General features: G+C 50.2%; 2 protein-coding genes across 2 annotated transcripts; one reads left to right on the forward strand and one right to left on the reverse strand.

The window, feature by feature from the left end:
* The first annotated feature begins 6,558 nt into the window (after nt 1-6,558).
* On the forward strand, nt 6,559-8,586 carry CCRL2 (C-C motif chemokine receptor like 2). The gene is made up of 2 exons (XM_075548971.1): nt 6,559-6,683; nt 7,263-8,586. The coding sequence occupies exon 2, from the start codon at nt 7,275-7,277 to the stop codon at nt 8,304-8,306; it is 1,032 nt and encodes a 343-aa protein (XP_075405086.1). The 5' UTR covers nt 6,559-6,683; nt 7,263-7,274; the 3' UTR covers nt 8,307-8,586.
* A 13,668-nt stretch (nt 8,587-22,254) lies between these two features.
* Nucleotides 22,255-52,466, reverse strand: LTF (lactotransferrin). Its single transcript, XM_075547901.1, has 17 exons — nt 52,424-52,466; nt 49,568-49,731; nt 46,933-47,041; nt 46,560-46,742; nt 46,088-46,235; nt 45,101-45,156; nt 43,219-43,397; nt 42,030-42,204; nt 41,009-41,154; nt 40,038-40,128; nt 36,939-36,986; nt 35,897-36,052; nt 34,478-34,619; nt 30,580-30,647; nt 27,191-27,375; nt 25,627-25,816; nt 22,255-22,289 (listed from the first exon to the last, which is right to left on the reverse strand). The coding sequence occupies exons 1-17, from the start codon at nt 52,464-52,466 to the stop codon at nt 22,255-22,257; spliced, it is 2,118 nt and encodes a 705-aa protein (XP_075404016.1).
* Nucleotides 52,467-70,820: the final 18,354 nt, after the last annotated feature.

The raw sequence follows: 70,820 nt of genomic DNA on the forward strand, positions 1-70,820 counted from the left end.
ACCTTCAAGGACAACCGATCAATACAACTATTATTCAAATGTATGCACCAATCACAAAAGCAAGTGTTGAAGACATTAAAAAAATTTTACCAATAACTTCCGTATGAAATTCATCAAACATGCAATAAAAACGTATTGTTAGTTATTGGCAATGGGAACGCAAGAGCTGGAAGCACAGGAAGGAACAAGGGTTGGGAAATATGGACTTGGTGACAGAAATGGAGATCACAGAATAGAGTTTTGCAAACACAACAATTTGTTCATAGCAAAGACCTTTCTTCTTTTCTTTTTTTTTATACATGCCGTCCACTGCCTCTCCTCAAAACGCAATCTCACAGCCATTGAGTCTGGCTCAGAGCGACCCCAGAGGGCAGCATAGAGCTGCCCTGTGGGTTCTGAGACTTTTTTAAAAAAATCATTTTATTGGGGGCTCATATAACTCTTATCACAATCCATACGTACATCAACTGTATAAAGCACATCTGTACATTTATTGCCCTCATCATTCTCAAAACATTTCCTCTCCACGAAAGCCCCTGGCCTCAGCTCCTCATTTCCCCCCTCCCTACCCGTTCCCCTCACTCTCATGAACCCTGATAATTTATAAATTATTATTTTGTCATATCTTACACTGTCCGGCGTCTCCCTTCACCCACATTTTTGTTGTCCATCCCCCAGGGAGGAGGTTATATGTACATCCTTGTAATCAGTTCCCCCTCTCAACCCCCCTCTCCCTCCCCTCTCCCAGCATCGCCACTGGTCCTGAAGGGATCATCCATCCTGGATTCCCTGTGTTTCCCGTTCCTATCTGTACCAGTGTACATCCTCTGGTCTAGCCAGATTTGTAAGGTAGAATTGGGATCATGATAGTGGGTGGGAAGGAGGCATTTAGGAAATAGAGGAAAGTTGTATGTTTCATCATTGCTACACTGTACCCTGACTGGCTCGTCTCCTCCCAGCATCCCCTCTGTAAGGGGATGTCCGCTTGCCTATAGTTGGGCTTTGGGTCCCCACTCCGCACTTGCCCTCATTCACAATGATAAGTTTTGTTCTTTGATGCCTGATCCCTGATCCCTTTGACACCTCATGATCACACAGGCTTGTATGCTTCTTCCATGTGAGCTTTGTTGCTTCTCAGCTAGATGGCCGCTTGTTTACCTTCAAGTCTTTAAGACCCCAGATGCTATATCTTTTGAAAGCCAGGCACCATCAGCTTTCTCCACCACATTTGCTTATGCACCCGGCAGACCTTTTATCAACAACACAAATGGTGACTATACACGTGGACTTCCCCAGATGGAAGACACAGAAATCCAGTTGGCAACATATGTAGGAAGACACAATGGAGAAGCTCAATATTATAAGCTAAACCCAACCAGGAGCCTACTGTCATCTCATATGTAAGTTCAGGTTACAGCTGAAGAAAATTAAAAGAGCCCACAAGAGCCAAAATACAAACCTGAGTCTACCTCGCCTGAATTTCGAGAACATCTCAAGTGCAGATGTGATGACTTGAACACTAACGACAGAGCTGCTGATGAGTTGTGTGAGGACATTCACAAAGAAAGCAAACAGTGATTCAGAAGACAGGAAAGAAAGAAAAGATCAAAGTGGATGTCAGAAGAGACTGGAACTTGCTCTTCATCACAGAGTGGCTAAAGTGAATGGGAGGAAGGAGAACGTCAGGAGCTGAATAGACATTTCAAAGGGCAGCTTGGGAAGACAAAGTCAACGCTAGAACGAAATGGGCAAGGGCCTAGAGTCGGGAAGCAGGAAGGGAAGGATGCACTCAGCATATTTGAAACTGAACTAAAAAAAAAGATTCAAGCTTCAGGTTGCTTTCTTAAAATATTCTATGGGCCAAAATTTGAATGATACAGGAAGCATCCAGAGAAGATGGAAAGAATACAGAGTCACTGAACCAAAAAGAACTAGTTGACATCCCGCCATTTCAGGAGGTCGCAGATGGGCAAGAACAAACGGTGCTGAAGGAAGAGGTTCAAACTTCACTGAAGGCATGAGCCCAAAACGGGCTGATGGAAAACCCATTGAAATGTTTCAGCAAGCTGATGAAGCACTGGAAGCACTCACTCATCTATGCTGGGAAATTTGGAGGACAGCTACTTGGCCAGCTAACTGGGAGAGATCCATATTGGTGCCCATTGCAAAGAAAGGTGACCCAGCAGAATGCCCAAATTACAGAGCAAGATCATTGATATCACACACAAGTAAAATTTTGCTTAAGGTGATCCAGCATCGGTCACAGCTGTGGAGCAAGGACTGTCATCGCTGATGTCTGATGGATTCTGGCTGAAAGCAGAGACTATGAGAAGGATGCTTACTTTGCCCTTTGAGCAGTCCACGGCGCTGTCGGCAGTCTTCTGTCATTGCTTCATTGACTGTGAAAGAGCACTTGACTGTGTGGACCATAATAACCTGTGGATAACCTTGAGAAGAATGGGAATTCCAGAACATTTCGTGAGAAACTTGTACATGGAACAAGAGTTGTGAGAACAGAACAAGGGACTACTGCATGGTTTAAAATCAGGAAAGGTGTGTGTCCAGGTTGTATCTTCTCACCATACTTGTTCAATCTGCAGACTGAGCAAACCATCAGAGAAGCTGGATTATATGAAGAAGAATGTGGCATGAGGATTGGAGGAAGGCTTATTAACAACCTGCCGTATGCAGATGGCACAATACTGCTTGCTGAAAGTGAGGAGGAATTGAAGCACCTGCTGACGAAGATCAGGGATTGTACCTTTCAGTATGGGTTAAAATGCAATGCAAAGAAGACCAAAATCCTCACAAATGGACCAGTTGGTAGCATCATGATAAATGGAGAAAAAGGTTGAAGCCGTCAAACATTTTGTCTTATTTGGATCCGTAATCAATGCTCATGGAAGCAGCAATCAAGAGCTCAAAAGACGTATTATATTAGGACGATCTGCTGCACAAGGCCTCTCCTGAGTATTGGAGAGCAAGGACATTACTTTGAGGACTGAGGTGCACCTGATCCAAGCCATGGAATTCTCCACGGCTCGCTATGCATGTGAAAGCTGGACATTGAATAAGGACGACCATAAAGAAGAATCGGTGCATTTGAATTGTGCTGGAGAAGACTATGGAAAGTCCCAGGGACTTCTAGAAGGACAGATCCATGTGTTGGAAGAAGGCCAGAGTGCTCCTGAGCGGCAAGGATGGCAAGACTCTGTCTTCCATACTGTGGACGTGTGGTCAGGAGAGACCACTCCCTGGAGAAGGACATTATGCTTGGCATAGTGGAGGGGAGCCCTTCGAGGAGATGGATCGACACGGTGGCTTTATCCATGGGTTCAGGCATGGGAACAATCGGGAGGACGGCACAGGGCCCATGTGCTGCTCTGTTCTGTTGTTCACAGGGTCGCTATGGGTCGGGCCAACTCGATGGCACCTAACAATCACAACATCAATGCTCTTAGAAGAAACCAGGTGAGGTGGTCCCCTAAGGGTGGTGGGGTCTGAAGAGACTGGAAGGGGTTTTAAAATAATGAGTAGAAACCAGGAGGAAGTGGCCCTTTTGAGACATCTCAGAGGAGCTACGCGGGAAACTAGAACAAGAAGCGAGTTAAGGTTGGTGGCCATGCGTGAATGAAGAATCATGTCTTCATGGCTCAGTAGTTTTTAACCAGCTCTGCTCAGAAACACCCATCGGAGAAAGAAAAGAGAGAGGTGAATTCAACTCATAGATTGGTCCAAAGCTGGGGCTTGCGGGTTAAGAGAGGTGTGGGTATTAACCAAGAACTAAGCGAGGGACAGACAAACGGATCTCAGCCCAGTGAAAGGGCTGCTAGGCAGATGCTGGAGGGCTTAATGAAGGAGAACGGCATACAGGGATAAGGGGTATGAAAGGAGTAGAGGTTATAATCAGGGAAATGATCAGGAAATCAGGGTCACGGTGAACTCACAAGACGGCTCTCCCTCCATTGAACCATAAAAGGTGCAATGAAAGATCCACGTTTGAACGTTAACTCACTCTCGCGTCTGGGACTGAGCCAGGAATCTCAGCATCGCTCGCCCCCATTGAGTCACCAGACTCCAAATAGCCCAGCTGTGGGAGGCGGAAAAGCGCCAGGAGGAGGAAGCGCTGCCGGTCCCAGAGCTGGCCCTGCCACCAAGGGGCAGTTTCTCAGGGCACTGCGACCCTCCTTCACTGACACGGTGGGGGTGGAGAGGGCCCGCTGGGGAACACACAGCCCCTGTTCCCACCCTTGCCGTCCACCCTGCAGCACCCTGGGGTCTCCCTTTCTGCTTGGTGGCCAGTTTGGAGTTAAATTTAACATGGAGCCGCATTCCTCTGGGCTCTTGTGGGTGCCGAGTTTTTCCCTCCCTCTTCATCGTTTTCTCCGTTTGCGGTTCGATCAGCAGGCATGCTTCCTTGGATGCCCCGCAAACCTATCTGGGGCATTAAAACGTCATCCTACCGGGCGGGCGACACACTTAGCTGGGAGGCCAGGCAAAGTCAGCCAGCCCCGGGCAGCCGGGACGATGGAAGAGAAGTTCAGACACAGACTTCAGTGTTTCCCAAGTTCCTTTTCTCAGTTCACCTTTCTTTCAAAACCCCCTCCTGACCCCCCTCCCACGGCCCACGGCCATTGCCCATTGACGTTACTCTCTCCATTTCCTTTCTCTCGGGCCCCTTGCGTTCACAGAGGCCCTCCAGCCTGCTTGGGGGTAAGCTTGTCCTCACATCTGTCCTCTCGAGGCCAGACTGGGTGGCGTCAGTGTGTACTCACTACTGGGGTGGCCTGCTCTGGGCTGTCCCATCTCAGCACAGAGTCAGCTTCCTCTGGGGGCCCCGGCAATGAGAGAAGGCGTTGCCTGAAAATCTTCCCACTTCCTTCAAGGCCAGTGCCCACGGGGACCCCGTGCTCCTGGCACCAGGGTCCCACCAAGACCCACACCACCCACAAGCGGCATCACTCCCTCCGTGGGTCCCTTTTCCCAAACTGGATCTTCACGGGACCCCACCCCTCCTCCAGAGCACACACCCAAACCGGAGCTCACTGGCATCAACAGCAGGGTGGGACTGGCCCTGAGGGGTCCTGAGAACAAGCTACTCTTTACGGGAGTAGAAAGCTCTGCCTCTCTCCCGGGGAGCCGCTGATGGCTTTGAACGGCTGACCTTGGGGGTTCCAGCCCCGACACATACCCACTGTGCCACCAGGGCTCCGCAAAGCACACCCAGGTCTCTGCGAGGCGTCAGTTCAAACCCAAACCCCCACCCTTCGTGGTGGTTCTCATGACAGCTTCTGGTCCCCTGGGTTTCTTGGGGGGCGTGGGTCACTACCGACACTCCGTTCACGCTTCCTGCTGAGCGTTGGGGGGCAGGGTTTGCCCTGTCTGTTCCGTCATCCTTTTATCCCGCAGGTCTACACACCAGCACGTGCGCCCTCTGAGCCAGATTAAGCAACTCAGCCGCATTGTTCTGCAGCCGGCAACCACAATATCTATTTCCAAAAGGTTTCCGTCACCCCGAAATCGAGGGTCCCTTCAGCCCTGACTCCCTTCTCCCCTCTGTCCCCTGCCCCCGAGGACCGGGTTTTCGGTGCCTAGCTATCCTGCAGCGTGTCAGCAAACAGAGGGCTCACGGCTTGCCATAGCACCTTCATATCACGCCTCTCCTGTCTCTAGGGACGTCCGCAGGGCAGCGGTTCTCAGCCTGTGGGCCGCGACCCCTTTGGGGTCAAACAACCCTTTCACACGGGTCGCCAGATTCATCACAGTAGCAAAATGTCAGTGATGAAGAAGCAACGAAAATAATGATATGGTTTGGGGGGGGGGGGTCACCGCCACGTGAGGAACTGGTGAAAGGGTGGCCGCATGAAGAAGGTTGAGAACCACTGCCCTAGGTGATACAATGGTCGGACCCCTTGGCACCTCTAACCAAAAGTTTGGCGGTTAGACTTCACCCATCGGTGCCTCCGAAGTAAGGTATGGTGATCTACTTCTGAAAGGTTCACCACAGAAGACCCCGCAGAGAGGCCCAGTTCCGCCCTAGCACACATGAGGTAGCCACGGGTCAGAGCAGATTCTGCGGAAACGTTTTGTTTGTGTGTGTGTGTGTGTGTGTGTGTGTGTGTGTGTGTGTGTGTGTGTACACGTTTCTGGGCACAGGCGTCCCTCTGCTCCCTTATCTGGGGTAGCCAGGAGGGCAGCTGTGTGAAGTCCTTGGGGGAAATCATCAGTGGGGCGCAGTGGGTGGAGGGAGGAGAAACAACTTCCGGTTTTCTTTCAGTGTCTTCAGAAATACTTGCTGGCTCTCTGGTGAAAGCTCTGGAGGCTCTAAGGGGCTCTCAGGGGTGCTGGCTGCTGGGCCAGGGCTCCCGGACAATGGACTGAGCACACGGCGCTCTTTCCCCTGAGGGTCAGGCCCGAGCCAGGCAGTGCAGAAGAAAGCCAGGTTTGGGTTATTTGTTCCTACCCTGAGCTGTCCAGGACTAGTCCCCCCATTCTGTGGATGGTCGGTCTGGAGGCCGGGCCCTCCCCCCGCCCAGGAACTCAGTGAAGTGGTATGCCATCTGAGTCTAGCCCGCTGGTGAAATCCAGGCAGACACCCAGTCTGGTTTCACTTTTGCGAACAGTTGTCCCCGTCCTTCGAGACCAGGCCATCTCTGGCTGTCGTGGGAAAGCTGCTTCTGTGGGTGAGTGGACGGTGTGGACGTCTATCGATGACCAACCTTGCCGAGTTTCTTTCTTTTTTTTTTTTTTGCTTTTGAAAATCAGACCAGGTTGTTTGGTTCGCTTTCGTTCTGTGTTTTCTTACAGGTTGTCTGCAAGCGGGCAAAACCTGCTTCTGCCCTGCCCGGAGGCAACTTGAGATACTGGGAGGTGTGGTGTTTACTTTTATGGGCCCCCGCGGGACCTGGCGTATGACTGAGCACGAGGGGGCTCGGGCTGTTCCAGGAGCTGCTCTTGGGGGCAGGAAATGTTTATTTTTAAGCTCCTGGGTTGTAAACCAACCCTGATGGACATGAAAGGTCAGGAAAGGGGACAGATGGCCACCGGAGCACTGGCCGCTGGGTGGCTCACCAAAGACTAACAGCCGCCGGCTCCCGCAAAGTTGACAGCTGAGGAAATGCTCTGGGGAAATGAGGCTCTTGTGTCACAAGTCAGGTTTCCCCGCTCCCGTGGCACCTGACAACATAGCCGCAGGGGGGGCGTCCTGTTCTTTTTGTTTCCTGTAGGAAGTGGGGGAGGAATGACTTCTCCTTTATCCACAGGGGAGTCCGACGATGGATAATTACACGGCGGCGCCCGAGGAGGACTATGACGTCCTCATCGAGGGCGATCTGAATCACAGCACCATACAACAGTGTGATTCCTACCAGCCCAAGCTGCTCTCGGCCCAGCTGCTCCCGAAGCTGTACCCCATTGTGTTTGTGGTCTGTGCACTGCTCAATCTCCTGGTGCTGCACATCCTGCTCAGACACAAAGGCCTGAGACGCATGGAGAATGTCTATTTCCTGAACCTGGCCATTTCCAACATGCTCTTCTCACTGACCCTGCCCTTCTGGGCTCACTCGGCCTCACGTGGCTGGGCGCTGGGGGGCCGCAGGTGTCAGATCTTGGTGGGCATCTACACCGCAGGTTTGTACAGCGAGGCCTGTTTGAACATGCTCCTGACACTGCACTGGTACCTGGTGTTTCTTCAAGTGCAATGCATGACCAGGTCCTCCAGGAAAGTGCCCTGGGGCTTCTTCACCAGTGCCCTGGTGTGGACGGTGGCTGTTCTGGCCACTCTGCCCGAGCACATGGTAGACAGGCCTCAGGTGGAAGGATGGGAAGACAAGTGTTTGTACAGCAAGCCACCTTTTCTGCCAGCCGACAGGATCTGGCAGCGGTCTCTGACCTTAGAGATGAACATCTTGGGACTTCTGCTGCCGCTGTTGGTGTTTATGTGCTGCCACGTGCTGATGAGCCGAACACGGCGCTTCAGGGAGAAGAGGGATGATCTTTACAAGTTGACCTTGGCCATCACGGCCGTCTTCCTTCTGATGTGGGCGCCCTATAACATTGCCCTTCTCCTGTCTACTTTCAAAGAACACTTCTCCCTGCAGGACTGCAAGAGCACCTACGGCCTGGACAGGGCAGTGCACGTTACGGAAATCATTGCCGCCCTCCACTGTGGCGTCAATCCTCTCCTCCACGTGGTTTTTGACAAGGCCTTCAGGAGACACCTGTGCCACCTGCTCCACCTGCAGCCCAGGGCGCAAGCGAGACAAGCTTCTTCACAGGACCAGCAGGAACCTTCCACTCAGGTATGACCTGCAGCCGGCGACCAGACGCACCGTCCCGGAGTCAATCCCGCGATGCACAGCCGCCTGAGGGACAGAGGAGAACTATGCCGTAGGATTTTTGAGACGGTGACTATAGCAGCAGACAGCCTCGTCGATCTCTTGAAGAGCAGCCGGTAGGTTTGAACTTGCTGGTTCAGCAGACCAACGCTTCACCAAAGGATAAATAAACATCGGCCTTCGTTCTGTTGCATTTATTTCACGGCATCTGTTGACATGTCCTATCTAAAATGAGATACAAGGGAGAAAGGGGCGGGGGGAGCAAACATTTCCCAAGCACTGCACGTATCTCGGGCACTCCTGGCAGGCTCTTTGTCAAGTGAACTCTGGCCTGCCTCACGGCTTGTCCGTGGCATGGGTGGACTTGTTCTTGTTTCTCTGAGTTGGAAATCGAGGCTTTAACTTCATAAACATTTCTCACTCTCTGTTGTGAATCAGGCGGAGGCCTAACCAAAGAGATCTGATTCCCACTCAGCAACTCACACACGTTTGGTTTCCTCTCCTGCACGGCGATTCCCTGCATAGGAGTCGTGTACCCCACTTCCTCTGTGTTTCCTGCCCTGCTCTTCATTCTGTCCTTAGCCCTCGTGACCTCGTTCTCCAGGAACTGCTGCCTTTTGACCTCACATGGTCGATTAAGGTCTTCATACCGCCCATCCATTGTTGTGGCTAAAAGCGGAGCCATGGGGGGGGGGAATTTATTTCCAGACCTGGAGGTGAGTCATAGTTTGGGGGGCTCCATCGGTCTCTATCTCACCAGTAAGCCTGGTCTGTTTTATGGCTTTGAGTTTTGTTCCCTGTGTTTCTCCCACTCTCTCCAGGACCTTCAAACGTGCTTCCTTTCAGAACAGTTGGTAGAAGTAGCCAGGTGTGGTCTGGTTCCTCTGGTCCCATGGTTGTGGAAACTGATGTTTGCGAGATCCATTCACCAACTGGTCTAATGGTTTACATTCACCTTTGATTTCCTCCTCCTCCTCCTCCTGCTCCTGCTCCTGCTCCTCCTCCTCCTTGCCTCTGCACAAGGAAAGGCCATTAGTTCCATCTGAGATGGAGCCTCACACCTTTTGTCACAGACCACACAGGTGACAGCCATGAAACGCGAAGCCAGCTCTTGGCTCCAGGGCCTGTGGGTTACATTCAGTACTACCGATTGCCTAAAAGCAGGCACCAAAACACGTTGCAATGAGTCGATCATTGTAAACCAGTTTTCCCAGATTCCAAATGAGAAGCAGCCCATTCATATAGGAATAACTTTCTCCTGTGAAAATATGAATCAGCTAGGGTGGTATTTTATTTCTGTGGGATTTTACAATCATGTTATGCCTTTGCTACTCTGCACTCGTGGTTCTCATCCAAAGGAGAGGGCAGGGGTGTTGTTGTTGTTTGAAATTGTGGTGTGGGTGAACTGTTAGCAAATTAGTTTTCCATTCAACAAGTCAGACCCATTGTGCATTGTGACATAATTTCCAATTCCCTCTAGGGAACAGCCCTCTCCCCACTTCCTCCCTGGGCTCCCAAGTGTCCATCCAGCCCTCTCTCCTGCTCCTCCCAGTCGGCTGAGCTTTGTCTGGGGGCAAATGCCGCCCGTGCAGCTTCATGTGGTTGGTGATGCTGAGGCGTTACCTGGTGTGCTGCTGCTCACCTTACCCACTCATCTGTTGTCTGGCTGCAGGGTCACCCCTGCGGGTGGGTCTAGTCCCAGGTTTGAAGGGTATCAATGAAGTCCCCATCTTAGGGGTTCCACGAATCTCTATCAGACCAGCATGGCTTTTTGTTTTGCTCTGTTTATGAGTTTGAACATTATTCTACATTTTCTTTCATTCAGCCCGAGACCTCCTGTGACCCCAGTCAGAGTGGTGAGTGGTGGTAGCCAGGTCCGCCTAGCTCTGGTCTTGGGGTGGTGAAGTGTGTGGTCCAGAGGGCCCCTTACTGGTTTGCGCTCATTATTTCCTTGATTTCTTCCCTCTTCTTTCCTCCACACAGAGAGAGGCCAGTGGTTGCCTGTTCAACAGCCTCTAGCTCGCTTTTAAGACTTGGCTTGCCACTCACCACAGCAGGATATAGCAGATTGTCTTGACGCCTATTAATTTAGCCATCCCCCGAGACTACAGTCCGAAACCCTCCAGCCCAGTGACTCATTCCCACAATGTGTTTTCTGATGGCCAAGAAGTCTTCCTATCTTTGTCCACTGTTTGCTCTATCTATGATTCCCAGCACACAAATGCGCACACAGAAATAGCCCCTGCCAAGCCTAGGTGTCGCCGTGGGGCCGTGCCGTTCGCCTACCGGTGCAGCTTGCACGGCTGCCTGGGAATCCACTCCCAGACGACCATTTATTACTGGCCGGGTTCTGTTTGTGCTTACTCTCGGTGTCTGTCACTCTCGTGGGTCTCTCGGTACCTTCCTTTGTCTGCGTGATATGTGCTGATCATCCCCTTACTGTACTTTGCCTTCCCGTTCACCCAATTAACACATGCTGATGGCCCAGTTGGTAATGTTCCTTCTTTGCCTTTCCTAGCCCTGGTACTCCCCAGATTGCCGCGTGTCGACTTCTCAGTGTCTTTTTATGACTGTGGTCCTCACACAGTTTTGTGGATAGCACGCTATCCTCCAGGCGCACCCGCATGGTCAGGTGCTTCATGCTTTCTTTGTTAGTTTTTCATGTTGCGTAGCCGTCTGTCACACGTGTGCACCGTGGCTTGTCCGTGCATCGGTTGCTGGGCACTTAGGTCGTTTCTGTGTCTTCGCCAGTGTGGACAATACTGGGGTGAGCATGCCTGTGCATCGGCGTTCCAACTGTGACTTCTCTAACTGACATACCCATTGGGATAAAGGATCGCTCTCTTTCTAGCTTTTACGGAACTGCCATGCCATTTGCCATCGTGGTAGACCACGTGACGATCCACGAGCCGTCTAGGAGAGTTCGAATCGCTCCCAGCCCACTCCAGCATCGTGTGTTTTCTGTCTTGCTAAGCTTTGCTGAGGTGAGATGATAGCGAATAACTAACAATCATGAGGATTTTGACCGGGGACTGTTGGTCACGTGAAAGTCTCCCTTAATGAAGTGTTGGTTCGTGTCCTGTGCTCATTTTTAAATTAAATTGAAGTGTTGGAGTTTTCTATGAAATTTAGACATTCGTCTCTTGTCAGATATGTTGTCTCAAAGCTGTTGTTTTGTTTTGCTTTCCAATGTATACATGCTCTTTTTATTCTTTTGGAGAAAACCGTGGTGCACCTAAGTGTTTACTTTTTAGGATAGCCCAATCTCTTAATTTACGTCTACATTCGTGAGGGATATTGATCAACAGTTCAAACCCTCTGCCGCTCAGAAACCCACAGGGCAGGTCTGCTCTGTTCTGTGTGTTCCTCTGGAGTCGGGATCAACTCCAGGGCGATAAGTGGGGTTGTTTTGCCTGGCTGTGGGATCGGGTTACTCTCGATTTGCAAAATGAATTAGGGAGTAGTCTTTCCTTTCCTATATTCTGGAATAGTTTGAGAAGACTTGATGTCGGCTCTTCTCTGTGTGTTTGATAAACTTTTTTTTTTACACATTCCAATAAATTTATTCTGTAAAAACAATACTTTTTTAGCTTTGGTTTTTTTTTTTAACAGTAAACTTTCAACTACAAACCTCGAATATGTGAAAGATGTCCAAAGAACAAGCATAATAGGATTGATTAAACCCAAACTGACTGACTGTGTTCTCACAATGTAAGCTGGTATGAAAGGAAATAAAATTCTCTATTCTCACAGTAGCAACAATAATGTACACATCATGATGGCTTGTAGAATGAATAGTAACTATTCTGACTCTAGTTCCAAAAGAAAACAACAGTTTTTTAAAGCCCATACTAAAAAGTCAATGCTCTGGTTTCCCATAGGGCTGCTGCTGATTCCAGATTTATTAAAATGTACAGGACCTACCTTGAGTGATTAGCTCAAATTGTATTGGCATTGTGGGGGGGGTGGAATAAATCATTGCCTTTATTTGGAGAAACACTAAAAGACTCACCGACTGCACATAGAGAAACCGAGTCTGTGTACACAACAACATGAGCTTTGAGAAGTATCAACTCTCAACTAGCTATCTCTAATACAGAATAGCTATTTTACAATATGGTTAAACTTTACACACACATGGCCTCAAAACTGAAGGATCATTTAAAATTGATTGTCAATATACCAACATTGTGCATCTAGGAATTACATCCTGGGTTGGTTCTGCCAGAGAGGAAATCCCATCCTAATACATTGAGTGACGATTTCAATGCTCAGACATTGAACTGTTCGGCGATGGTGGGGTAAAGGCGTGAGCAAGATGAGCATACTGCCTTACAAGGATCCTAGACACGGGTCAGCCTGTGTAAGTCTACATCCTCCTCAGTGGTAAAGGGCAACTCCACGCAACTGAATAACATGAAATCAATAACCTTAAAAAGGGCTAAAATGTCTTTTTAGCCCCCTGACGCGCAACAGAGAGGAATGTGCATAATGGACATACACGCTGGGGTCTGTCGTTGACAACAAAGTTCTTGGTCAACTTTCTAGTGAAGCTGGTTTGGTTTGGGTGTTTTTAAATAACCTGCTCTAAGTTATTTTGTTGTTGTTTTGGGGAGGTTTTTGGCTTTTTAAATAAGCTGTTCCATTTCTTCGTTTGTTATAGGTATGTTGCGGGTTTTCAAACGTGGTAGGGTACAGTTCCTCGTAGTATTATGCTAGTATCCCTTTTGTTTTCCATGGTTCTGCGTTTTCATTAGATCTGTGGTTCGGGTGGTGCCACGTCACCAATTTCATTTCTTAGTCAAGTTATTTGCATCTCCTTATTTTCCTTTGCTAGATTTGCCACTGCTTTGTCAAGTTTGTTCACCTTTCCAGAGAATCAACTTGTGTGTCAGTCTGGGTGGACTAGTGAAACAAACTCATAGACACTCAGGTGTGTACGAAAGAGTCCTTGTATATTAAGAAAACATCCCAACCCAGTCCAGATCAAGTCTGTAAGTTCGATATTCGCCCATATGTCCAATACCAGTCTGTAAATTCCTCTTCGGACTCACGCACTGCATGCAATGACCCACAATGCAGGAAGATCACAGGCCACTAGGTGGAAAGTCTTGTGGATCCAGTGGTGGTGGAAGCCTGTCAGTGCTGGCGTGGGTCTCCATGTGGCTCCTCCAGTCCCAGGGCTCTTGCTCCATCAGTGTGTCTCCATGTGGCTTGTCACCAGGAATGTCTCGCAGGGAGAGAGTGTATCTGGCCTCCAGTGAGCTGTTTATCTCCTTCATGCCTCCAAATGAGGTCATCAAGCTGCAACCTGATCGACAGGCTAAACTCCACCCCTTCACTCTTAATAGTCTGAAGTTGACACCAGAGTATGTAACTACCACAACTTGTATTCTTGGAAATTCTTTCTACTCTCTTTTTATTTCCTGTCTCATTTATTTCTGTTCTGATCTTTACTATTTTCTTTCTTCTGGTTACTATAGGCTCCCTCAGCCCCCTCTTTTTCTAATTGGTGAGACTGTTGGCTTAAGGTGCGGATTTTGGTCTTTCTTCCCTTTTGGCATGTGTCTATTGCTATAAATTGACCTCTGTGCACTGCTTCTGCTGTGTCCCCCAAATTTGGGTCTGTTGTGCTTTCATCCTAGGAATGAAATTTATTCTAGGAATTTTGTGGCTCCATTGTTTATTTCTTCAGGTACCCGGCAGTTTTTAAATAAGATGTTACTCAGTTTCTTTGTATTTGCTTTGGTTTTCCCCCTTGATCTTCATATAATTGATTCCTGGTTTTATAGCATTGTAATTCAAGATACTTTATATTATTTCAGTATTTTAATATTTGTTGAAGCATGCTTTGTGGCCTAACACATAGTCTGGTCTGGAGAATGATCCAGGTGGACTGGATAAGACGGTGTACTGCATTTTTGTTGGGTGGAGTGTTCTGCACGATGACACTTTGAAAAGTTTGTGGAAGCATTCTGTTATATTTTAATTCCATTTGTCCACAAAATATTTGAAGGTCCCTCTCTTGAGGGCAAGTTGGTTGATAGGTTGGTTTAGATTTATTTGGGGGGGGGTATCTTTTGTTAAATTTCTTTCTTGTTGCCCTGTTCTTCTCTAAGTGTTGTATTCAAGGTGTTGCGGGCAATGTAGGGATGGAGGAGGGGTGATAGGGAGGGAAAGGGGGCATGTAGGAGTCAGTCATGAAAGCGGGGGGTGGGGGAACACTGGAGCTGATCATGAGTGCACAGCTCATTTTGGGGGCCATCAACCATGGGGGGAAGGGATGCTGTAGGGTGGATGTGGTGATGATTGTACAATTCCCCCTTGGTGTTTTTGAATGGTTGAACCGTTCAATTCTATGATAAGTGGATTGTGTGCCAATAGATGTGTTGGGGGGGGAATTAAATGAAAGAACAAACAAGGGGGGGTGTCTCTGACTCGTAGTGTGGTGCTGTCACTCTCTCCTTTCAGTTCCATGTCATTCCCATATCACGCGGTTCGATAGTTCAATCGCATGGAGAAGAGTATGACCATCTTCCTCTTGTTTAGTTGCCTTTTGCTTGGTATTTGTTTTTTCCATCCTCTGATTTTTTCGTTTATTTTTATCTCTGTGTCTAAGGGGAGCTTATTTTTATCTTTGTGTCTTTTAGGCAGCCTATTGATGAATCATGCTTTATTGTCCATTCTGTCTGTCTCTCTAACTTTTTATGGTGAATTCCGTGAGGCCTTGTAGAGCCATTTGTCTTCCATTGCCAAATGCATTCGTCTTCCCTCGGTTCCTTGAGTGCCGCATCTAATCCGCTTTCGTGCAGTGTAAGTACGTGAATTTGCTGCTGTCGTTCTATTGGGGTTCATTGCAGTATTGATTTCTGTGCTGAGTTCATTTGGTTATGAACTTTTCGTTTCGTTTTCTTCGTTGCCATTTATTTTGTTAATTTACTGAGTCCTTATGATTTACTTCTTTCTTCTTCTGTTTAGATTAATTTTTTGTGGTTACCCTGTAATTTATTTTTATCTTCCTAACTAACACAGTCTATTCTGTCTTGATCTCATCTTGACTTCCTCTCTATTTAAAAGAAAACACCGTTTACCCACTTTCTTGCTTTGTAGCGGTCAATGTTTATATATTGATTTTTCTGGTTTCCTGTGTTTGGTCTTATCAGTTTATTTTAGTTTTGAAATTTCTTTATCTGAGGTTGGTTTCCTGATAACGTTGTCACATGTGTTCACCTCTGGTTTATTGTCTGATGTTGTCAATTCTCTGTCTGCAATGCTCCCTTAGCATTCCCTACACGGCTAGTCTGGTTTTAACAAATGCCTTTAATTTCTGTTTACCTGAGAAGGTCCTAATTTCATTATCATATTGAGGCACAGTTTGGCCGGATACATGATTCAGGGCTGGAATTTTTATTTTTTCCTTTCAGGGTTTTATATGTGCCATCCAATTACCTTTTTACCTGCAGGTTTCTACCAAACAATCAGAACTCAGTCTAAATTGCAAAGTTTGATTGAGCTATGTCGTGGTAACTTTCTTTGGGGATCTGTCATTGAATTTTTTGGATGGGTTATTTTTTCATCTTTGAGGTATCAGAGAAACTTTCTGGCAGAAACTTGAACAATTCTTTCTGTGGGTTTTGTTTTATTTTGCTTTTGCCTCCTCCCGTTCTGTTTTTCTGATCACATGTGCATTTTTCCTCTTGATAGCATCCCACATGTTTCTGTGTTCCTTCATGTGTCTTTCCACTTTTTTTCTGATTTTTTTTTTCTTCCTACAAACTGGTGCCAAGAGATGTCCTGTGACCCGCTGTGCTGGCTCTTCCAGTGATTCACTTTTACTTCCTTGTCCTTTCAACGTATTATCTGTCTTCAAAATATCCGTGTGAATCACCTGGATTTCTAACCACTCTTTTTCTGGGGTCTTTATTTGTCTATTTTCTCTGTTGTTTTGCACTCGGATGTCTTCCTGAAAGCTTCTACAATGTTGCCTGGATTTTGTCGGTGGTTTTCTTGATATCTTGAAGGGCCCTAAATAAATCATTTCAATTCCTTATCAGGTAGCCCCATGACCATATCTTCCTCAGAGGGGTTTGCGATTCTTGATTTTGGTCATTTGCTTACACCCTCTTGTCCTGTGTCTTTTGCTGACTGGAAGCTGTGTGTTGTCTCTGAGACATATTGGGGGCATTGTAGTTCTTTGTTGAGTCCATGCTGGTTTATTACACGCTGAACTATGTTTTGATATGTCTGGTGAAGGGGGTGGACATGCTAGTTTCACAGAACTGCGCACCCCCTACTTGGCTCCCAGTGGGTGGAGTAATGAATGGGTGGCAGTGGAGAAGAGGATCTCTGTTTGATGGTCATGTAGAGCAGTTGCTAATGGGGTGGGCAGGTGGTGTCCATCGTTTGTCATTGATCCAGTGGTACAGGACAAGTGGTAGCTCTCACCTTCTGGGTGGAGCAATAGGTGACAGGTGTGGCAGGTGTCGCTGACCTGCTTCACCTTAGATTTGTGCAGTGTGTTTGTCTTAGGAGACACTGTATGTGCTGGGCTGCCACCCGCCAGGTCTGCTGATCAAAACCACCAGCCACTCCTTGGGAGAAAGACGAGGCTCTCTACACCCATAAACAGTAAGAGTCTCAGAAACTCACAGGGGCAATGCTACCCTGACCTGTAGGGTCGATATGAGTCAGCACTGACTCAATGGCAGTGAGTTTGGTTTGGGTTTGGTGTCTTCTTGGGAACTTGGCTCGTCCTCATCTATGTATGTTGGCTTCTGTCTCCCAAAAGATCATGCCGTGACAAGGCTTCACAAAAAGGCAGTTTTTGTCCTGTCTTTTTCTAACTGCAGTTTAGTCAGGTTCCTCATCCTTTCCTTTGATGCTCAGTGTTATTATCTGCATCTGTTTCACTTGGTTTCTTGAGTCTCTGTTGTGGAGGGCAGAGTGTGTCACCACGATGGCATCTGGTCTCCTCCACACTGAGGGCTCGGTTTTGCTATTGTTTCTATTGTGTACTATGTCTCCAGAAAGAACCGGCACAATCTATTTACCTGATTTGCTTCACCTCTTCTCCGCTCTGTATTCTTGCTTAATGGGTAATCCAGTACTACCAACAACGATCCCCCCGCCCCCGCATCTATGACATGCAAGACATGATGCTTGATACATGATGCTTGATGAGGTGCTGTCCACAAAGACAAGCATCACTTCAACTCACAGCAACTGAGGACCACGGTGCTACCCAGGGGGATTTGCTGGTCCAAACAGGCTCCTTGAAGTAATTTTATTTTTAAGTGTGGCAAATATATATCCAACAAATCCGTTTTCATGTCATCATTCTTCACAGACACAATCACATCTCTCGTGATTGCCGTGTGCTAATCAGAAATGGCTTGCTGGCGCTCTCTACATTAGCTTGATTGTCGGCCACACGCAACAAACCCCTGCATTCCCTCAGTCAGTGAGCAGACCAAGGTTTCTGGTGCTCCTTGAAGTATTGCCTCCTGTTTACATAAATGCCATGGAATTTGAGGAAACTCAGCAATATTCCAAGAATTCAGCCACTGGTTCTAACTCACAGGAACCAAGTATGAGACAGAGGAGAGTTGGTCCCTTGGATTCCCGAGCTTGTGGATCTTTATGGGATCAGGCAGTCTTGCCTTTCTCCTTTTGAGAATCTGGGGGGTCCAATCGCTGAGCTTATGGTTAATGGCCCAATAAGTAACCCACTGTGCTGGCAGGGGTCCAATTCAGCAATCATAAATGTGAAATTGTGTTTAAAACCCTACGCCAAGTTAATTCCAACTCACGCAGACACTATAGGACAGAGTAGAGCAGCCTGGCAGGGATTCTGACAGGGTGCTGATGGTTACAAAAGCTGTCGTGGGTGGAATTGTCTCCACCCCTACCACACACACTAAAAAAACGTGTCGTGAATTCTAACCTCTTTGCCTGTCCTTGTGATCTCCTGTGGAATGAGTTTTGTGATGGTAGTGAGACAGGGCTAATGTGGGATGTTATCTGGAGCTGATCTCTTTGGAGATACCAAAAGAGATTTTAAGAGTTAGCAGAACGGAGAGAAAGCGTAAGACAGGGGCCACAATGCACAGAGCTCTCCAAGAAAGCGGGAAGCAGAAGCTGAAGAGACAGGGACCTTCCTCGAGAGCTGACAGCAAGACAGACTCACTCTCTAGCCAGTGCTCTCCATCTGGGCGACTCGTAGCTTCCTACACGGTCAGAAATCAACGTGCACTTGTGAAAGTCACCCCTGTGTGATATTTCTGTTACTGTGCATTGGGTGACTAAGAATGGGGGACCAAAAGTGTGCTCCTGGGACAGGCAGCTAACATGTGAATGCAGTTTGGGAACTGGGTAATGGGTAAAGACCTTAACATTTCTAAAGCAAAGCCGAGCTTGCCTGCACGAGACTGTCGGTGGGATGATGCACACCCAGGGCAGTCCTGTGCATCTTCAGAAAGAAGCCAGCCAAGCTGCAGAAGGCTCTTTTGTCTTAGTGGACGCCATCACAGCATCAGCTGTCTTAGTGGACACACCCATGACATCAGCTGTCTTAGTGGACGCGACCACAGCATCAGCTGTCTTAGTGGACACACCCATGACATCAGCTGTCTTAGTGGACGTGAACAGTGTCAGCAACAGAACGTCGCCAGAAATAAGAGCACTCCATGGGTTTATGGTGAGATTTTAAAAGAAAATTATGCACATGTGATCGAACGATGGAGGAAAGGTAATGATTTTTTATGCAGCGGCAAAGAAATTGTCTGAAATGACATTCCAAGGTTTGGTGGATGCCAGAACTTCTCCGTGTTGAACTTGGATACCTGATGAGATTTCCAAGCAAGATCTCCAAGGGGCTGCATGATGTCTCTTTGCTGCTTATAGTAAAATGTGAGAGGAAGAGATAAGCTTTAAAAATGAAATGTGGGAAACGGAAACACTTAAAAGATTTGGGGTGTTCTTATGCCTTCATGGTCTGGGTCATTCACCAAGGACCTAACTCCACCATCTTTTGTTAAACAGATTGAACCTGTGGCTAATGGATTTCACTAACTGCCACAGCAGAAAGCATGTGCGGTTAGCGTGAAGGGGAGATGGGGAAAGAACAGAACACTGTCGGCCTCTGGAACGTCTCCCCGGGTCCAGGAAGTTCTCAGCACAGCGACCTCAGGGAAGTTCCTCAGATCTTCTGTCTTCCTGGAAGTAGGTCCCTCCTCTCTGCTCGCTTTTCTCTCCTTTTGTCTCTCACTTAAAGTGGCGCACACGCACACACACACACACACCCCACACCCCCGAAGGGGATGGATAACAGAAACGTGGGTGAAGGGAGACAATGGGCAGTGTAAGATAAGAAATAATAACAGCAATTTTTAATGGATCCAGGATGCACGAGGGAGGGAGGGGAGAAAAAGAGGAGCTGAAACCAAGGGGTCCCGCAGAAAGAAAATGATTTGGAAAGGATGATGGCAACCTACGCACAAATCAGCCCGATCCAATTGTAATGGAATGTCATAAGAACTGTAAGAAGCCCCAATAAAATGGATTTTTTAAAAATACAGTAAAAATAAGATAAAATAGCAAAACAACAACACTAATAATAAATGCAGGTCACACCACAGATGCAATGGTTAGATTTAAGTCAACGACGTACCTGTGTGAAGGTCGGGGTGGAGACCAGTCTGTCCATCCGTTCACAGTCTAACGACACTTCCTTGGTGGTGGGGCCTTTTCAGTGAGAGACACTGCAGAGAATGGAGGCTTCTCTGGCCCCTGCACCTTCTGTCTCGACTGCGACCCGTGTCCCAGAGCTGAGCTGGCACCCCACGTGCTCACCAGTCTTGGGAACCTGCCATGCCCCTGTTGACCTACGAGCCACACCGACTCTGCACCCACCAGCTTGTGATCTCCCGGGTTCCTGCTTCATCGGCCGGCAGCTGTATGTGAGTCTGCGTGTCTCCACGGAGCATCTGACCCACGGAGCTGAGGTGGACCAGGCTGGGTCGCTTTCTTGTGGCAGCGCAGAAGTAAACCCTGGCAGTGTGCGTCTGTAACGATCACAGCCAGGAATGTGATTGCTAGGGCCCGACAGCACAGGGGGGAGGGATTGACTTGACCCAAAGGGCTAGCAGCTGTGCTGCAGCCATTTGCCCTTGGCCGCGACACCTGGGTGTGGGTGATCTTGACGTTTAATTTGGGTTAGGAAAAGAGAATGTCCTTGGCGGGCTTTTCATATCACTTTAGAATCTCCCTTATGCAAGAATCTTTCTACTCTTCAAATATTCGCTATGTCCTGGAGTGCTGGCGTTCGAATTAGCATAGCTACGCCAGCAATTGTGGCTTATCAGAAACCCTTATCACAGCGGTTCTCAACCTGTGGGTCCTGACCCCTTTGGGGGTCAGATGGCCCTTTCACAGGGTTTCCCGATTCATCACAATAGCAAAACGACAGTGATGAAGTAGCAATGAAAATAATATTATGGTTGGGGGGGTGGAGATCGGCACAACATGAGGAACTGTATGAAAGGGTAGAGGCATTAGGAAGGTTAAGAACCACTGCCTTATCCACTGAGGGTCATCATGCAAAGTATTTAAGAGAAAACAAGAGTTTTTATCCCGGGACTCTGTGAACTCAATTAGCGTCCTCTCCTGGTGGAGTTCAAGACAACTGCCTGTCTCAGTGATGGTGGTGAACACGGTCAGGTAGTCATTTCCATCAAAGGGCAGTACTTCAAGGGCCCTCGTAGGAAAACGCACATGAGAGCGTGGAGGGCCCGAGTGTCCTTGTCTAGAACAGATGGGGTCCCGTCTCAGGGCCGGGTGACGAGGAGAATGTGAAAAGGAAGGAGGAGAAGATGGCAAACATGGAAGATGCTTTGAGGAACCTGATTCAGCAAAGTGCGTAAAGCACCAGGGACCAGATGCTACCTGGAGGCTGAGGGTCCATAAGGACAAGGGATAGCGTATTTCGCGCTCTACCTGGTATTTGTCTCGAGTACCAAATACTCACAGATCGTCCTGATACCGACTTTCTTCCTTCCACCCCTTAGCTGTCATTCTCTACTCGCTGCCCCTTGCCTGGAAACACACGCATGCACATGTGGCCAGGCAACTATGTGAACGACCTGGTAAGGTGGCTCTGTCCGCTCATCCTGGGATGGGCCATTGCGTGTCAGCTGGGCTACACGCTAGACTAGTTACGATCCCAGATCTTGCTGTGCTCCGCAGGTTTTCTGTTGCCTGAGTTACACATCTTGGGACACAAGGCTGCAGAAATCTCCGGCTTGTCACGTGTGGATTTTGGACTCGCCATCCCCAACAACTGTGTGAGCCAGTTCCTTGAAGTTAGTCTTTCTCTCATTACGCATACACACACACACACACACACACACACGTCTTCCTACCTATGTGCACACGAAAGGGCTTCAAAAAGTTGGTGGGGAAATGCCATTCTGTTTTAATTCCATTCTACCCCAACTCTTGGAAGCTTCCCCACCCCCACGCCCAGCCCAATATAGCTTTGTGTTTCCCGGAAGAACCTGGCCCGGCCCGAAGCAGCTCCCAGGGGGAAACAGTTGCTGGGCCAGTGCTGAGATTCCAGACGACAGAGATCACCCTCAGAACTGCAGGAGAGGGAGATTCCATGGGAACACTCGGCCCAGCGGTGCCCGTATTTTGGCCAGACACGGGGTTTTAGAATTCCAGAGACGATGAACAACGCTTTATAAGGAGAGAAAATCAACAGCATTTCTTATTTTATTTCTCACTGCAATGACAGCCGGACATGGAGGAAGACAGCTGAGACTGGAAAACCCATCCTCAGGAAGGGAGGAGGTGTCGCCGGGCAGGCACTGAGCACAGTGAGGGATGGGGCGCCCTCTGGGACGCTGGTCGCAGGCTGGCTCTAGCCCCTGAGGAAGGCGCAGGCTTCCAGGAGTGCTGTGAGACACACAGAGCAGACAGACAGTGAGAAACTGCTCACGCCTTCTTGGCCTCTTTTGGGTTTCCTTCTTCAGTAAAATCCACGAACAGTTGTCCCAATCACTAACTGACATCATCCATCCATGAATACTAAAACAGAGGCTTGCCCTCTTCCCTTCTCTCGCCCGTTAGAGCAGGCAATACTTGCCTCACCCATTTCGCCCCAAAGTCGCCCTTCGCTGAAAGCCACAGGGAGAGGGCTCTCTGGCCCTACCTCCATTCTCACACTGTCCCGGTGCCCAGGGCTTCAGATGCGGGGTGAGGGGCCAGGTCTACTGGGTACAGGGGAGTCCACACAAACGTGAAATCAGAACTATCGCCTGGAGTTGAGCCAGAAGGCAGCCCCGTGTGTGCTCCACAGGATTCCCAAGGCTGTGAGGAGTTGGGAGCAGATGGGCAGCCCTGTCTCCCAAGGGGCTTCAGAGTGGGATCAGATGTCTAGCCTTTCTGTTCTCCTAGCTGTTACTGGGGGGATTGTGTTTCTCAAAAGATCTGGGTGGTACGTGGAGCACGCCGGCGAGTCCCCTCTGCCCACAGACCAGAGATGCCAGTAGCCTTGCGATGATGCAGAACGCATCGGGAAGTGGGTGATGGCGAATGCAGTTGGGTTAAAATGGAACGCCCTATCATTTGATCTCCCACTTGACCCACTTCAAATGTGTCTTAGTTTTTTAATATTTTCTAATTTCTCTTTGAGGGTTTTCTCTGGTTGGGTTTGTTATTGTTGTTAGTTGTTGAGGGATTTTTTTGTTGTTGTTGCTAATGTTGGGGGGTTATGTTTTTCTGTATATGAGCTCTCAGATAGGTAAACGATAGAGACAGTAACTGGATTAATGGTTTGGGGGGTGGTGGTAGCAGGGGAAGTTGGGGAGAAATAGAGAGCTAATAACAACGAACCCAAGGGAAAAAAGAAAATGCTCTAAAATTGACGGTGGTGATGATGGTACAACTCTTCTTTATGTGGTTGAACTATGGAATTGCAGGCTATGTGAATTATAGGCCAATAAAACTGCTTGCTTTCTTTTAAAGAAATCTGTGTTGTAAATCCTAACTCTCCTAACTCTGATACCTGTGGTCATAACCCCATTTTGGAATGCGTTTTCTTTTGATGTCCTTGTGACACATCAGTGTAGGGTGTGTCGTCAATCAACGTCTTTTGAAATAAATAGAAGGGAACAGCTGAAGGAAGCAGCAGAGACGGGAAGGGCCTGCGTCATGCCACGGGAGCATCGTCAAGGAACCAAGGATCAGAAACTGAGGGGAGACAAAGACCTGTCCCCAGAGCCAACAGAGAAAGCCTTCCGCTCAGACACCCTCGGTTTGGACGTTCAGGCCCCTAAACTGCGAGGGAAGACATGTCTGTTCAAGCCGTCCCCTGGTGGTTTGTCTGTCACCACAGCGCTACAGAAGTAAAACAGTAGTCATGCACTTCCTGGCCCGTCCACCCAGATTCTCTGTCTAGAGCCTACAGCACTGCTGTGGCTTCTAACAATTTTTAAATGATTAGATCGCTTTCATTATAATTTTTCCTGGCTAGATATAGCATCTGGGGTCTAAAAGGCTTGAAGTTAAACAAGCGACCATCTAGCAGGGAAGCAACAAAGTCCACATGGAAGAAGCACACCAGCCTGTGTGATCATGAAATGTTGAAGGGATCAGGGATCGGGCATCAGAAGAGCCAAAACGATCATACCGATGTGAACTAGATTAGGCGGAGCGGAGATAGAAAGCCCGTCTACAGACAATGGGACGTCCCTCACAGAAGGTCACAAGGAAGGGACTAGTCAGCCAGGGTGCAGCACAGCACTGACAAAACATACAACATTCCTCTAGTGCTTTAATGCTTCCTCCCCACACTATCCTGACCCCAATTCTACCTTACCAATCTGGTTAGACTGGATCATGTACACTGGTACAGGCAAGAGCTCTGGACACATAGAATCCAGGACAGGTAAACCCCTCAGGTACAGTAATGGGAGTAACGAAACCATGAGGGTAGGGGAATGTCGGGGGAGAAAGCAGAAACCAGTCACCAGGACTGACATATAACCACCAAGGGGAATGAATAACAGAAACTTTGGTGAAGTGAGACAGTGGATGCTATAAGATATGAAAACAATAATAATTGATCATTTATCAAGGAGTCATGAGGGAGGAGGAGGGAAGGCAAAAAGAGCTGGTACCAATGATGATGTCAACCTATGTACAAATGTGACCAATACAATGGGTGTATAGATTATTAGAAGAGCCCCCAATAAAATGATTTATAGATAATAGTAATAATTTCCTAAGATCAATTTTCCCATATTTGTCTACAAACCTAGAGGGTGGAGGTTCAAGAAAGGCCTGGTGATGTGCTTCCAAAACATCAGGTGTGGAAGACGAGGTGAAACCCAGCACTACTTCGACACCCATGGCTTCATCATAGAAGCCATGATGGACTTGACTTTGGGTCATGATTGGTATGGTGGCAACGACCTCAACCTGAAACTCACTGCCAGCAAGTCAATGCTGATTCATAACAACCCTATAAGATAGTGGAGAGCTGCCCCTGCAGTTTCCTGAGACTGGAACTGTTCATAGGAGTTGAAAGCCTCATCTTTCTCCCAAGAAGCGGCTGGTGGTTTCAAACTGCTGACCTTATGGTTAGCAGCCCAACGCAGAACTCATGACGCCATGGCAACTGCCTAGAAACCAGAGTGGGTCATTGCTGAGCACATACTTGTAAGTGTTCGTGCACATTTCCTTTTGCTGAAAAAAGCAAATGGATCGTGGCTACTAAGAAGCCCGCAGCAGTCAGCCTCAATGTGATAAGCATTGAGGATGTGACTCCCTGCTTTGTTTTAATCTCCAATTGTTCCGCCTGGTCAAAGAGACAGGGATTTCCTGGAGCCAAGAGATAGCATGTTGCCTTCATTGTTTTAGAGCCATCTTTGCAGACTCAATGGCATCGAGTCTGTTCCCCCCTACCCCCCCCCCCAGTTGCACCTAGATAGGAGCCCTGGGGGCAGAGTGCTTATGCATTGGGCTGCCAATCGCAAGGTCAGCAGTTCAGAAACACCAGCTGCTCCTTAGCAAGGGGTTACAGCCTCAGGAATACATGGGGGCTGGGCAGTTCTACTGTGTCCTATAAGCTTGCTGTGGGTCAGAATTGACTCGATGGCCCTGAGTCTTGCTTTGTTTGGGGCCGGCGGGTTGCTTAGATTGCTCGCTGTCCGTCAAACCTCAGCTTCCCCACCAACCCACTTCCACCCCTGTGGTGATCTGCCAACGACATGATCTACGACCCACTTACGGGAGGAGGCGCACTTCTTCAGATTTGTAACGGCCGTGACGTATGTTGGTCCTAAATATGTTTTATATGTTGTCTTGCCCTGGAGTTTGGCCAGACACTCAGTGTTGTCATTGAACAAAAGGTTTTTGGTTTGGGATTGGAACAAGCAGAACTTGCTTGGGCAGTCGGTTCCCGTCCTTCCAAAGCGGTCCTGTACCAAAGGGGACAGATGGTCAGTGAGGGCAGAGGTTGAGGAAAAGCCAGGGACAGCTAGCTGCTCTGTTCCCCAACAGTGCTGGGAAAGCCACAGGGCGGAAGGGGCTGGCTTGTTCACGATTTCCCCTGCCCCGTGTCCCCCTGCTGCTCTCGCGCCCACCCTGGGCCCGCCTTCCCTGCAGGCCTCTCACCGTGTTATGAATCTGTGCTTTTTCCCTTGGAACCACCTCCTGGACAATAGCCAGGGCTGTTTGAGCCTTCTCCCCACAGTGGTTCCTCTATGCCACCTCTCCCAGAGAGGCGGTCTGCCTGGGCAACCCCTGCCTCTACCATGACCCGCGTCTTTGCCTGGATTGCATCCCTGATTCTTCCTTCACCACAGTTCCACGCTGAACTGCAGCAGGATCACACGGGAACTCCCGCAGGGGTGGACGTGGGCTGAGAGCCCAGCACCGGGATGACGGCAGACCTTCTACCGGGGAGTGCCCCATAGTCAGGGCTCCATGCACATTAGCTAATGCGGAGGCCTGCGTGTTGCGATGGCGCCAGTCAGGTTTCAGCATTGTTTCCAGACCACGAAGAAAGGCCTGTGAATCTGCTGCTGAAAGTCAGCCAAGGAAAGAAAGCCTTTTGGATCGCAGGGGTCCCACCCACTACCGATCAGTGAGAGAGCACGGGGTCAAGTCGTCTTCTGAGGGTGTAGGGTCATCCCAGAGTGGAGGGCCAACTCAGCAGGAGCTAACAGTCATATCGCAACTACTGTGACCATCCCAAGACCACGTCTCTAAGAGCACGCCCACAGTGTGATGCTTCCGTCGGAAAAAAAGAACCGTGGCGATTGAGAGGGAGGGTTCTTAAGATTCCCTTCATAGCACCTCCCCCTGAGTCGCCCTAAGTCTGTAGCCCAAGTCCAGGGTGTGTGGTCCTCGGAGAGTACAAGCTACGAGCCGCTGTGCTTGGTTCGTTGTGTCCAGAGCATCGATTGGGAAACAGGCTCTACAGAAAGCGGCGGAGTCAACATCTCTCGACCCGGGTACCGTGGGAGGAAGCCTGCGTGGTCTCTCTCACGGGCTTGAAGAATCGAAGGCGGGGAACAACGGGGGGACGTCCCTGAGCTGGGCAGCAAGAGCAACAGCCCATAGGCACAGAGAGAGGTGGGCCAGAAATGCAACCAGATACACAGAGCCCATTGTCTCGAGCTGCTGCCCTCTTTGCGCACCCGCTGGACCATCCCAGAGAAGGACCGAAATAGTGTCCGCACCTGCTTCAGAGAGGGGATGAGACAGCGAGACTTGAGATTGGCTGGTCCCCGAGCTCAAGATGCTCCCGCCTGGCAGGAGAAAGAGCGGGAAGCGCTCGTGAGCCATACCTGTTCGCTAAGCAGCAGCTGCTCAACGTCCGCGGCCTTGTCTTTCCGGGAGACCACGGCATGGCTCGGGGCCACAGAAAGGTGGCAGCTACGAGCCTCGGACACAGACTTCCGGGTGCCATCAAGGCACAGCAGCTCAAAGTCCTCCAGCTTCAGGTCCTTAGCCCATGCCTCAGAGCTCTTCCCTGGGGGAGCAAAAGAAGAAAGAGGGCATCAGGCACAGCTGTCCAGCTTAGGCAGGAGGCTCTTTGTGGGTGGACGCGACGAACCCATTGGGCCAAGACCACCCCTTCCCCGGGGGTCACAGTGCTGTGACGGAGAGGGAGCCTGGCTCTGTCCTGCACAAACGGAACCAGCTTCGAATGTATCAAGCACGAGTGGTATCTCCGTGTTTTCGTTTCCAGGGGTGGGAAAACCTCGTGAGTTGAGGGAAAGGGTTTCACCAGGCAGTAAGTTATGCGTCTGCGAAAAGCCGAATGACCCAAAGTTGTGTGATCGGTGGATCCAGAGCCACCGAAAAAGATGGGCATGTCCTGAAGCCCCTTATGGACAGTCAGATGCCTCCGTGGACTGGGTTTCTTGGGTTGGAGGTTTAGGGCCATGCTTTCATGAAACACCCCAGTTAATGGGCCTGATATCGTTGTTAGTGCTTCTGTTCTACCGCCTAGTTCCCCGGGTAGTTCCGGGGTCTTTGCAGCTTACAGACGGCCCTCTAAGGCATCATCCTTGCATTCTGTGTGCCCCGAGAGCAGAGGAAATGGGAGAATCGGGATCAGGAGGAGGGGTGGGCACATGTGGCTGTGTGTCTCCATGAACATCTCTCCCCTTTGCCATGAGAGCCCAAGGAGTAGATGGTGCTCAGCCACCATTCCTGAGCACTGTGAACAAACCCTCTACCGCCATGGTGCTCAAGCTGGGGGTCGCTACCCCTTCGGGGATTGGACGTCCCTTTCACAGGGGTCTCCAGATTCATCACAGTAGCAAAATGGCAGTGATGAATAGCAATGAAAATGATTTTACGGTTGGGGGGGGGGTCACCAACACATGAAGAACTATATGAAAGGGGCGCGGCATGAGGAAGGTTGAGAACCTTCCTCTATAGATTAATCCTGACCAAAAGGGGGAGGGGGCGGTGATACAGAACAGAAGCTAAAATTCTCGTGAAATCTGGATTTTCTGGGTGAACCCCCTAGACCATTGCCCTGAGATGATCTTTAGACCTTCGATGTCTCCTGGAGTCTTCTTCACACCAAGCAGCACTTAAGTAAAGAGTGCCTGCCGTGAGCCACGTGCTCTTGGACAAACTACCCGCATGGGGCTCGGGGAGACAACAGCAAGGGAATTGAAGGGACGGCGAGTCTGTGTCACCGGGGAAAGAGCGATTCAGAAAGACGGGTGAGACTGGAGGCACCAACTGAAGAAAGCAGTCCCCACCACTGGATGGTGCGGGCAGAAAGGACATAATTGGCGCACGAACTGTGGGGCACGTGCTCAACCCCAAAGTAACGTGCTTAAATTGTACTATCGCCATCCAACAAAATATTATTGGGCAATAAGGAGTGAGGTGCTAGTCCGCAGGGGGCCCTCAAAGACCTTCTGCGGAGTGAAAGACATCAGACACGGAGGCCACGTGTTGTATGAGTCCATTTCCGTGAAACCTCAAGAACGGGCAATCCCAGAGGCTGTTAATAGGTGTGAGGGACTTGGTTTTGTTTGTTTGTTTGTTTTCAGGTAGGGGGTGATGACAGTGTTCTAAATGTGGGACTGTTCATATAAATTTTACATTTGGAGGGAGTGGATCTCACGCTGTGTGCACTGCAGCGCAATAAAGCTGTTGATCTTAAGAAAAAGAATGATAAAATAATAATAATTTATAAATTATGAAGGGGAGGGGGGAGCGGGGAGGGGGGAGGGAGGGGGAAAATAAGGAGCTGATACCAAGGGCTCAAGTAGAAAGCAGGTGTTTTGAGAATGATGATGGCAACAAATGCACGAATGTGCTGGACACAAATGATGTATGTACAGATTGTGAAAAGAATTGTATGAGCCCCTGATAAAATGAATTAAAAATAAAGAGAAAGAAAAAGAATGGTTTGAATGCCTTTCCAAACCCTTCACGTAGGCCCTCCCTGTGAGCTCCGGAAAAAGAATTGTGGGATTATGTTCGAGGACAATGTTTCTTTCCTTTCATACCCAAATGTCGTCAATGTCACCAGAGAAAGGATAAGAACTTCTATGGGCTCATAAAGTATATTTAGTCAGTTCCAATAAAATTCAGCTTTAAAGCATCACCAAAGAGACCGGGTGGTGCTAGTAGTAAGGGTTGGACTGATAATCACAAGATCAGCAGTTCAAATCCACTGGCTGCCCTATGAGCGAAAGATGAGGCTGTCTGCTCCTGTAATGCACACAGCCTTGGAAACCTTTTAAAAGGCCACGATGGCTTGGAATAGACTCAATGACAGTGGGTACAGTCACATCTTTAAACAACAACAAAGAAGTAATATCAAAGAACGTTGAAGTTCAATTGAACCTCACTCGGATCCTCAGAGATCATACCAGAGGCTCTGGATCTTCGGTTTAATGGGTCACAAATTCTAGATGTGTGAAAATATACGGTAGGGTTGTCTTTCTGCCTCTTCCCTTTTAAAAACATAGTTCATCCATTCTCTTGGCTTCAATCATTTGATACTGAGACCATTCCAAATCTACACCTGGGTCCTCAATCCTTCCCCCTGGAGACATGAGCTAGTGGGGCAGAAGGAAGCAGCTGTGACTATAGGTAAATTTTAACGAGGGAGGGAGAAAGGTAAGGCAGTTCTTTCTTGGAGGAGAAAATGACAAATAATCTGCCAGAAAACTGAGAAGAGTTTGGAGGGTGGCAAATGACTGAAGAGTCTTTTAATTTGGTAACTTTTTCTTTCTTTATTTTCCCATCTAGAAATCGGAAGGCCATGTGGCTATCCAGTCATCAGCTAGCAGAGTATCTTCCATCATCTGCACCTGCCTGTGAGTTTGTGTCCGCCAACTCTCACTGAGTTTCCAGACCGTGGCTCACCTGTGGCTGAATGAAGCCTCCCCCCGTCCACTAGTTCCTTCTTTAAGAAGAGAAACCTTGTTTGAAGATGCTCAGTTTGAGTAAGAGCTGCTCAGTTTTCCAGAGACAGGGAGAGTCATGTTCTCTCTCTCTCTCTTTCTCTCTCTCTCTCTCTCTCTCTCTCTCTCTCTCTCTCTCTCTCTCTCTCTCAAGCAAGCAAACAAGCAAGCAAGCAAGCAATCAAAAGTGGGGAAAGTTTATAATGCCTTCCCCACTGCAAATCTGAATCCCAGGAAGCATTAATATGCATAAGACACTGCTTTGGAGGAGGAAAGGAAACAGCTTCACATACCGTCCGTGTTCTCCAAGACAGTGGTGTCTCTCACGAACGCAACATCTCCACTTCCCTCAGCCAGACACCTGCGGTGATCCAAGAAGTAGACACATCAGTCAGGGAAGGTAGAAGACAGGCATTTTCGTAAAGGTACACACCACAAAATTAAAAATATAAAGGGAAATATTTCAGGGAATTGCTGGTTTAAAATGGTCGACAGAACATGTGTTTCTAGAACCCCAATAAAAGAAGGGTAATGAGATTTTTTTCCCCTGAGCCATCAGCCCGTCAGAGAGAGAGACAGAGGCTGGAGAGGAGACAACAATGAAAACACTTAAAAGGTAAGGAGCAAATGGCCGCGGTGTGAAAAAGGGGAGAGCGGGAGGCCCAGGAGAAAGCTGGTGTGCACTGTGGAACCCGAGAAGGCTCGCCAACTGGAGGTACTGGGTGCCACTGCAAGTGACTAAGAGCAGACTCGGGTGGGGGCTTTCTAAGGTCCAGTGTCGGGCCCTCCTATCCCACACAGCCAGGAGGCTGCTCCTCCCTGACACCGGGAGAAGAATGAAGGGTTGTTCATGGCACAGGGTTGAACCCGAAAGACACTGTGGATCAGAGAACCAACCATTGCTGACGGCAGGGATACAACACTGAAAACAGAAAACCGAGAATGGAATGAAATTTCAGATCCTGCCAAATTAAATTCCCCACCATTTCCTCCACTCTGCTCCCAGCGGCTGTCTTCCAGAGTTACAGGACTCTTGCTCTGGGAAAATTGGTCAGCTCAGCTCAAAACAAAAACCTATTGATTCTGATATTGGGAAGCTTCACAATGAAATGGTCCGACCCAAGCCCACAGTAAGACCCAGGGGTTGAGAGACTTGGACGCCGATGCAGAAATAACTGTCAGGACTTTACTCACAAATGGGGACAAACAGCCAGGGACCAAGAGATATTTGAAGAAAAAGTATAAGGGCACCTTGTAGGCATTTATCAGTGCCCCTAGTAGGGCAGAGGCCAAGGGCAGCATGGCAGAGACGAGGACCAGGCAGAAGTGTGCCTGTTGACATAACTAAGAAAAGGTACCGTGGACAAAATAACTGCATCCTTAACATTTCTGATCCTCATTTGTAACCTGTTAACTTCTGTAATAAATCTCATAATCATGAAAAAATAAGAGCACCAAAATAATTACTCTTAGAGGATATAGAGGAGAGAAGAACACTTTTAACATAATTAACATTATTAAAGAAATTACATTGGAGGCCGCATTCATGAAACAAGAACAGGAAGCTCTAAAAAGGAAAAGCTGGCTCATGGTTACGGATTCTGCGAAGGTTTTTCTTTTCCTCCCTGTTTTCCTCAACATCCAGACACTGAGAAACCTCCTGGGCTCAGGCACAGGTGTTGGTTACGCTGGTCCAATCTTATCTGGAGGGGCATATGTGACCTCTCGGGGTCACACATTTGTCAAAAAGTTGAGTGTCCTCAGGACAAAAAGTCTCCACTTGGCTCTATGGATTCCTATTGTCCCCTTCCTGTCCAAACTTCTACTAGGGAAAATGTTCTCCACGGGACTTAGTTATCCAACAAAGCACAAGTCATTTCTAGGCTGAAGGTGTTTTCAGATAGGTAGACACTCAAAAGACAACCTGTCCCATTTGCCCTTTTCCAGGAAGCTGCTGCTCCCAGAAAAACAAGAAACCTAAAGACCCAGGACGCAGGAAAAGGACACTGTGACCTGAGGAAGACCAGGGGCATCCCAGCATGAAGGCCATGGGGGTGGGAGGGGGGCAGACCCCACGGCCTCCAGGGTGCACGTGGCCAGAGCGTAAGAATGCATCCAGACGGAAGCTGAGGATGGAAGCCTTCAGGAGAAACATTTCCAATGATGAGTTTAAGCCAGCGAGAGAGAGAGAGAGAGAGAGAGAGAGAGAGAGAGAGAGAGAGAGAGAGAGAGAGTGTGTGAGTGTGTGTGTGTGTGTGTCTTCACACTGCTGCAGGGCTTTGAGAGGATTCATGATCTGAACACACTCACAAATGGAGCGTGTGAAAAAGATAAGGCTCTTGAGGCCGTTTTAGACGAGTGAAGGGCCGTCTTTTCCAAAGTATCCCCTTCGCTCAGCTCGCCTTTGTGCTCAGCCGTTCACACTAACCAACTAACTGAATGAATAAGTAAACGAATAAGACTCCCATAAACTCCACAGGAAGCTAGAGGTTTGCACAGTGGGTCGTATAATCTGGCCACAGCACTGATTTGAGAATAATAGTACTTAAGAACTCTGGATGCTGAAGGGACCTGAAGTCTGTGACTGGGTGGGGGGAGGGGGAAGCACAGGCGGGGCGGAATGAAAGGTAGACCTTCGTCTACAGCCCGAAGTCAGCAGTTAATCCCTGAATGCTAACAGGAACCGGCAGCATCGGGATGTCAGGTGCACAGAGAGGAATAGGCCTTCTCTCGATCATCTTGCTAGACATTTCCCAAGTATGGATCCTGGGCATAACTTGGACAAAAAAATAAAGCATTCCTTTTTTAGGATAAATAAGGATGCTTCAGTGTATGTATTTCTGGCAAGAGAACTCTGTGCCACCTGGTTTTGGGGGGAAAGGAACATGATTTCTTTGGCTTCTTATCCGGTATGTGTCTGTTCAGTATTTCTGAGTGGAATCACATCACAGTTTTTCCAACTGCAAGTCTTTCACAAATTATTTGTATACACTCACCAGGTTGGTTTGTTTTCCTTCTCTGCCACTCAGAGGAGCACAAAAGCCACTTTTATATTTCCTATGACCGGAAAGGGACTGACCACGGTTTTGGCTAAGTTTGGAGGTCACAGCTTTGGGGCGCAGCCCGCCTCCAACATGGGAGGCTGAGCGAACATCCTGCTTGGTCAAGTGGAGGGGCAGCGAAAAGAGGAAGGCCCCCAACGAGATGGGCTGACACAGAGGCACCACACCGAGCTCAGACATAAGAAGGAAAGTGAGGAAGGTGCGGGCCAGGGCGGGGCTTTGCGCCGCTGTGCACAGGGTCCGCGGCTGCTAGGAGTCAGACCTGAACAATGGCACCTGACCAGAGCAACGGCCACCTGCTGGTGGGATACATGGGTGTTCTCAGAGCATGGAGGAAAGAGATGAGGGAGCTCCCTGTCCTCCCTTCCAGCCCCTATAGGTGCTCCTGGAAGGTACCCGCAGCTGAGTGGGAGGGTAAAATGGGGGTGATGGGGAGTATCTATAAATCATTACCTGGTCATCATTTGAGAATTTATATATATTTAATATATATTATTATATGTATAATATATTAAATATATTTAAACAGATTCCTTCAGTCAGAGGAATCTATAAGTACATATTTTATAAATATATAATATATTGTAATTAATTAATATATTTAATATTTAATCCTATGTAATAATACAGTTAATCACTATACTATATTATAATAATATATAAATATATATATTTATTTAACTTCACGAACAATGACATTGTTTTTCATTTCACTATTGGGGAATGACACCCTCATACCGGTTCCTCTTTGCCATATTTTAAGGCTAAAGTTCAGGAGAAAAGTAAAAAAGGCGATGACCCACATAGAGAAGCGGTCATGGCTATTAGAGACCGCACCCCATAAAACTCATCTGTAGAAAAGACTTAGGATGCCTCCCACTCCAGCCACTACATCTTGAGGATGGACAGCTGAGGCCCACTGAGGTCCACTTGGGCTCAAGGTCACTGAGAAGCAGAGCTGAGGTCAGGTGACGGCCAGGTCAGCTCCTACCTATTGGTAGGTCTGGCGGAGGGAGCCCTCCTTGGTGCTGGCTCTGTTGTGACAGATGACGTCTGCCCCTTAGCAAGGCAGTGTCCAGATGGTGGGGGACCAGGCACCAGCTGGTGGAGAGGGGGCTGCCGCACCCACCTGAAAGCCCCGTTGTAGCCAAAGTATCTCTCCTTGCGGTTGGTACTGCACTTGTTCTGGCCCATCTCGTCACCGATGCACAGAGCACAGAGGTTGGAACTGGGGTCCGCTCCAGGCGCACAGCTCTGACTGAAGAAGGAATCTGTTGAAAAGGGACGAGGGAAGTCAGCTCTCTGGCGACATCAGCTCTCCCTAAAGCAGCGTTTCTCAACCTGTGGGCCTCCACCCCTTTGGGGGTCAAACAACCCTTTCACAGGGGTCACTTAAGACCATCAGAAAGCACATAAATATTTCACAATATATAATTACATATTGTTTTTGTGATCCATCACAATGCTTTAATGATGTTCAATTTGTCACCATGAAAATACATCCTGCCTATCAGATATTTACATGACGATTCATCACAGTAGCAAAATGACAGTGATGAGGTAGCAACGAAAATAATTTTATGGTTCGGGGTCACCACCACATGAGGAAGTGTATGAAAGGGTCGTGGCATTAGGAAGCTTGAGACCCACTGGTCTAAAGAGTGTGGTGTGGGCAGGGAGAGGAGGCCCCAGAAGCAGGTTGCGCCAGAACCCTGAAGTCTCATTAGGGTTCCTTTTGGTGTGCTGGCTCCCTGCCGGGCTGTCAACCACAAGGTCAGCAGTTCTAAACTGCAAGCTGCTCTGCAGGCAAAAGAGGAGGCTGTCTACTGCTGGAGAGAGTTAGCCTTGGAAACCCACAGGGGCAGGTCTCTCCTGTCGTATGGGGCCATTAGGAGTCGAAATCCACCCGGTGGCAGTGAGTTTGGTTTAGTTACTGTTGCCGTTGCTGTTGCTTTTCTGAGTTTGCAGTGTGAAGTAAAGAGTCACTTCTGACGGGGAAACATGACGGGGCCCTTCGTGAGGCCACCAGACTTTGGAAACTAGAGCCAACGAAGAATTTAGATCCGAGGGTCCAAGAGGCTCATTTTCCGTTTCTCCTTACCTGAAACTGCCTCCAGGCTTAGGGTATAAGAAGCCAAATCCCCAAACCACACCCATTGCCACCGGGCTCATCCCACCTCCTGGTGACCCCCGTATAACAGAGGGACACCACTCCATGAGGTCTCCTTGGCTGGGATTCTCATGGGGACAGATCTCCAGGCCTTTTCCACAGCACCAGCCTCTGGGTTTGGCAATGAGCGCTGCAACCCAACGGTGCCACCCAGAGACCTTTCAGGGTGCAGAGAACCAGGCTGATGTTGCATTTTGTCAGCCTTGGATGGGCAGATGGGGCGTGGGAAGGGGTGTGCAGCCAGGACACCAGGAGACCTGATTTCCGAGTCTCAACCTGCAAATGCTCCCCTCTGCCTCCCCTTCCAGTTACAAACCCACCCTGAACGCTCAGAGGTCTACAGCACCACCCACCCCCAGCTCCCTCCAGGATGCTTACCAAACTTGCAGGAGCCTGTCTGATTAGAGAGCAGGCCCATGGGGATGTTCCAGCCTGCGGTCCTGCCCACGGCGGTGTGGCAGGACTTCTTGCCCTTCAGGGAGTTCCAGGTGAGGCTGGCATCTGCTTTCCTGACAACGGCCACGGCAAAATACCCTTGCACAGCAGACGACAGAGAGTGGGGCTTAGTACACTCGAGGGCGGTGGGGTAAACCCGGGCCGGGACCAGGCACTGTCAGGAAGGCCAACCGAGCTTACACTGCTGCCCTGTGTGCTGGGGCGGTTGACCTGGGCTACGAAATGACATAAGGAAGTCTGGCTGGTTCTCTGAATGAATGCTGGCCTCTGTCCTTAACCAGCCACCCCCCATCCCTGAGCCATGCCCAGCAGCTCCCCTGCAGATGGGAGCTACTAAAGAGTGGACACTGAACCAGAGTGCCTCCAACCGAGCGCCTGGAGCAGATGCGTAGCAAGGGCAGGGACAGCGAGCCATCTAACGAGCTTCTGCACAGATGTGTGCTTATGTGGAAGCCTTAAGGACAGTCCCTATGCTGGGAACAGTACAGGGAGGAGTCGTGAAAGTGTCCTCCTTGTCCCCCTAAAGAGCACCTGGCCTACTGTCCCGGGGCAGGTGCAGGGTCAGCTGAGAAGTTGAGCATGCACTACCCAGGCAGGCCAGTGGGGTGCACACAGAAGGCTGGATTTGTCCCTGGAGACCGTGGTTCAAGACTAGTCTCTGGTACAGAGATATCTACACCTGTGAGTAAAGTTCTGTGCACCTCCGTGGACACCTGTCTAATATGAAGGTGATAACACCTCTCCTGCCACGTGGCCAGACACAGCAGAGAAATATGTAAAAAGTTCTCTGCCAAAAACTGAGGCCGGTAGAGACATGACCATTATTCTCCTATGAACCACCCGTCTGCATCCTCAAACATGCTATGGCATCTCTAGCTGTGTGCCCCCACCCATCCCCCCACGATCCTCTCCGCCAGCCACAAGGACTTACCTTCGACCCTGAAAAGGACCCCTTCCAACTCACCTTCCGTTGGTCTGTTTACACAGTCGGGGCCGCTGTTGCTTTGGGATCCTGAGGGAGCAGAGATGAGCAACCGTTACTAGGCTGACCGAAAATTCACAAGCATCGATGTCAGGGATCGAACTGCGCCCCCAAAGGAAATGTCACAAATTCTAACCCTCACGCCCTCTGGGGACTCAGTTGGAAATCTGGGGGATGCTAAGGCGTGGCAGTGAGGTGGGATTGGTGCAGGTGTGTTTTAAGTCCGTCCCTTTTGGGGTACGAGAGGAAAGGTTGAGCACAGAAGCATGCAGAGGGGGATAGCACCCCACATCAAAGCTGAAAAGTTATTTGGAGAGAAAAAAAACCAACTCACTGCCATTGAGTCTATTCTGACTCACAGCAACACTATAGGACAGGGTGGACCTGTCCCTGTGGGTTTCTGAGACTAACTGCTACAGGAGTAGAAAGCCCTGTCTTTTTCCTGAGGAGCGGCTGGTGGTTTCGATCTGCTGACCTTAGGATTGGCAGCCCAACGCACAGCCACTGCACAGAGGCTTCGCCTGCTAAAGCCAATGACTTGAATTTGGACTTTTAGCCTCTGATACCATGAGAAAGTACATTTCTGTTCATGAAAGCCACTCACTTGTGGCCTTTCTGTTCACAATGCCCTAAGAAAAAACTAGGACAGCTGCAGGCTGCAGGCTGCCCCAATGCCCAACGGGCCAGAGGAAGAATTGCGGGAGGACCGCACAACAGAGTACTAATGGAGGGGGCTTCCAAGCGCTCATGGGAAAATGGGATGAAAGATGATGGAGTTTTTCCACTGACTCTTTGAAGCCCCTTCGTACAGCAGATTCCACAAGGGCAGACCTTTCCCTTTCCCTCCTGGAATGGCTACTCTCCTTATTGGTCCTGAGGGGTTGATCTGTCCTGGATTCCCTGTGTTTCAAGCTCTTATTTGTGCCAGTGTACATGTGCTGGTCTAGCCGGATTTGTAGGGTAGAACTGGGTCATGACTGGTGGGGAGGGAGCATTAAACAACTAGAGGAAAGTTGTATGTTTCGTCTGTGCTGTTGGTAGGTTCCGGCTCAAAGTAACCCCATGTGCCACAGAACGAAACACCACCCGGTCCTGCACCGTCCTCACGATTGTTCTCGAGTTTGAGCCCATGGCAGCAGCCGTGTCAATCCATCCATCTTGTCCAGAGTCTGCCTCTTTCTCGCTGCCATCCACTTGTCCAAGCTCTTCTCCGGGCACTGGTGTCCACAGTACATGAGACAGAGTCTTGCCATGCTTGCCTCTAAGGAACATTCTGGCTGTACTTCTTCCAAGACAGATCTGTTTGTTCTTCTGGCCATCCTTAGTTCCTACAGTATTCTTTGAGAACACCATCATTCAAGAGTGTCCATGTTTCTTTGGTCTTCCTTGTTCAATGTCCGACTTTTATATGCATAGGAGGCCATTGGAAATACCATGGCTTGGGTCAGGTGCACCAAAGTCACATCCTTGTTTTTCAACACCTTAAAGAGATCTTGTGCAGCAAATTGACCCAATGCAAGGTGTGATTTGATCTCTGGACTGCTGGTTCCGTGAGCACTGACTGTGGATCCAAGCAAGATGACGTCCTTGGCCAGTTCCATCTGTTCTCCGTTTATTACGATGTCACCTAATAGTGCGGCTGTGAGGATTTTGGTTTCCTTTACATTGATTTGTAATCTTGGCTGAAGGCCGCAATCCTTCAGCTTCATCAGCAAGTGCTTCATGTCTTCCTCTCAGCAAGCAAGGTTGGGTCATCTGCAGACTGTTGATAATCCTTCCTCCAATCCTAAGGCCTCATTCTTCTCCCTATAACTCAGTTTCTCTGATGATTTGCTCAACATACAAATTGAGTTGGTGTGGTGAGAAGACACCATCCTGACGGACCCCTCTCCTAACTTTAAACAATGCAGTATTCCCTCGTTCTGTTCACACAACGGCCTCCTGGCCCAGGCACAGGCTCTGCATGAGCACCGTGAGGTGTTCTGGGATTCCTATTGAGGACCAGGTTTTTCATCGTTTGCTGTGATGCACACAGTCGAACCCCTTCACATGGTCATAAAACACAAGTAACTATCTTTCTGGTGTTCTCTGCTTTCAGTCAAGATCCATCGGATATCAGCAATGACACCCCTTGTTCCACATCAACTTCCGAATCCAGCCTGAGCCTCTGGCAGCTCCCTGTCGCTGTATTGCTGTACCTGTCTCTGGAGGATCTGCAGCAATGCTTCACTTGCATGTGAGATCGATTATATTGTTCTGTAATTTGTGCTTTCTGTGGGATCACCTTCCTTTGGAAAGGGTGCACATATAGATCTCTTCCCATCAGTTGGCCAAGTTGGTGTCTTCCAAGTGTCTTGGCATAGAGAGGGAGTGTTTCCCGTGCTTCATCCGCTTGTTGAAACGTTTCCTTTGGTAGCCCTTCGGTTCCTCACATGCGACCTCTTGAAATGGTTGTTGTGGACTGGTTCTCTGGGGTACAGTGGCTCTGTGTATTCTTTCCGTCTTCCCTTGATGCTTCCTGTATTATTTATTGACGGTCCCCAGGGCCTGACTCCCACAGGCGTTCCTCAGTCCGGGGCATTATGGTAGACTCCGCTTTGAGAAGAAGCGCTTCCTCCTTATGCTTTGAGTGGCGTGTGACCCGAGGGTCTCATCTTCTGGCACCGTGTCTGACGGTGGTCTGCGACGATTCAGTGGGTTTTGGAGTAATTGGCAATGTTTCGCTGCTCTCCATAGGGAGAAGCTCCCCGTGGGGTTTTCAGTGGGTAATTTCTCTGCAGTGGACAGCCTACTCCTTCCTTTTTGTCTGTTCTCAGTCTGGAAGCTCTGCTGAAACCTGTTCACTCTGGGCAACTCTACCGGTATTGGAAATGCCAGGGACACAGCCTTTAGCGTCTCAGCAACACACAAGCCACCACAGTCTGACAAACTGGCAGACGAGTCGTGGAAAGAGTTGCTGGTGGTTTGGAACCACTGACCTCGCTGTTAGCAGCCCGATGACCATTCCACAGTGTCCTCGGGGCTCTTTCCCCCACCGACCCCCCAGGGAATAAAACCAGAGACACCACTCCTTCCACTTACTGGAGTTCTCCGCCAGGACAGGCACCAGACCACACTTGCCCGCCGTGTAGATTTGGCCGCCATCCAAGCTCAAGGCATCCGCAGTTCCTTTCTGAAAAGGCAAAGCAAGTCCTGGGCACCCGGGAAGGGAAGGCCGTTCCCGTCCTGCCGGTCTGGACACTCTCTGAGAGAGTGGCCCGGGTCAGGTCTTCGTCCAGAGCCCCAGAAAGAAAGAAGAGCTGTTTTAAGTGGGCATCCAATGGACACTCCCCGGGCTCTATTGGTTCTCCACCAGATCTGCAGCAGTTCTCGAGGAAATACCAGATTCAGCGTGCGCGAACCCTTTGTCCTCTGGGGAAGAAAAGGCAACCCTCTGGGCCTCTGGTTCCCAGGGGTCTCTGCCTGGGCCAGCGCCCCTCCCAGAGGAGACAGGGGGTGGGAACAACTGGCTTCCACAAGGCTCCGCTCACTTGCACTGGACCCAGGGTGCCTGAGCTGCTCAATCAATGAGTAGAAAGGATGATCTTTAATCCCTGTGGGGGCTCTCCTGGCGTCCTCAAAGAACCAATCTGTTCAAGTTCTGACCCCTGTCCTTAGGAAGGTGGCCTTGTTTGGAAGCAGGGTCTTTGGAGGTGCTGTTGGGGAGCATGGTGATGAAGATGGTGATGCTGTTGGGGAGCATGGTGATGAAGATGGTGGGGGGCGGTGTCCTGATCCAAACTCTGGGGGCTCTTCCAGGATCATCAAACAGCCTGTTTGCAGAGCTGGCCCTGGCCCTGGGTGGATCCTCTCTGGCAGCTCCTGCCTGGCTCACAGAGCCCCACCCTCAACCTCATCTGTAAGATGCCCAGGCCCTTGGGTCCTCGAAGAAGCCCAGCCCCACAGCTAGGTGGGCCCCCCCGTCTCCCCACCACCACGTCACAGCGGCTCTCCCTGTGCAGGCCCTCCACGTCTGGTCCCACAGCCCAGCCGCTGCCCACCCTGATGCGTACCATGACCAGGGTGATGCAGTCCTCAGCGGTGGAAGCCATGGCGCAGGACACTTTGCCTCTGCTCTGCTGGCGCCACTTGGTGCACTTGCGCAGTTCCTCTGTGCCCACGGCACACCACACCGCCCCGGCGCGCCGGGCCCCCGACCCTGCACAGAGGGAGGAAGGCAGGGTTGGCAGGGATCCTGCAAGGTCATTGCCAAGTCTGATGACCTTGGGAGCCACCCCTTCCATCTCTACACAGTGCAGCTCCACCGGACCCTGCCGTAGACAGACTTAGGGAGCCGATTTCACCATTGGATGAGTCAAGGCCTGGGCCCTCCCCTCCTCCCCTCTGCAGCCCCCCCAGCCCAACCCAACTCAGGAGGGCATGACTGTCTCTCCATTCCCGCTAAGACATTCTCCGGCTTCCCATCCTTCCATTAGCCCTCAGGGTACTGATCCGCCTCCTGCGCCCGTGTCTCCCTGCCACTGCATGCCAACTCCACAGCACGGGACCAGGGCCTGCCCCCAAGAAGTGGCACCTGGCACCCCTCTGTGATTTCTCCTAAGGCCCCAGCCAGCCCCGTGAAGGAGAATGCAGTCTTGTGTTTGTCTAGTCTCCTGTTCCAGATCTTTCCATGGAAGGACAGCCATGGCTGAGTTCCTTGCTCTAGAATTTTCTCCTGGCCACGACCAGGGGGTTGTCAGTCAGGGAGGTCCCTGCATCCGTCCCAGGCAGGCCCTGGCTCTGTCCGTCCGTGTTCCTAGGAAGCACAGTGACTTTTCTATACGTGCTGGAGAAGATTGTGTGCACAGGAACAGAGGCCAAGCGTTAGCAGGTGGCCAGGACATGTGTCTGAATATGCCCCTCATCTGCTAAAGTGGCCCCTCATCCGTCGACAGAAGACACTAGGACCTGCATCAAACCACCGTGTGAACAAGACACAAAGGAGTGGCCACCACTGAGCACTTGGGCCACCAGTGAGCAGGTGTCCGGCATCCCCCAGAAGGCCTCTCCCCTGTCCGCCCAGTCCTCACGCACTCTCCCGCAGGTTCTGGAGGGCAATGTAGTAGTGGTGGCCCAGGTACAGCCCAGCATCAATCTTGGAGGGGATCCTCAGAAAGCCCATGGTGGAGTCCTTGAACAGCAGGTCCTTCGCCGGCGGAGGGGAGGCAAAGAGCTGGAATGTTGGTGGCTTGGTTTTCCCAAAATGTTCCTGATGGAGGGAAAGATCGATTTAAGCGTCCATGACTTGCAGGAAGGAACTATTGAGCAATGTGGCAAGTGTCTTTGGACCTGTGGGAGCCTCTGCTGGCGCCCTCCAACAGAGGGACAAGCTCTGCGCTGGCTTCTTATTTGGGGAAGTTCTGGGGCCCAAGCGCCTTAACGTCCTGAGAAAACTGGCACCTTCTCCACTGCTTCTTGGTTCCCCAAGTTCTCTGAAGACAGAACTGGGTGGTGTCCTAGCTCCTGTGCCCTAGAACAGCAGTTCTCAACCTGTGGGTCGCGACCTCTTTGGGGGTCAATTGACCCTTTCACAGGGGTCGCCTGATTCAGCACAGTAGCCAAATGACCGTGATGAAGTAGCAACGATGATCATTTTATGGTCGGGGGCTGGATCACCACCACATGAGGAAGTGTATAAAAGGGTCATGGGACTAGGAAGGTTGAGAACCACTAGGCTAGAAGGTGGCTCACCCTACATACCAGTCCCTCTGTGCCACCGTGTCCTCCAAGCCAGCAGCTGGGTTTCAGGGCCCCGTAACCCACGGAGTACCCAGGAACACACACATTTTTCAGGGTGCCCTGGCGATCCTGTGAGCTCCAGCCCTCTGGGGTCAGTTGGAGGAACAAGTCCAGGGAACACTGGATCCACGCACAGAGAGAAACACCACGGGGACAGGGAGCAAGGCAGCGCTGGGCGGCCTGGCTGCACCCAAACAGAAGCCTAGGGTTTCAGCCCTCTGTCACCCTCCTGCCATCCCAGCTGAGGATGATGGCGATCGGAAGGAGGAGCCACTTCCACCTCACATCACAGAAGAGTCGACACGGGACTCCAGGGGTTGAACATCAAAAGTGGGCCTAGCAAGGGGAGAAGGGCAAGCTCTCTGAGTGACTGACAGGAGATAGTGTTAGACACGAGGATTTCAAGGTCTCTAATGTCCAGCGGACAACCTGGAAAGAAGACGTCCAAGGTCGCCACCCCGCCCCCAATGGGAGGTGGCAATACCTGTGCCCGTTGGAGGAGCTCCCAGATCTTGTCTTCTTTGCCATTCGTCACTCTGGCTACCACAGCGTGAGATGGTACCCGCCCCAGGTGGCATGCCTTGTATTCATCCACTGGCTTCCGGGTGTTGTCTGGGCAGAGCAACTCATACTGGTCTCTTTCAGACTTGTCTGCTATGTTCTCTGGACCAAGGGAAGGGGCAAGAGGGAGTTCAGATGAGTTAAGGCCAGGCAGTCACCGATGAGCTGGAGCTGCCCTCTGCCCAGAGACCTCCAGCTGGAGAAGCTGCCTCAGATGCCCCAATGGAAGGTCAGTGAATGTCTCCAAGCCCTCAGAGAGGTGAATAAGCATTGCCCACAGAAACCTCAGAGCCAGCCCAGGGGGTCCGAGCCAGAAGTTCAAACCAGACCCCATCTGTCACCATAGCAACCCTGAGTAGACGATGAAGCATGTTCGGGAGACAGGAGAGAATCTAAGGCAGAAGATCCAGTTGTTCACGCCAGGTACTGTTTCAAGGACTGGGGTAGGGGTGCTGTGTGAGTGATTTCAGTCCCACTTTCAAAGAACTACGCGCATATTTTATAGAGATTACTTCTGAGTGCACAAAGTGAAAGACACCTGCCCAGATCATTGTATGAGATGACTGAGCCTGCCCTCAGACTCCCCACAGGTTCAGCAGTTTGAAACCAACTATGTACCCCTGCTCAAGCCACCAGGGCCCTCTCTAAAATAAGGAAGGGAAACTGCCAATACCAGCAAATATATTAAGGGATATCAAACTCATGAGATGTAGAAATTAAATATAAACAACAGTGAAATCTGTCACTGTAACTTCATTATCTGGGTAACAGAGATGAAAGCTGAAGAATAAAAACTTGAAGTTCCAGGGCAATGAGACACCTTGGAACACTGGAAACCGCTTGAGAAGCCCACGGGGGCTGTCCTGCCGTGTCCTGCAGGGCCACCGGGGGTCGGAGTCTGCTCGATGGCAGTTGGTTCCACTGTTTTTTATATGGAGTGTTGGTGGGAGTGTAATTGTACACTGCCATACCTGAGAGCAGTCTGCTGGCCCTAGGGCAGTGGTTCTCAACCTGTGGGTCGCAACCCCTTTGGGGGTCAAACGAGCCTTTCACAGGGGTCGCCCAATTCACAACAGGGGCAAAATGACAGCGATGAAGTAGCAAGGAAAATCATGTTCTGGTTGGGGGTCCCCACCACATGAGGACCTGTATGAAAGGGCCGCGGCGTGAGGAAGGCTGAGCACCACTGTCCTAGGGGAAGGTCATGAGCCGGCACACACTCAATATTTGTGCGTCAGTCTGTGGTCCCAAAGCCATTCTCCAACGGGACAGCAAAAAGACACCGGGAAGGTAGCGGTGTCGTGGGTTTCAGGTCACCAGCTGGACAACCACCCCCGCGCTGCAGGAGAAAGACGGGGCAGTTCTACTCTGCCGCGGGAGGTCCCTGCGAGTCAGAATGCACTCAAGGGCAGTGTGTTTGGTCTCCGTATCAGGGCAGCAGAGAAGGGGCCAGGTGGACACGTGACAACAAAGGCAAAGCCCTGAAACAAAGCGCTGAGTCAGCGCCCAACACGCTGCAAAGCTGGCGTGAACTTAAAGCCCAGACACACAGACACCCAGAAGAGCGCGGCGGGCTTTGCCTGACAGCATGGGACTCAGAGGGCACGGGAAAGCACCTGGGCACGGGTGCTTGGGAGAGGAAGGGAAATGAGAAGAGGCTTTATAAAAAGAAGACAAAAACCCTCATCACTTTACATGTGAAGAAAGCACAAACCCAGAGCTGTAGGGAATCATGGGCCAAGACCTGGGGCCATCGCCAGTACAGCACCCAGCGGAGGAGCCAACGAAAGGGGAGGGGCGCTTACCAAAAATCGTGCTGTCCTTGACAAAAGCCACTTCCCCAGGTCCTTCCTTCAGGCATCTGAAATGACAAAGCACCGGAAGGCTTAGCACAACCAGGCCACTCCTTGACTTCCTCCTCGGGCCTCCGTGCAGAACGAGAGTGTGTGTGTGTGTGTGTGGGGGGGGGGTTACCCAGGGGAGATATCTGCTCCCCCAGGAGCATCTGAGGAAGAACCCTGGGGGGGAGGGGAGGAGGGGGAGGGCTGGAAGTCCAAACCTGTTTCTTCTATGTAAATGAGGGCTTTGAAGTTTCTAAGGCGGGGGGGGGGGGGGGGGGGGTGCAGTGGGACCCTGGTCAGAGTGTGTGTGTGTGTGTGTGGTAGGGTGGGCGGGGGGGAGGTTGAGGCTCCAAGAAGCAGCGTGGAATGAGGGAGCGGGAGCACAGAGCAGGCAAAGGTCCCTGTCCTCTGGTCTGCGAGAAGCCCAGGTGAGGCAGAAGGTCAGCCTGGCCGCTGCCTCTGTGCTGCCCAGTCGGGAGTCCAAGACTGGTGATCTCTAGGGAGGGGGTACCCAGGACAGTTCAGGGACAGCTGCTTTGGGGTTCTGTGAAGAGAGGATGCTCCTACCACTAATAAACAGGTGGGGAGCTTCCTATCTGCACTAGTGTACATGCATCTTCTGGTCCAGCTGGATTTGTAAGGTGAATTGAGATCGTGATAGTATGGTGGGGCGGGGGGTGTGGGGGGGGGAGCACTCAAGAACTAGAGGAAAATTGCTTGTTTCATCATTGCTACATTGCACCCTGACTGGCTTGTACAAACCCCCAATAAAGTGGTTTAATTTTTTTAAAAAAAGAGGTGGGGAGGACAGGGTGGGGCCCAGCGGGGTGTGTGAAGGGTGGGCAGGGGCAAGAGGGGAACAGCCATGGGAGAACTGGACCTCCCCTTTCGGGTCCCTGCCAAAGAGGTGGTCCTCTCTTTGGGTCTCCTGGCCTGGGGACACTCACTCACCGGAAGGCACCCCAGTAGCCAAAGTAGGGCTCCTTCGAGTTGCAGGCACATTTGTTTGCGTCTTCCCCTGCACACAGGCTGCACAAGTTGGGGAATCGCTTTCCATTTGCGCAGGGAACACAGCTCTTGGAGAAGAATCTGGATACAGCTGTTGGCGAGGGAAAATCGGTCAGAGTGAAAGCCAGCCCCGGCCCTGGCCTTGGCCCCCTCAGGCTGCTGCTCGCCGGCTGCGGGCTCCTCCGTGGGCAGGAAGCGGAGGACAGGCAGCCTCTGGGCACCGCTGTGACTTCAGAGGAGGTTCAGACCTGCTGGTACAGAACTCTCCCACCCCCCACCCCCCACCAACCTGCATGTTTAAAGCCAGTTAGGCCCACCCCGCCTCAGGCTCACGCCCACCCCATAGGTTCACAGGCAACCGCCCCCAGGTGCTCTTGGAGGAGAGAGCCCGGCCCGACGTGTCCCAGTGTCTTACCGGCTTCCAGGGATGCCCGTGGTCCTGCCCACTTCAAGTATGGGCGCAGTGTCCCAATGGGGATGTTCCACCCTGCGGACCTGCCGAGGCCTGTGTGGCAGGACTTCTTGCCTTGGAGTTGGTTCAGCTGGAAGTCGGTGCCTCGCTTCACCAGGGCCACGGCGTAATAGTGGGTTTTCGGCTCTGCAAGGGGGAAGAGAGCATTGCAGGCTGTGAGCCTGGACCAGAGGGAGAGGGGCTGGGAGGACGCTGTGATCCTTCCTGGACAGCGCACAGCAGGAGGGACGACCTCACCTGCCAGCTAGCTCCCTGCTCCCCTCCCACTCGGCACACTCCTCCACTCTGACTCGGCAGAGCCCCCAGGAAAACTCACCCGCCTCAGACCCGTAGACCTCGGCCACGATGGGCTTCAGGTTGTAGGGGGCCTTGGATGCCTCATATATCAAACCGCTATCAAGGGTCATAGCGTCTGCCTGGCTGGTCTGAAGGAAAAGAGGCCAGGCTTCAGCTTCGGCGGATACCCTGCCCAGGATAGCAGGGCATCCTAGAAGGCTCCAGGGCCAGAATGACCTTCAAAAAAGGTCATTCTATCCATTATCCAGCTTCCAGTCACATCCTCTCATGATACTAAGAGAGGGCACCAGGTAACGGTCCGTCTTTTGGGTCCATGATCACAGACCCAACTGCTTCATCCTGGAAATCAGCAGAAACTTCTGTCCCCCGCCCTCGTCTGTCTCCCCCCCCTTCCCCCCGTGACTGCCCCCCACACCCTTCCCACAGACGGCCAAGTTCGTTTCTTTAGATTCTCTCCTCTGCTTTGACTCCATGTGCATTTCTTGCTGCCGAGAAAAGAGACTGATCATCTTTTCTGAATGATCACCCTGTAAGCCAGGTTCAAACTGCGTTCCCCGTGCTGAGCTGGCTCCTTCTATTTGCCGCTTGGTCCACACCTGCTTCATCAGCTGAAGTTAGACACGCCCTGACTTCAGCTGAGCCTTTCTCGATCCCATTGGTGGCAGCCAATTGGGTGTCGCTATTCATCGATCGCCCAGATGTTCAGACCTAACTTCTTACGGTGAGAAATCATGGAAACTATGCTTTTACGAAGATCTGTGTCTCAGTGGGTTGTGTTTCCCTTGACCTGTTTTCTTGGGGGGGGTGGGGGGCTTCTGGGAGGGGCGTCACGGAGACAATAAACACAAAGAGAACTTTTCAGCCTTGGGGCATGTTGCTGTTCTGCTTAGCCGAAAATCCACAAGGCCGACTTAGAATGCCATTGACCTTGAAGACTCCTCCCCCCAGCAGAGTGACTGGCAGAGGAGGAGAGGCTGGTGTTTCATTAAGTGTTTTTGCTCCCCCAAACACTAGTGGTAACAGATTTCTTAGGTTTGTGTTTCTCTGGTTACTAAGTATATCACCTATGTCTATTTAATTAATTATGATTTCTCTTTTCCTGTTCATATCATCTTTTCTATTAAAAAATAAATCATTTTATTGTGGGTGCTGACAGCTCTTACAACAATCCATACATCAAATGTATCAGGCATACTTGTGCATCTGTTGCCATCATCATTTTCAAAACATTTCCTTTCTACTTGAGCCTTTGTTAGCAGTTCCTCTCTTTTCCCTCCCTCCCCACCCTCTCACCCTGGTGAACCCTTGATACATTATACATTATTGTTATGTTCATATCGTACACCGTCCGCTGTCTCTCTGCACCCACGTTTCTGTTCATCCCCCTCAGTGGGGGAGTGGTTATACGTCAATCATTGCGATCAGTTCCCCCTTAATCCCCCTTCTCCCCGAACCTTCCTCCTACCCTCATGGTATCGCTACTCCCATTAATGTTCCCGAGGGAGGTATCTGTGCTGGATTCCGTGTGTCGAGAGTTCTTATCTGCACCAGTGTCCCTGCTCCCTCCGGTCTAGCCAGATTCATGAGGGAGAACTGGGTCATGATCGTGGGGGGAGGAAGCACTAAAGTGCTAGAGGAATGTGTGCTTCATGGGTGCTGTGCTGCACCCTGGCTGGCGCATCCCTTCCTTGTTCCTTCTACATCATCTTACTGGTATGAAACTTTCTTCCCAGTTTGAATTGATTTCTTGACAAGGCACACACAATAGCCCTTTGTCAGAGCTGGTACCTACTCGGGCTGTGGCTTTTAAAAGATTTTTGTTCACATCTTTTTCATTGAGAGGAGTTGATTTTTTGGTAATATTTCTAGTTCACCATTTAATCCATTGCTATAACCCTGGTTAATGTTCTTGCCTCTACGATTCAGCTGGTTAGCCTGTCCCCTTGTTTTTACGACCACCCAGGCTTATTGTTAACCACTGAATCTATCGCTACTCTGTTTTGATGTGCAGTGCTGATGCCCAATGGGGCTCTTGTTAAGAATGTCAAATGGGTGGCCTCAGCCACAAATACTTGGAACAGGGCCCAGGGATTTGTCTCTTAAACAAATAGGTGATCCTCGGGCCATTTGACCACAGAATATTTTTATGAAATGAAACCCTTTCATGAGACTGAGCCTGCTAAAAAATTTTTTTTCTGAAAACTCCATCAGATTAATGAAATCTTTCTATTGGGTTGCCTTGGAAACTGTATTATGTAACTTGTGCTGAAAGTTAAGCAGGCCCGACAACAGCACATGACATGTGTGAAAAACAAATGGGTTCAGGAATGAGTGAAATTATTTCAGTAGATCTTTAGATCGTGGGGGGGCTGTGGGGGGGCAGGGAGGGGGGAAGAGGCAACTTTTAATTGCCCAATGGTATGCACTCCGTGCTACACACTGTAGCAATCCCAGCTTCCCCAGGTGGGACCGCTTCACTTAAACACATTTAGCTTGCTTCTGTCCGCCTTCGCAACAGCCCTGCTTCCTGTGAGAGAGGTCGGCCCCCAACATACGGGTGCCCAAGAAGCGAAGCAAGGGTGGGAGAGGAGAAAGTTGTTCCTATTCCCCTCCACCCCTTCTCCCTGCCTTCCCCTTGGCTTCCAGTGACTTACGGAAATGGCCTGCATGCATTCCCGATGGGAGGTTCTGGTGACACAGGCGAGAGCAGGGAGGTTGGATGCTCTCATGTTCTCTTGGAATACGGAGCATTTCCTTGCTTCGTCCGGAGAGATGGCGCACCATCTAACGGCATCCTCGACGCTGGCCAGACACAGCCCTGGGAGACAGAAACCCAGGCGTCAGGGTCCACTAGCCACCCGTGGAAGAGCACCTCACCCTCAGATACAATCTCCTGGGCGTGGACCCTCCCGCCTGTTGCCCTCTCATCCCTTCAATGCTGTGGCCAAGTCAGGCCACTGGACCTTAAGTGGAGGCCACAAGCTGGCCTAAGGGGGCCTGTGCACTGTGCCAAGTGATGTGATACCATCCTGGTTCTCACTACATCAAAGGGCACGCCTAAAGCATCTTTCCTGCGGCGTTGGCGCATTTCCTTCCCCCAGCCCCTGGAAATGATGACGTCTCTCACATCAGGTTATGGAGTTCTCCCACCTGCCAGCACTTTCCGGACTCCTGACTCCATGTGGGTAAGTGCAGAGAAAGGGAGGGCTCAGGGTGCCCCATTTGCCTCTGTATGGGAAAGACGGATACTCTGGCAGAGCCTAGCTTTGATGCTATAATCTATCTGGCTTCCAGTTAAGAAAGAGGCTAGACCAGATTTGCTCATGGCTCTTACACACACACACACACACACACACACACACACACACACACACACACTTCTGTTAAGCACACCTAGGTCAAATCTACAGGCATGATTATACTTAATTGTGAAAGAGTGAATAGTTTCTCTCTCAAATCAGGAACGAAACAAAGTCATCTTTTTCCACCATCTGTTCATCATGGAACTACAGGCTCTAGCCAGGCTCAAAGAGCTCCCTGCCATCGAGTCGATTCTGACTCCTAGCAGCCCCCCAGGACAGAGTAGAACAGCCCCATTCAGTTTCTGAGGCTTTAAATCGTGATGGGAGCAGACAGCCTCGTCGGTCTTCCTCGGAGGGCCTAGTGTCCTTGTGGTCAGCAACTCAGGGCGTAGCTCACTAGGCCACCAAGCCACAGCAATGGGACACGTAAAACAAAAGGAAAATGCACACAGCTTGTAAAGGAGGAAGAATGCCTATCTTTATTCACAAACCACATGATCTTCTGTGAATAAAGCCCAGAGAAATTGCCATTAGAACTAATAAGCACTATTCGAACCAGTAGTTCTGATGCCGTTTGAACTAATCAATCTAGTGAGGTCATGGGATACAAGGTCACTATGCAAAAAAAAGTCTGTAATTTTGCCTATAAGCATAAGATAATACAAAATGAAATTAAGAATATAATAATCTATTCACAATTAAAAAAAAAACTCATTGCCATTGAGTCAATTATGACTCTTAGTGGCCCCATAGGACCGGGAAGAACTGTCCCTGTGGGTTTCTGAGACTAACTCTTCCTGGGAGTAGGAAGCCTCATTTTTCTCCTTAGGAGTGGCCGGTGGTTTCAAACTGCTGACCTAGCTTTTAGTAGCCCAATGTGTAACCTCATTTATGATAGTATCAAAAACATATACTTAGAAAGATGTTTAACAAAAGGAGTAGAAGACTTATATGCTCAAAATCACAAAACCTGGGAGAAGGAAGTCAAAGAAGACAAATAAATGGAGCGACATTTCATGTTCAGGGTTTATAAAATTCAATACGGTTAGGGTGGTAGTTCCTCCCGAATTGATCTGTAGATTCAACACAATCCCTATCAAAATCCCAGCAGGCTTTTGGGGCGGAAATCAATAAGCAGGTCTTAAAATTAATGTAGAAATGCAATGTGTAAAATTATTAAAACAATTTTTAAACAGAAAATAAAGTCAGAGAACTACTCAGTTCCCAACTTATCAAGTTATAATTACCAAAACTGTGTGGTACTAGCATAAAGTAGCTATATAATGAAACAGAACTGAGGATCCACAAATGAACTTCCAGTTACCAAGAAGGTCTCATGCAGGAGGCAGTGAAGGTGGGGCAGGGGGCAGGTTAGATTGAAACCTGAGAACTAGACAGGGGAGGTGGACCAGAGAAAAGTTAGGTTCAGGATTAGGGTTAGGGCTAGGGTTAGGTTTAGGTTTAGGCTTGAGTTTGGGCTTGGTTTAGGGTTAGGATTAGGGCTAGGGCTAAAGTAAACCTTGGGGTGAGGAGCCCAGCATTGGGAGAAAGTAGAAATAGGTAGATGATATCAGGGATTACTGTATATACTGTATAAGCTGACCCCAAATTTTTTTAACTAAAATTTTCGAAATTGTATGAGTCCTTGGAGTGAAGGGAAATTGTAAAATCAACCACCATCCCTTAATCCTGGAAATGGGGGTGAGGCGTAGGTGGGGGGGGTGAACAGTGGCAGGAACAGAGAATGGAGGTGGGGGGTCTGCATCTCCTCTGACAGCCCTTACCACCCAGGGGAGAGCTGTGTGTCCCGCCCTTTCCTCCACTTAAGATGGAGGTAGTCCACCGATGACCCCAAAGGTCCTGGTGAGACATCGTAGGACAGTGTTCCCCGGGAGTCTCTTGGGTAGCCCTGCACTCAGCCAGGTTTAGAGCCTCCGCCCAGGATGGGATGGGCCAACCCAGCTCTGCCTCAGGGCACCTTTCCTGCTTGGGCTATGAGCACCAGGACATCCACTGGCAGGATGCAGGGACCTGGGGTGCCTACCGGCCTGGCACAAAAGCTAAGCTGCCTGCCAGCAGTGTGCAGGGATCTTAGGATGTCTACCCATCAGGCCAAGAGCCCCTCAGGTGGCAGGAACGTAGTGTGCCTACCCGCAGGATGCAGGGGCACCCACTGGGCTGGGGGACGGTCCCCAGCAAGGCACTCACCAAGAGCCCCGAGGGACAGCAGCGCAGTGAAGAGGAGCTTCATGTCTGGGTCCTGCAGCGGCTCCAGTGAGCACAGGCTCTGCCACCTGGGCCCGCACTGCACCCCTTTATCTAGGGCCTGGTGGCCTCACAGGGCTGTGCTCCGCCCTGTTGCCCAATGGCATCCCCTTTCCTTCTCTCCACCCCACCCCCCACCCCAGCCACTCCCTCCCATCCCCACCACCAGGGCAGCCTGTTCCTGGAGGCCTTGGGTTCAGAAAAGCCCCGGGGACAAGGGCGGGGGAGGGGCAGTGCCTGGGCCAGGTTCCCAGAGCCTCCCAGGGACACAATGTAGCCTCCCACCACTGCAAGTCGCCTGCCCCAGGGATGGGGGTGGTGCTCTTTCGTGCCCACTAGTCTGTAATCCTCCTGGGGGAAGAGGCAGTCCCTGTAGTACCCGCCCCCCCACTCCAGTACCGCTTGTACCTGGGACCCAGCAGGGGCGCTAAGGTAAAGATCTGTGGGCCAACTAGGCTTGAGCACAGGTGTCTGCAAGCTCAACTAGGCCAAGGTGGGTCTTCTGAAGAGGACCTCACCCATCGAGCAGGTCAACAGCAGCCTTGGGCAGCTGGCTGGAGAATGGAGACCCCCTACAGTGGCCCCCCAGAGAATAGCTCCTCCCAGTCCTGTGAGCACTAAGCTGTGCAAGGCTTCCCTAAAGACAGCCAGGGTGGTCTCTATGGAAAGACCCTTCTTATGAGGTTCCTGCCCTCCAATGCTGCTGAGACCCAGGTCTGAAATAGGGTCTAACCAGCGTCCAACAGTGGCTCCGGGCTCCTTCCTTGGCCAGTGAGAAGGCTGTCCTGTCTTGTTGGTGAGTAGTGTGATGGTGGGGGGTTGGGGGGAAGGGGGGAAAGGGGCAGCTCTAATCTGTCTACAGGGTCACCCTGACTGATCCAAATTCATGGCACTGAGGTTTTGGACAAAGTAGGGAGTCCCTGGTGGGGGCGTGTGTGTGTGTGTGTGTGTGTGTGTGTGTGTGTGTGTGTACAGTGGTAAAGTGTCCCAGAAGCCAAAATGCTGGTATTCAGAACCTACCCACAGATGCCTCAGATCAGCGGTTCTCAACCTGTGGGTCGCGACCCCTTTGGGGCTCGAACGACCCTTTCATGGGGTTCGCCCGATTCATCACAGTAGCAAAATGTCAGTGATGAAGTAGCAACTAAAGGAATTTTATGGTTGGGGGTCACCACCAGATGAGGAATTGTTTTAAAGGGTCGTGGGATTAGGAAGGTTGAGAACCACTGTCACAGAGGAAAGATAGGCCTGCCAATTAGCTCTGGAGAGGTCAGAGTCCTGAAAGCCACTCCCTACCCCCACCACCCCACAAGGACAGTAGACATCAACTTGATGGTAACGAGACTGGGGACCTCATTCTGAAGGATGTCCAGTTTTGTCCTGAATATGTAAGCTAACCCACCTGGGGGGTAGCCATTTTCAAATTCAATAGCTAGCACTCTCATATAAAGACACTCCAGGGTTGGGGGCGGCTTTGCAAATGAGGCAGCCATCCCTGGGGGTGGCGCACCTAGTGCAGTGGGTGTCCGGGCAGCAATGGGACGGGCTGGAGCCCTCGGGAAGAAGGGAGCAGCCCTGGGGATACTGAGAGGAGGCAAACTCTAAGAGACAGGAAGTGATGGAGGAAGGTGCCCAGCAGTGAGGGAGAGATGCAAGTCACCTGGCGCCCACCTCTGGACAGGTCCTGAGCAATAGGTTACTCTGAAATCCATTTGTCCTGAAAGGAGACCTTGACTCAGTTTGACCACTTGAGGCTAAGAAGCCTTGTCCCATAGCAGGGACTCCCTACCTCCTACTGCCCACTGGCCGTTCTCCCCTGAGCAGCGCTGCAAGGGCGGCCATCGACGGGCACTCAGCCAAGGAGAAGCTGGCCTGGCCCGGGTCTGGGGGACCCTCACGGAAGCCGTGCGGCCCTCCACTCCTGGGCATGGGCCTTGCAAAGGCATAAGAGCAAGGCACAGAGCCCACTTCCCGGGCACCCGAGAGGGGTCTGCGGTCCATTGCTGGACTCTCCCGTTGGGTGAAGGGCGGCAGGTCTGCAGGCTCTCGTTGTTTGGAAACACCGTCTCACACCATTCAAAGTTGCATTCATCAATCCTTGCAACAAGCCATTTCAAAAACGAGTGAAGAAACCCCCAAATTGACTAATACGGCTTAGGCAGGCTGAAGCACCTTAGTGCCTAAATTGGTAACTCGATTTTGCTTTTGTGGTTAAAAAAAGTTTAAGAAATGTAACAACCTGGGCGTCTACTTGTGAGTGCGAGTTGGAAAAAGGACTGATTGGAAGGTCAGCTGTCCTCGATCCTCCCTTATCTGGTACCCTGCTGGCAGGAGCGCAGAAAGCATGGGCCACAGCCAGCGGGGTAACCTTGAGGGGTGTCCTGCAGGCTGGGCTGGGTGGAAAGCAACAGGGCAGGTTGTCTCCTCACTGAGTCTGCTGGCCATAGTCGACCCTCTGGGCAGACTGCTCCACCAGACCCAGGCTGAACAGCCCCCAAGTCCACCTGTGGGGGGAAGCTAATGTAAGAAGTGGATCTGCCCAGAAAGACAAATGAAGTCCATTCCTTTGGGCAACACACACCAGGCGTCTACCTATTATGTGCCGACGCTGGTGGGTGCGAATAGAGATATAGAGAAGAGTCTGCTTCTGCCCGCAGGAGCTGGTAGCATAATGGGGCAGGGGGGCAGGCACAGGTATGAATTTCTATCACATGGGCCAGGTGGGGTAAGCGAGGAGGTATAAAAGGGGTGAGGTGGACTCTCAGCCTTCCAGGTGTCTGGTTTTCATCCTGAGGGATCCAGAACGCCGTGGAACCTGGGATCCCTGAAGGGAAGGTCGATTTCTACAGGTAGAACATTCCAGGTAAAGGAAGAGACTAGTAAGGGCATGGGGGTATGGATCCAGTGACTAGTGACCAGTGCCTGGGGGACCACAAAGGGGCCCTCTGGTCTTTCTAGCCTGGAACTCTTGATGGAAGAAGGTTGAACAAAGCCCTCTCCTCTATCCCGAGCTCTGTCCCATCTGCCTGTGGGAGGAAGCTCCCCTTGCAGCTCCGGTGGGCACCTAAACTCAACGCCTGGTAACTGGAACTCGGGCCACTTTGTTCAGCCCAGCCCCTTCTCCTGCATTCCCTACTCCTTTCCACCAAGAGCCTACGAGCCGCCCTTATGTTCTCCGGCCACTTAGCACCGAGCCTCGGATGGATCAACATTGGCTGAATGTGGGAAGGAGCAGGAGAGGCAGCGTACGAGGGCGAGAGCAGTTCCTGTTTGCAAGGAAGGAGAGTGATGGCCATGCTGGGCCGCCCGCCACGCCTGCACGCGTGGACGCCTTGATGTGTCCATCGATTTAGCAGCCCCTGGGTCGGTTCCTAGAGAGCCCGCCGTGAAGGCGCAGATAGGTGTTTTTCAAGTCTTGAGACCGTGACATGACTGTGGGACACAAAGGTCAATCCCCATGCAATGGTAGGAGCTGGTGCTCAACAGGAGGGCGCAGGGGCACAGACCCGTGACTAATGACCAGAGCATGGGGCACCACAAAGGGGCCCTCTGGTCTTTCTAGCCTGGAACTCTTGATGGAAGAAGGGTGGACACCCCAGGCCCCACTCCCACCTGCCCACGGCGAGCCTTTGAAGCGCAGTGGCCTCTGGCTAAGTTGGGCCCTCCCTGAAAGCAGGCAAGCCCACGCCATGCCCTCGATGCAGGCCTCCACCCTGGCACCCAAGCGAAGAGTGAGGAAGCAAGTGTCTGAACCATGGAATGTGGGCAGCGCAGCCCTAGGTGCAAGGAGAAAAGAAGCCCCCTAGACATCTGTGTGCCTTAGACCCCTCGCCCGGCTCACAGGAGACCCCAGGCCTGTCTTACCCTTGACCGTGCTCTGAGTTTGCTGGCATGGTTGAGAGCGGTGCGCTAAATATTTAGGAATTTCACCAGAGGGCGTTGCTGAACCTTTAGGAGCTTGAAATGAGTCAGGGTGAGAGTGTTTACACCATGGGAATTGGCCAATGCTACAGAGAAGGGTGTCCCCCCCTCACTCTGCCCCCTCCTTGAACGGGTGCTCCATCGTAATACCACTGCCTGTGTTTGTCAGTGTGTGTGTGGGGGGGGGGGGGGGGGCAAGTGTCAGTGGCTGTGTCATCTCTGGGAGAGAACTCATCCTCCTCTGAATTTAGGTGGCACTTTAATGCCCACACAGACCCGTGAGCTCTGCAGCTGAGTCTTCACACAATCCCTTCCCAGAGACAAAGATCTGCAGAGGAAAGCACTTTGGGAAAGCTGCAACATTAGCCCCGAGTTGTCCCCCATGAATAGCACCCTCTCCGGCTGTGTTTTGGTGGGTGGTGGGGTTGCTCGGCAGAGGCAGGCAAGGGGTGCCGTTATCAGTCCGTGTGTATTGTGGCCCAATGTCGCCCAGTGCCCACAGGACCCAGAGACAAAGCCTCTCTGTCTCCCCGTATCAGCCCCATTCTTCCTCCTCCTCCTGCACACCCTCCCCCTGCTCCTAATCAGGACTCTGCCATCTCTGCCTTCTCTCCCCTAGACTGATCTGCTAGGCCAGGCTAGGCGCAAAGGCTGAGACACACTGCGGCCTCTCCCCCAGGGGTTTGAGGAACAATGGAAACTTCCTGGGGACCTAGTCCCTCTCACTAGTTCCAAGATGCAGATTCTCTAGGCCAAGGACATGAGGGCCCATGGCCCTGGCCGGACCAGGAACTTGGGTGACCTTGAGCACTGACTCATCACATCCATTGAGGCAGGCGTAGCAGGCCAGGCCAGAGAACAGCCTTCCAGGAAGGTGCCAGCCAAGTTCAACCTGGAAGGGGTAGCTGGCCTGTGGCCAGTCATGCAAATGCCTTCCCAGAAAGAACGAGGCTCTGTGGAGGCCAGGGACAGCCCCAGGCAGGAAGGGCCAGAGCCCCTTTGACAGCATGCCATCGTTCTGCCATTCACACTAGCAGCTTGGCCACCTAGAGGTCAGGTGGGCCGTTCTCTGAGAAGGAGCTGGGATGGGTGCTCAGAGGGGTGAGGAGCCATCACTGGCCTCCACCTCCCCGGGCCGGGCCAGTGCTCATCCTCCCCCAGCTCCCAGAGGTGGAATCCGGGATACTCAGGTCCTCTGACCCGGGCTCCGGTCTGACCGCTGCTCCAGGTTCCTCGTCCCTCCAGCCATGTGCTCACAGGGCTGCGTGGCACATTCGAAGGCAGAGATGTGGCCAGAAGCCTGGAAGATGTGGTTGGACGCCTGGCTTTGAACCAGTTTCCCCTCTCAACAGTCCCACAGACCTGCACCAGCTTCTCCACCTGTGCAGGGCTCCGTTTCCTCAGGCATGAAAAGGGGCACTAAGGGTACCCACCTCAAAAGGTGCTCAGAGTTCACCTCACACGTTTAAAGATGCCTGCCCAGCGCACAGTTCACCCAAGCAATTGTCCACTCATGAGCTCCCACTGTGCGCCAACTCCTAGACTGGGCATGGGGGCACAGGAACGGTCATAAAGTTACCTGGCCTCTGTGAGCACTCCTTTCAACAGAGGGACCTGCATATCCCCCTGAGACATGTGCACAGGGTGCGGAGTGTGCTGGCAGAGGCGGTAGGGAGTGCGAGGCATGGAGGCAGGACGAGCGAGCCCATCCGAGGCAGAGTGGGATGATGTTTCTTCCCACCTGGCCCTCCTTCAGACGGAGCACGTGACCGCCCCAGCTGCCTGTCTTCTCAGGAATGCCCCTGCACTGCTCTCTCAAGCTCCTTTTCTGTGTTTCTGCCTCAATCCGGGCCTCCTCCTCTCTCCTAGGGATCTCCTTCTTGCTGGCTTTCTTCCTCTCCACCTGACTTTCTCTCCCACCTCTGAAGCACGCAAGTCCACATGTGCTATGGATTGCCAGGCCACACCCCCTATACCCCAACACACACACACACACACACACACACACACACACACACACACACACGCATGCACACGGAGCCTGCCCTGAGTCCAGTCGGGTTTCTTCTCATCACAGCATCTTGTCCTTGCCGTGACCGACTTATCTCCCAGCCTCTTTCTGGACTGTGAGCTCCAAGAAGACAGGATCTTCTGGAGGCCGCCCCATCTCAGAGCCTCGGGGTCCAGGGAGAGGACTCACGGAGGGTGGGTTGACCAGTAGCATGGAAGAAGAAAAGGTGAGAGAGGGAGAGGGCCCTCAGTAACTGTTCTGATAGATGGCACCCTTGCCCTGTACCCCGAAGCCTATGAGAGCGGCCAGGGCACTGAGTGCCAGCCGAACCAGGGGTCTGAATCTCTCTCTCTCTCTCTCCTTCCCTCAGTCTGTGCCCTGCAGAGACCTCCTAGCAGGTGGGGCTCTCTGGCGCTGGCCTTGGAGAGGAGGGGGGTTTCAGGTGGGTGTGTCCTGCTTGAAATCACATAGAAGTGCGGAAGGAGCAGGTCCACCAGGTGGCCCTGGCCTGGCCTGTGCAGCATCTGCCTGTCCAGTGTTCTGAAAGTCGGGGGAGAGCAGCGATTGGGGAGTTGATGGGAATGGATTGAGAGGCGGTCCTTCCCTCACTGGCATGACCCAGCCCTCCCACGGGGACCCCCGGGCCTGGCTTCTCCTCTCCAAGGACTCCCTCCCTTCCTCCTTTCTAACCACCAGCAGCCTTCAAGGGCAAGGGGGACAGGACATCACGGGGAGAACACCAGAATAGCAACTGTGACCAGTCAGGATGCACTGGGAGGCCAGGGGCCAGGGGGCAGGCCCCTCAAACCCTCACGCCACCTCCTTTGTCAAGGCCAGAGACGTGCACTGTTTTGATTGCACTTGCATACAGAGGCTGGGTGAAACCCTGAGAAATCCTTCGCAGCCCTACTCACTCTAGAACCTTGCAGGAGCGGGTCTTTCCCAGGGATGCTCCCCCAGGCTTCTCATGCCCCACCTTGTTAACCCAGCTTAAACCAGAAGTTAAAGAACACCACCTTGAACCCCTGTAGGGGGGTTTTCATGATACCAGAGACCTTTCCTTCTACACATTAAGCCTCCTGACAAAGTGAGCGCTCTCTGAGGTCACCTGTAGGTGACTTAAAGAGCAGGGGGCTGTGAGCCAAGTTGTTCTACAAACACTCATCCAAGGTTCTGGCCACGGCAGACTACTCTTTCATCATTTGCCCCCCACCCCGTGCTCAGGTTGAAGGTGCAAGAAAGGGCAGAAGGAAAGAGCAATAATCCCCCTTTTCTTCCTCCCAAGCAAACTCTTCCTCCGAAGAGGCATCCATTTCCAAAACAAACCCATCATCTTTTGGAAAGGACTCTGAGAGTTCAGCCACCTTGTTGACCACATTGAAAGAGGAGGAACTTCCTGGAGTCTGTGGGGTTCCTTGGAGAGGATGTGGAAGAGCAATGGCTTTGACCCCAGGAAGCTGGGGCCCAGTGTTGCCTCAAGGACAGAGGAAACTTGGCAATCAGAGACCTGTTCTCTGCTCGGGCCAGGCCTCCTTCCTGGTTCCTTCAGGTGCCTCCACCTGCCTCTGGGCCTCCCCCTCTACCCCCAGCTGAAGTCTGGCGGGGCTGGCCGCCACATTCTTAAAATCACTAGGTCAGTACTGGAGGGTCCTCGCCTATCACCCCTTATCTCTTGGTCTCTCTGGGCTTTGGTAGCCAGGGACGGTCCACGCTTTCTTCCATTTGGTTCATTCTTTCCATTTCTGTCATCGCAAAGGGATCTTCAACTCCAGCCGCAACCTCCTGGCCCTCTCTCCCCACCCCTCTCCCCCACAGTGCTTCCTGGGGTCCTCTCCTTCTTGCCCCTTCCCTCTCCTCCCTGTGTTCTGCCCCTTGGGCATCTCACTACTCCTCCTCTCTCGGAGCAAACTCCCCTCACACTGTGTTGATGTCCAGAATTTGCGTTGGTCCGTCCGCCAGGTATCTCCCACCTGTGACCGTGGGAGGCCCGGGCGACTGTCATCTTCCCGTGCTGTCCCATGAGAACAAAAGTGCCATGGCATGGGTGACTCTAAAGAAGAAAAACGTATTTGCTCAGAGTTCGGGAGACTGGGAGTCTGAATTCGGGACCCCGCCTCTAGGGGAAGGCTCTCTCTTTGCTGGCTCTGGGGAAAGATGCCTGTCTGCGCTGCGGACATCCCAGCTGTTCCACGGTGCTTGGCCATCTCCACTTGGCCTCTCCCTGCCCCTCCATTCCTGCTCGCTTGCCTCCGTGCCTTTAGACCACTCACGGTGGGTGCATTTAGGAACTGTCTACACTGATAGGAGGAGTTCATTGACCCAACACAGCACACCTATATCCAAATGAGATGGCATTCACCTGTAAGGGGGTTGGACTATAACATGTTGTTTTGGTGGGGATGGGGAGGGCTGAGGACCCCGTCCCATCTATATTGACGGTGACTTGGAGAGCTTAATCATGGTCCACCAGCACTGCAGAACGGCATTCTAAGGTCTCGTTCTGGACCCAGAGAGAGCAGGCACGACTCTCCCCATTCTTCCCATGATGTTCAACCTCGCGGCCTGCAGGTCATACATGAAACAAATATCAGAAGGCTCCGAGGGTGGCGAGAAGCAGGCAGACTGGTGAGGGACCTCAGTCCCTGGAGCATGGCCCTTCAGGGGATTCCTTCCTGTTCCTTGACCCTCAGGAGCCCAGACTGTGACAGAAAGACCAGCACCATGGACATGACAATGGGGGCAAAGGTTGGGTGAAAGTCCACATAAAGATCGGTTCCCTCGACCCGAAGACCCAGCAGAGGGGAAACATACAGGTCAGAAAGCATGTGTTAGACCATAACTGCCCTGCCCACAGTGAGCGCCACAGAAAGGTGCATGGCTCCACCCCCATCTTCACCAGCAACCATTGAATGGAACACTTAGATTGTTATAAATCAGGATGTTAATTATAATCCTCAGGACAACTGCTAAAAAAAAAACTCAAAATATGTAGAAAAAAATCATCAATCCCAGGAATTAGAAAGGTTTATTAGAAAATATCTGTTTAACTTTCTAACCCACCTTATTAAGTAAGTTTTACTTTGATACGAAGGCAGAAAAAGATATCACAGAAGAAGAATGTAGACCATTATTCTTTATACATAGAGACTGAAAATCACCAAAGAAATATGATCGAACTGAACATGGCATGCACGTGAAAAGATTAGCTAGCATGGAAGGTGGGGATTTGGCTCAGGAACGCGAAGAATGCATCATGTTAATACATGGGGGTGGAGGAGCGAGCACATGATGATCTCAATCGATGCCGAAAAAGAATCCCTTCCTGGAGAAAGAAAGAAAACCTGCAGACCAGAAAAAGGAGGGCACTTCCTCTCCATGATAAAGGTCATCTACCCCAAATGACAGATCTTATCACAATTAATGGTAAAGACAAAGGAACAAAACAAGGATGTCCTTTCTTGCCACTTCTACACCTGATCTTCGCCAAAAAGTCAAGAAGCCATTCACTCTCACCACTTCTAGTCAGCATTGTGCTAAAGTTCTAACCTGGGCAATCAGGCGAAATAGAGAAAGCACAGACTGAAAGGGAGAAGTGTAATGATTGATATTCCCAGAGAACTTGATCTTATGTAAAGAAAACTCAAGAATACACACACACACACACGCTAATAACTGAGCTCACTTAAGCTGTAGTATCAACATACCAAAAAATCAGCTACGCTTCTAGATATTAACAATGCGCAACTTGAAACTGAAATTAAGGAAACAGTTCCGTTTACAAAAGCATTGGAGTGTGGGGGCTGGCCCCAGTCCCAAATACTAAGTGCACTCTTGCCCCTTCCCCCAGAAGAATTTATTTCAAAGGACGGCATTGAGTCTGCAGCTCTGGGAGAGGGACATATCTGATCGGAGCACACGGGAGCAGATGAAGGGGGAGGAGGAGAGAGTGGAGCACATCCTCGGCCACCAGGCCTAGAGGACGATGACCCCAATTAGAGCAGCCAGTCCACAGAGAGGACCACATGGCCAGCCCCCACTATGAGACATAACATCCCTCACTGACCCATGGCCCTGTGGGGGACAGCACCAGAGACACAGTGTGGGAATTGTGTCTGATCTGATCCCGCCACACCGAGGCAAAGCTCTGGGGGAGTGCAGTGGAACAGCAAGGGAATGGAGTGGCGAGGTCCCCAAGGAATGATGAAGGTGGACTTTGGAGCCAAGGCATGGTGACCCAACAGACTGGACTGGAAAACACTCCTAAGGGCCAACAAACGATCCTTGAACTAACTACAAGCTTTTCTCTCTGGTTGTGTTTTGTTTTGTTCTTTGTCAGTGGGTTGTTGTTGTTGTTGTTTTGTTGTATAGTGTTGCTTGGTTTTGCTCTGTCTTGTTTTTGTGCATGTCATTATCTCCGCAGGTCTGTCTAAATAAGATAGGCTGGATGAACAATCTGGAGGAGAAAACAACAGGACCAACAGTTCTGGGGGGGGGGGGCATGGGCTAGGGGGAGGTGGGGGGGGGAGGTATTGGTGTTAACAAACCCAGGGACAAAGGAACAACAACTGATCCAAATAGGTGGTGAGGTGGGTGTGGGAGGCCTGGTAGGGCATGATCAAGGGTAATGTAACAAAGAGGAATTGCTGAAACCCAGGTGGGGACTGAGCATGATAGTGGGACAGGAGGAAAGTCAAGGGAAATAGAGGAAAGAGCTGGGAGGCAAAGGGAATTTATAGAGGTCTAGATAAAGACATGTACATATGCAAATATATTTATGAGGATGGGGAAGTAGATCTATGTGCCTATATTTATAGCTTTAGTATTAAGGTAGCAGAAGGATATTGGGCCTCCACTCAAGTACTCCCTCAATGCAAGAATGCTTTCTTCTATTAAATTGTCATCTGTGATGCTCACCTTCCCAACACAACCACTGAAGACAAAGCAGGTGAATAAGCAAATGTGGTGAAGAAAGCTGATGGTGCCTGGCTATCAAAAGATATAGCGTCTGGGGTCTTAAAAGCTTGATGGTAAACAAGTGGCCATCTAGCTCAGAAGCAATAAAGCCCACATGTTAAAACACACCAACCAGCCTGTGTGATCATGAGGTGCTGAAGGGATCAGTTATCAGGCATCAAAGAATAAAAAATCATATCATTGGGTGCACACCTCCATGCTACAATCGCTGAAGACAAATGGGTGCATAAGCAAATGTGGAGAAGAAAGGTAATGGTGCCCAGCTACCAAAAGATATAGCGTCTGGAGTCTTAAAGGTTTGAAGGTAAACAAGTGACCATCTTGCTCAGAAGCAACAAAGCCCACATGGAAGAAGCACCTCAGCCTGTGTGATCACGAGGTGTCAAAGGGATCAGGTAGAAGGTATCATCAGAACAAAAAAAATCTTACCATAATGAATGTGCGGGGGAGTGCAGAGTGGAGACCCAAAGCCCATTTGTCGGCCATTGGAGATCCCCTTGCAAAGGGGTCTAGGGGAGGAGATGAGCCAGTCAAGGTGCGATGTAGCAATGATGAAAAATACAACTTTCCTCTAGTTCCTAAATGCTTCCTCCCCCCGCCCCCGACTCTCATGATCCGAATTCTACCTTGCAAGTATGGCTAGACCAGAGATGTACACTGGTACAGATAGGAACTGGAAACACAGGGAATCCAGGGTGGATGATCCCTTCAGGACCAGTGGTGTGAGTGGCAATACTGGGAGGGTAGAGGGAGAGTGGGTTGGAAAGAGGGAAGCGATTACAAGGATCTACATGTGACCTCCTTCCTGGGGGATGGACAGGAGAAAAGTGGGTGAAGGGAGACGTCGGACAGGGCAAGATATGACAAAATAATGATTTATAAATTATCAAGGGTTCATGAGGGAGGGGGGAGGGAGGAGGGAGGGGGGAAATTAGGACCTGATGCTGGGAGCTTAAGTGGAGAGCAAATGTTTTGAGAATGATGAGGGCAACGAATGTACAAATGTGCTTTACACAATTGATGTATATATGGATTGTGATAAGAGTTGTATGAGCCCCCAATAAAAAGATTTAAAAAAGAAAAAGCAATGCTGGATAAGACCATAAAATTCCCTTTGGGGGGAGTTATTGCTTAATGGCACAAATTAAGCAATTTAAGGGTGATGAAAGCCTTGGAAATGGACAGTAGTACTGCTTGCACAACCTAGTGGACATAATGAATGTGCCTAAATTGTACGTGTAAGCAATGCTGAAGCAGAAAATGTTTTATTCAAAACATTTTACCACAATAATATTACGAAAGCCCTTTTTGATTTGAAGAGGGTTTCCTGTTGGGCTTGTGGCAGTTACATCATCTCCTGTCAACTTGTGAAGGGGTGGAGTCTAGCCTGTCAATCAAGTCACAGCTTGAGGACCTCATTTGGAGGCATGAAGGGGATAAATACCTCACTGGAGGCTAGATACACACTCTCTGCTTCATCTTCCTGCTAAGAAGCCACATGGTATTATGCTGATGGCAGCCAAAGCCCCGGACTGGAGGAGCCACGTAGAGATCCATGCCAGCACTAAGATGCTTCCACCACCGCTGGATTCATTTTCACCCACTGGCCTGTAATCTTCCTGCATTCAGCATCATTGGAATTCATTGACTAGTATCGACATGGGGTAATATCAGACTTATGGACTTGATCTGGACTGGGCTGGGATATTTCTTAATAACAATTACTCTTTGCTATAAAGCTCTTTCTTACACACACACACACACAAAGTATTGGAGTGCATAAAACACAGCAATGCATTTAACCAAGTAAGTGCAAATGCACTGAAAATTATGAAATTTAATGAAAGAAATTAGTGAAGACTTGAATAAATGGAAAGGCATGCTGTGCTCATTGCTTGGAAGACTCAACATTGTTAAGATGGCAATTGATCTACAGCTTTAATGCAATTCCTTTTAAAATCCAACGAACTTCTTTTTTGGCAAGAATTAACCAGCAGATCCTAACATTCATATGGAAATGAAATGCATAGCAACCGGAATAGTCTACACATTCCTAAGAAGAAGGAACTTGGAAGACACACATTTCCCAAATGCAAAACTCATTATTAATCTACAGTAACTGAAATAGCACAATACTTGCATAAGAGTATACATATAGGTCACTGGAGTAGAGTTGAGACCTTATATTTATAGGCAATTGATCTTTAATAAGGTAAAAACTTTCTTTTGGACTCCTATATCAGATAGTATTTTTAAAAACTGACTTTAAAGCCTAAGTGCTAAGGAAATATATTTATAAATCTCTGTGGCCTTGAATTAGTAATTAAATTTCTTAATATGACACAAAATGCACAAGCAACCAAAGTGAAAATAGATGAATTGGACTTTATTAAAACCAAAAGCTTTTACATACCAAAGGACATTAGCAAACAGCGAAAGGCAACCCAGAGAGTGAAAGAAAGTGTTTGAGGCCCATGTAACTGACAATGACTGCACAACCAGAATCCAGAAATCTTTTTGACCTTTCAACACACGCAAAAACATTTCATCTGATTTCTAAGAGGCCATAATATTTAAACGGACATTGGGAGTTTGTCCCACCAGGTCAGAGTGTTAATCAAGCTTTCTGTTTAGAGGTTCTGAAAGGATTGCGTAATAGTGTGTGACAAAAAAGGTCTGATTTGTGGCAGAAGGGGGACTGGTTTTGCTATCACGACAATGTGCCTGCTCACACAGCCCTCTCAGTGCGCCAGTTTTTGCCAAAAAGCAGCATGCCTCTCTTGCCCCCACGTATCTGACTCACCTGACCTCGCCCCATGTGACTTCTTTTTGTTTCCTGAAACGCAGAGGGGCGTGAAAGGACAGCAATGTGACGATGTGGAAGAGGTTAAGAAAAAACGAGGGAGGTGCTGTCAGCCATCACAACAGATGAGTTTGAAAAATGTTTCTGAGATTGGAATTGCAGAAAACCTTATGGATAACATGGAGACGTTTTAAGATATCGAAAACCTCCTGAACAGAAAGCTCAAGAAAATTGTTGGAGAATATGCCAGAAGATGGGCCCCCGCCCCGCCCCCCAGGTCGAAGGCACTCAAAATATGACTGAGGATGAGCTGCCATCACCCAGTAAAGCCCCATAACGAGGGGGAGGGAGGCCAGCCTGTGAGAGGAAAGCCCTGGGGCCCCTCATCTGCGGATGGAGCACAACTCAAGAGGAGATGCGCTGGCTGAAACCATCAATGAACACGAGGAACTCAGAATGCACAAGGAATGAATCTAGGAAACTTGGCAATCATCGAAATGAAATGGAGCACATAAAAACCGATGTGAGTGAGCGGAAATGGACTGATATTGGCCATTCTGAGTCAGAAACATCCTATGGTTTACTTTGCCGGGAATGAAACCATCAAGAGAAGCAGCACTGCATTCAGTGCCAAAAAGACATTTCAAGATCTATTTTGAAGCACAATGCTGTGCTAAGATTATACCCAGTGGTGGGATTCAAATAATTTAACAGCCAGGTCAATGCCTCAATGATCTTTTTAAATGTTAAGAAAAAGATATGCTGAAAGGTAGCTTATTATTTCATGCAGTTAATATTTAAATAAGAACAATAAAAGGGGTACACAAAACTAGATTATGTTATAAGAAAGAGTTGAAAAATATTAAATATCAGAGCAGCCAATGCACAGAGAGGAGCATAGGGCCAGCCCCACCACGAGACACAACATCCCTCACTGACCCATAGCCCTACAGGGACAACACTGGAGACACAGTGCAGGGAATTTTGTCCAATCTGACCCCCACACACACACCGGGCGAAACGCTAAGGACATGCAACAGAGCAGCAAGGGGAGCAAAGCAATGAAGTCCTTGGGGAATACCAAAAACAAACTTTGGGGCCAGGGCATGGCGCCCCATCAGACTCAATTGGAAAACACTCCTAAAGGTCAACAAACAGACCCAGAACTATTTTCTTTTTCCTTTCTCTCTCTTTTTTTTGTCGTTGGTTTTTTTGGTTGTCGTTGTTTTGCTCTGTCTTGTTTTTGTACTTATTATTGTTTCTGCATGTCTATCTAGATATGACCGGTGAGATAAACAATCTGGAGAAGAAAACAGCAGGACCGATGGTTCCAGGGGGAGAACAATGGAGAGGGGGAGGAGAGGGAAAGGAAGTGGGTGTTAACAATCCAAGGTACAAGGGAACAACAAGTGATCTAAAATCAATGGCAAAGAGGGCATAGGATGCCTGGTAAGGCTTGGTCAAGGGCAATGTAACTGAGAGAAATTACTGAAACCCAATGAAGGCTGAGCATGATAGTGGGACAAGAGGAAAGTAAAAGGAAATAGAGGAAGGAACTAGGAGGCAAAGGGCATTTATAGAGGTCTAAATACAGGTGTGTGCATATGTAAATATATTTGTGTATGATGATAGGGAAATATATACATATATATATATTTATAGGTTTAGTATTACGATAGCAGATGAACATTGGGCCTCTACTCAAGTACTCCCTCACCGTAAGAACACTTTGTTGTATTAACCTGCCATTCCATGATGCTCCCTTTCCCAACAAAATCACTGAAGACAAAGCAGGTGCATAAACAAATGTGGTGAAGAAAGCTGATGGTGTCCAGCTATCAAAAGATATAGTGTCTGGTATCTTAAAGGCTTGAAGATAAACAAGCAGTCATCTAGCTGAGAAGCAACAAAGTCCACATGGAAGAAACACACCAGCCTTTGTGATCATGAGGTGTTGATAGGATCAGGTATTAGGGATCAAAGACCCAGAACAAAAAATCATATCATTGAGAATGAGGGGAACTGCAGATTTGGGACCCAAAGCCCATCTGTGGGCAACTGGACCTCCCCTTACAGAAGGGCCACAGGGAGGTAACGAGCCAGTCAGGGTGCAGTGTGGCAACGATAAAACATACAACTTTCCTCTAGTTCTTTAATGCTTCCTCCTCCTCCCCCTCCCCCACCATCATGATCCCAGTTCTACCTTACAAATCCAGCTAGACCAGAGCATGTACATGGGTACAGATAAGATCTGGAAACACAGGAAATCCAGGACAGATAAACTCTGTAGGACTAATAATGAGAGTAGCGATACCAGGAGGGTAAGGGATAGGTGGAGGAGAAAGGGGGAACTGATCACAATGATCTATATATAACCCCCTCCCAGGGGGGACGGACAACAGAAAAGTGGGTGAAAGGAGACATCGGTCAGTGTAAGACATGAAAAAATAATAATTTATAAATTATGAAGGGTTCCTGAGTGAGGAAGGGTGGGAGAGAGGTGGGGGGTGGGGTGGAATGAGGAGGTGATACCAAGAGCTCAAGTAGAAAGAAAATGTTTTGAGAATGATGATGGCAACAAATGTGCAAATGTGGATGGGTTGTGATAAGAGTTGTACAGTAAAATGATTTTTAAAATAAAAATATTAAATAATGCTTACCACAACAATAAAACTGTTACTTAATATTTCTCCATATTGCTTCCTAGTGTATGTGTTTCCTCCCTTTCTATGCTCTTCTCTTTCGTCCCAGCGCCCCTGGCTGTGTGACTTGTCCCTCGCCATCTGTTTTTGGATGAACGGACGGATGGATGATGTTCTCTCTTTGCTGCGCCTCTCTTCCCACTCCTGGCCTCTTCCTTTAGCCCCTTGCACCCCAGACTTTCCCTCACAGCTCTCCCAACAGCCTCAGGAGCTCCTGTTTCTTTTTCTAATCTATCTCTGTCTGAAGTCTCCCCACTCTTGGGTTCTGCTTCTACTTAACAATATCTTGCTAAGTTCTCCCTGGTGCTCTGAGCCGCAAGGGACTTATTCTCAGAAACCAGGGGCACCTGGGCTTTTTTTTTTCCAGCAGCAAAAGGTCACTAGGTTGGTGGTAAAGGGTCTATCAGCTGATGGAGGCAGACACCATGAAAAACTCCAAGTGCCAAGCACTAAGGACCACATTTACACGGCTCCTAACTCTCTTTCTTGGATCACCGAAGCAGCTGCGGCTTGACCAGCAAGCAGCAGTGGGATGTTGCATGGGTGCCAGGTGGCACAATGAGAGTAAGCGATCCGAAGCAAACCAACAGAAGGAAGAGCTGATGGACAAAGTCTAGGGAGCTGATTGATGAAATGGAAGCTGGAAGTCATTTGGAAATGGAGGAGTCAGAGGAGTGAGCAATTTCCAGGATGTTTGCAAAGACTATGGCGTGAGGTTGCTCCTATGAAATAATATGACCACAAAAAAAAAAAATCAGGCGCTCTCAGAAGAGGAGGTCTTTGAAGCTATTTCACAAATAGGGTTTCTGAAAATAGTGGACCATGTCACCTGCCGTGGGCCAGGCTTCCTGGCTCCTTTGTGGAATTTCCATCCATTGAAAACATCCTGATGGAAAGTTGAGTCTGGGCCAGACCCTGATTAGTCATGGTGAAACACACTGGATCCCTGCCCTCAAAATCAACACGCGCAGGAGTAGGCAGCTACCCTCCGTGTGGTGGATGGTAGGACCATAAGGAAATGGGAATTTCCAATGGCCACAGCAACAGAAGAGGCCTGGAGGACTGCTCCTGCCCTGTACCCCACACGTGGGTGGAAGAGGGGGTCCTGAGGAGGTTGTGGTGGCCCTAGAAGAAGGACATCCTGACTGATGTGTCACAGGCGGGGCAAGCTGCCCTCACTCTCTCCCTGGAATCTTCCAGCAGCCTCCACCCGCTGGATTTGGCAGGAACCAAGTGATTGAGGTGGGTAGACATCGGGAGGCCTGTGGGTACCTGGAGGACCGTCAGCTTTCACACTGGCCACAGTGAAGCCAGTGGGCCGACCCGGGTCCAAGAGGGAGGGACTGGGATAAGGCTTTCAGGTTGGGTCTGAGATGCAAAGGGCAGGCACTGAGGGGGACGAAAGGCGTTTGGTCCAAGAAACCCTAAGGATAGAGCTGCCTGCACAGAAGTAGAGCATGTCGTGGATGAAACAGGCATTCCAGTCCAAATGTGATATGGTCAACTCACCATGGGGCAACCAAGATTGTGTGAGGGAGCCGCTCCTCTGACTCGTTCTCACTCTGAGTGCCGCTGCTGCTCGATTCAGAGCTCCACGGGGGATATCTGAAACCTCATTTAAAATGATTGCTGGGACCATATGCCCAGGTTCCCCCCAGGGAAATGCCGGTGCTGGCATCACACATGGCTCCCGGGCTGGTGCAAGTGGTTGGTGTCTGCTCGTGAAGCTCAAAGTCAGTGGTTCGACCCCACCCAGAGGACTGTAGGAGAAAGGCCCAGTGAGCAATTCCACAAAGATTCCAGCGTCACCCCCACCCCCCACCCAACCACCCCCACTTCCCACAAGGAAAATCCTGTGGGGAAGTTCTGCTCTGTGATCTGTGGGCTCAGCAGGAGTCAGAGTGCACGGGTCTGGCTCAGTGGATATCA

Source organism: Tenrec ecaudatus, chromosome 4, assembly GCF_050624435.1.
Source record: "Tenrec ecaudatus isolate mTenEca1 chromosome 4, mTenEca1.hap1, whole genome shotgun sequence".
NCBI lineage: Eukaryota > Metazoa > Chordata > Mammalia > Afrosoricida > Tenrecidae > Tenrec > Tenrec ecaudatus.

Bases quoted from the DNA above. Each gene is read 5' to 3' on its own strand.
- CCRL2 (XM_075548971.1), top strand. From the start codon at position 7,275: ATGGATAATTACACGGCGGCGCCCGAGGAGGACTATGACGTCCTCATC.
- LTF (XM_075547901.1), bottom strand. From the start codon at position 52,466: ATGAAGCTCCTCTTCACTGCGCTGCTGTCCCTCGGGGCTCTTG. The intron at 43,398-45,100 runs GTAAGCGCCCCT...CCCTTGGTCCAG, and splicing joins CAAGGACAGCACGATTTTTG to AGAACATAGCAGACAAGTCT. The intron at 41,155-42,029 runs GTGCGTGAGGAC...CCCTCTGTGCAG, and splicing joins CCTCCAGAACCTGCGGGAGA to GGTCGGGGGCCCGGCGCGCC.